General features: G+C 39.2%; 1 protein-coding gene across 1 annotated transcript; it reads right to left on the bottom strand.

Moving 5' to 3' along the window:
• Positions 1-24,775: 24,775 nt before the first annotated feature.
• Positions 24,776-45,964, bottom strand: SLC25A46 (solute carrier family 25 member 46). The gene is made up of 8 exons (XM_062212292.1): positions 45,583-45,964; positions 41,907-41,949; positions 40,541-40,598; positions 38,279-38,356; positions 35,933-36,033; positions 30,958-31,014; positions 29,355-29,412; positions 24,776-25,521 (listed from the first exon to the last, which is right to left on the bottom strand). The coding sequence occupies exons 1-8, from the start codon at positions 45,872-45,874 to the stop codon at positions 24,943-24,945; spliced, it is 1,266 nt and encodes a 421-aa protein (XP_062068276.1). The 5' UTR covers positions 45,875-45,964; the 3' UTR covers positions 24,776-24,942.
• Positions 45,965-63,634: the final 17,670 nt, after the last annotated feature.

Genomic DNA, 63,634 nt, shown 5'->3' on the forward strand with positions numbered 1-63,634 from the left:
AGCTTAAAGTCTCCCAACAAAGAAAAATGCAGAACCTGATGGCTTTTCAACTACATGTTATATAACATTTAAAAAACAACTTAGTCCAATAGTTCTCAAACTATTTCAAAAAATTGAAAAGAATGGAACTCTGCCAAACTCTTTTTACATGATTAGCCTTATTCTGATAATGAAACCTAACAAAGAGAAAAAGCAAAAAATAAAAATGTCTGATGAATATAGGCGCAAAAAATATCAACAAAATATTAGTAAATTGAAATAAATCAAACATTAAAAATATCAAACATAGGGGCTGGTGTTGTGATGCAGTGATTAAGCTGTCACCTACTATGCTGGCATCCCACATTAGAGTGTCAGTTCTATTCTCAGCTGCTCCACTTCCCATCCAGCTTCCTGCTAATGTGCCTGGGATAGCAGAGGATGATGGCCCAACTACTTTGAAGATATCTCTCTCTGTAACTCTGCATTTCAAATAAATAAATAAAATCTTTTAAAAAGTAACATTTTAATATACCAATTACATACTTGTTGAAAGAGAAATCAAGAAACTGCCCCATTTATAATAATTATCAAAAATTAAAATACTGAGGAATAAATGCTACTAAATAAGCAAAAGACCCTTACAATGAAAATGATAACACTAATAAATCATAGAAACTACACAAAGTAGAAATATATTACTTGCTTATTGGTTCGAATAATTAACATTGTTAAAATGTTCATTCTACACAAAGCAATCTATAGATTTAATATAATCCCCCACCAAAATGCCAATGACATTCTTTATAGAAATACAAAAAGCAATCATAAAACTCATTTGGAAGCACAGAAGACCCAGATCAAAGAAATCTTGAGCAAAAATGGTAAAGTTGAAAGCACTGTCATTCCTTGACTTCAAAACATAAGACAATAGTAACTTAAAAAGCATGACTCTGATGTAAAATCCAGCTGTTTGCCTCTAAGAATTTCGGGTGATGTAAATTGTGCATTAATGCAACTTCAGCATTTTCAGCCAAATACAAAAAAAAAAAAAAAATGCCCCAGTGATTAAACACATACGAAGATGGGTTCTAAGGAAACATCTTCGTCATTGAAGAATCTGATTAACAACTGAATCATGTTTCAGTACCCGGAATAATAATTTCTCTACAACTTCATTTTGATTCATTTAACCACGTCTACCTCACCATCTATTCAAATAATTAACACACTATTTATAGAAGTTTTAGGTTTACAGAAATTAAACTACTCACACACTTCCTGCCCATTAGCCCCTCAAATTTTCCCATTCAAGGATCTTCCTCCCTCTCTTTGGTACCATTGCTTTCCATCTTAATGGCATTCTACCATTAAAGAAGGGGGTTTATTACTTGGTTTTAGTGTGGAATTTAAAAAGTGCTTTAAAACTCATCTTAACTTTTCACTCAATAGGTATACTCCAAAATGACACACAGCTGATTTCGTCTACACCTCTGTCTGTAACAAAAACTCCCTAAAACACATCATAAAAATGAATGATTTGTTATATTTGACAACTAAAATATATTTTTAGATAAAATAATTAACTGCTTTTGAAGAATAATTAATTCCAACAAATGCTAGAAAGGATCTTGGAACGGAAGCCCAGCGAGGTGATGCATCTTGTCCCAGGTCACACAGTTAATGCTGCATAGGGGACGCCGCCCTGTCACCCCACCAGCCCCAGACTCAGCCGCAACACTTCCTGTCAGGTCGTGCGTCAGAATGACCACTGCACTAGAGTCTCGTCAGTCTGCGCACGAACACGGTCAAAATGACGTCATCACCTGACACCTTATCTGGATCCAAGCAGGCACGAAGCTGGGTTAGGAATTCCCCAGGTTTCTTTCCTGCCATTCTTTGAAACTTGGTCCTTATTCTCTCCATTTGCCTTCAAATGCTTTTATAACTTCTCATCTAGTTCCGCAGGTCTCTTCTTTCATTCCTGGTTCTCCTTCGTCATAGCCTGGGCTGTGATTTCTGCTCTGACGTTAGACGCGGCAAGTGCTGCTGATTCTTCCTCTAGCTCCGGTGTTCTGTCGCTCAGAGTGGTGAGGAGCGATGCCTTTCTGGTATCAGCTTCTTTAATAAAGCTCTCCATTTCGGCTCTCAGCTCGTGAAAGGAAACTTTAGAAAGCATTTTGGATCAACGGTCTCACACTGAGCATGCTCAAACTGAACCAAAGTTGCTGCAAGTTCACTTCGAGCATTTTCAGCCACATTCCGGTAGTGATTCCCTTGCTCCCAAGAGACTGGGACTTTCAAAAGATGTTTCCTGGGTCGGATCCAGGTGTCTGTGGCTGCCAGGCAAGTCTCCTTGGCCACCCACAAACACTGCAGGGAGGCGTTGGCTTCCAGGCTGCCCTGCGCCTCGGAGCCCAGCCAGGGCACGCGCTGCAAGCATCTTACACTGACGTGACCTTTGCCATAACTGATGAAGCAATACTGATACAATTCTGATGTATTATTTAACCAACTTTTACATTATGTACCATCTGGGTCTCATGGGTGGCAGGAGCCATCTGCTGCTGCTTTTCCCAGGCCATTTACAGGCAACTGGATCAGAAATGGAGCTGCCAGGACTGAACTGGCGCCCAGATGGGAAACCCATGTAGCAGGCAGCTGCTTAACCTGCACCAGCTCCCTAGTTTGCAGTTTCTAGTTTGTCATATAGTTACAACCATATAGCATATAACCTTTTCGGATTGATTTCTTGCACTTAGCATATACGTAAGGTTCTTCCGTGTCTGATTGTTATGCAATAGCTCATTTCCTTTTGCAACTGAATCATATTCTGTTGGAGCAAGGTCCCACAGTTTGTTTATCCCTTCACTTATTTTTTTTTATCCCTTTACTTATTGATGGATATCTCTATTGCTTCCAGATATTGGCAGCTATGAATAAAGCTGCTATAAACATTCACATTCAGGCTTTTGTGTGGATATATGTTTTCAACTCCATTGGGTAAATACCTATGAGCATGCCTGTTTGTATGATGAGACTGCTTGTTTTGTAGGAGATTGCTCAACTGTCTTCTAAAATGGCTGTACCACTCAACATTCTCGCAGGAAATGAGAGTTTCTGTTACTCCACAGTCTTGTCAGCATTTGGGTTGTCACCATTTTAGCCATTTTACCAGGTGCAATGTGGTATTTCACTGTTCTAATTTGCAGCTCTCTAACGATCTATAACGTTGAGCTTCTCTTCATATCTTCATTTGTCATGTTTATCTTCTTTGTAGTGATGCCTGGATGGAGTATTTGGCCCATTTTTATATAGGTTTTTTCATATTTTTGTGTTTTAAGAATTCTTGGGGCTGGCACTGTGGTGCAGTAGGCTAAGCATCTACCTGTGGTATTGGCATCCTATATGGGTGCAGATTTGTGTCCCAGCTACTCCTCTTCCAACCAGCTCTCTACAAGCAGTAGGATGACCCAAGTGCTTGGGTCCCTACACCCACATGGGAGACCCAGAAGAAACTCTGGGCTCCTGGCTTTGACCTGCCTCAGCTCCCAGCTGTTTGGGCCATTCGAGGAGTGAACCAGCAGATGGGGGACCTCTCTCTTTGTCTCTTCCTCTCTCTGTAACTCTGCCTCTCAAATACATAAAATCTTTTAGAAAAATTAAGTAAAAAAGAATTATTTGTATATTTTAAATAAATGACCTTAATCAGATATATGTTTGGCAAATACATTTTTTCCAGTCTGTGGCTGATCTCTTTACCATTTGAAGAAGACTATTTTAATAGAGAGCAGAAACTAGGGCAGAGCCAAGATGGCGGATAGTGAGGACGTGCGCCGTAGTTTGGGAAAATACAGTTTCATAAAAGTAGAATTACTGTAGCCTCAGGAAAAGATTCAAGAAAAAAACTGCAGAGGAAATGCTTCTGGATCTAGTGGATGTGACACAGAGAACCTACAGGGAGCCCACCGTGTGGAAACCCAACCGCGGGAGCCAAGCCGCAGAATCTTGCCAGCGCGGGAACGAGCGGGAGGTAAGACAAAGGCGTCAGAAACCCAAGACATTGGGGGGGAAAAGCAGAGGCCTGAGCAAAACAAAGAGCAGGCACCATTTTACATATATAAAGTGCCGCCAAGGAGTTCACAAAATCAGTAACTTGGAACTTTGGTGAAACTTGGGAACACATTGAGGGCTGCATAAACTTTTTATGTGGTCCCAGGGGTAGATCAAACAAATACTCACAGAGGCCAGATTTCAATTACACTCAATTCCACTCACCTGTACCGAATAACTTCCCAACTGAGTAAAAAAAAAAAAGAGAGAGAGAGAGAGCAATCCAGCAAGGAGCAAGGGATAGAACAATCTGGGTGAGTTGCTTTTTGCACAGCCTTAAACCAGAAGAATCAAGCATAGCTCTCTGGCCACACCCATCACAGCCTCTAAGGATCCATCAAAGCAGACAGCCCACTTAGAGGCATAGTATAATGAGAAAAAAAACACCACAGCCAAAACAAACAAACAAACAAACAAACAAAAAAAAACATAAATCATCTCCAACATGCCAAACAACAAACATAGGAACCAAGGTAACAATAACAAGGAAGACACTATGATGCCCCCAAATGAACAAGACAACCCAATCCAAGATTATGAAGATGAAGAGATAGAGGAAATGCAAGAAGCAGATCTCAAAAAATTGATAAGAACATTAAGAAGTTCTCAAAAACAAATTCTTGAACTACAGAAATCCTTAATGGACAAGATAGAAAATCTCTCTCGTGAAAATGAAATATTAAGGAGGAATCAAAATGAAATGAAAAAACTAGTAGAACAGGAAACTGTGATAGTGACAAAAAACCACAATGAAATGAAAAACTCAATAGATCAAATGACAAACACATTAGAGAGCCTTAAAAACAGAATGGGTGAAGCAGGAGAGAGAATATCAGAATTAGAAGACAGAGAACAGGAAAGGAAACAGTCAAATCAAAGAAAAGAAGAAGAAATCAGAAATCTAAAAAATACTGTCAGGAATCTACAGGATACTATTAAAAAACCCAACATTCGGGTTCTAGGAGATCCTGAAGGCATGGAGAGGGAAAAAGGATTAGAAGGCCTTTTCAGTGAGATACTAGCAGAAAATTTCCCAGGTTTGGAGAAGGACAGAGACATCCTAGTACACGAAGCTCATAGAACCCCTAATAAACATGATCAAAAGAGATCCTCACCACGACACATCGTAATCAAACTCACCACAGTGAAACACAAATAAAAGATCCTAAAATGTGCAAGAGAGAAATGCCAGATTACTCTCAGAGGATCTCCAATTAGACTCACAGCTGACTTCTCATCAGAAACCCTACAAGCTAGGAGAGAATGGCGAGATATAGCCCAGGTACTAAGAGAGAAAAACTGCCAGCCCAGAATATTATATCCTGCAAAGCTCTCATTTGTGAATGAAGGTGAAATAAAGACCTTTCACAGCAAACAGACATTGAAAGAATTTGTCGCCACTCGTCCAGCCCTGCAAAAGATGCTTAAAGATGTGTTACATACAGAAACACAGAAACACGGTCACCAATATGAAAGAAGGTAAAGGAAGGAAACCTCACAGCAAAAGATCACAGGAGTCTCAAACCATATATTAGAAAAAATCTTTGGCAAATGACAGGGCAAAGTTACTCCTTCTCAATAGTCACATTGAATGTTAATGGCTTGAACTGTCCAGTTAAAAGACACCGATTGGCTGATTGGGTTAAGGAACAAAACCCATCTTTTTGCTGCTTACAAGAAACTCATCTTTCCAACAATGATGCTTACAGACTGAAAGTGAAAGGCTGGAAAAATATATACCATGCCAACAGAAATGAAAAGAGAGCGGGCGTAGCCATCTTAATATCGGACAATATAAACTTTACCACAAAAACTGTTAGGAGAGACAAAGAGAGGCATTATTTAATGATTAAGGGATCCATTCAACAGGAAGATATAACGATTATCAATGTATATGCACCTAATTACAGGGCACCAGCTTATTTAAAAGACTTGTTAAGGGACTTAAAGGGAGATTTAGACCCCAATACAATAGTACTGGAGTACTTCAATACTCCACTCTCAGAGATAGACAGATCAACAGGACAGAAGATCAACAAGGAGACAGTAGATTTAAATGACACTATAGCCCAAGTGGATCTAACAGATATCTACAGAACATTTCACCCTACATCTAAGGACTTTACATTCTTCTCAGCAGTACATGGAACTTTCTCTAGGATTGACCACATACTAGGCCATAAAGCAAGTCTCAGCAAATTCAAAAGAATTAGAATCATACCATGCAACTTCTCAGACCACAAAGGAATGAAATTGGAAATTAGCAACTCGGGAATCCCTAGAGCACGTGCAAACACATGGAGATTGAACAACATGCTCCTGAATGAACAATGGGTCATAGAAGAAATTAAAAGAGAAATCAAAAACTTTCTGGAAGTAAATGAGGATAACAGCACAACATACCAAAACCTATGGGATACAACAAAAGCAGTGTTAAGAGGAAAGTTTATATCAATAGGTGCCTACATCAAGAAATTGGAAAGGCACCAAATAGATGAGCTTTCAAGTCATCTCAAGGATCTAGAAAATCTGCAGCAAACCAAGTCCAAACCCAGTAGGAGAAGAGAAATAATTAAAATCAAAGAAGAAATCAACAGGATTGAATCAAAAAAAAACATTACAAAAAATCAGCGAAACAAGGAGCTGGTTTTTTGAAAAAATAAACAAAATTGACACCCCATTGGCCCAACTAACTAAAACAAGAAGAGAAAAAACCCAAATCAATAGGATCAGAGATGAAAAGGGAAACGTAACAACAGACACCACAGAAATAAAAAGAATCATCAGAGATTACTACAAGGACTTGTATGCCAGCAAACAGGGAAATCTATCAGAAATGGACAGATTCTTGGACACATACAACCTACCTAAATTGAGCCAGGAAGACATAGAAAACCTAAACAGACCCATAACTGAGACAGAAATTGAAACAGTAATAAAGGCCCTCCCAACAAAGAAAAGCCCAGGACCAGATGGATTCACTGCTGAGTTCTACCAGACATTTAGAGAAGAACTAACTCCAATTCTTCTCAAACTATTCAAAACAATCGAAAAAGAGGGAATCCTCCCAAATTCTTTCTATGAAGCCAGCATCACCTTAATTCCTAAGCCGAAAAAAGATGCAGCGCTAAGAGAATTACAGACCAATATCCCTGATGAACATAGATGCAAAAATCCTCAATAAAATTCTGGCCAATAGAATGCAACAACACATCAGAAAGATCATCTACCCAGACCAAGTGGGATTTATTCCTGGTATGCAGGGATGGTTCAACATTCGCAAAAAAATCAACATAATACACTACATTAACAGACTGCAGAAGAAAAACCATATGATTCTCTCAATAGATGCAGAGAAAGCATTTGATAAAATACAACACCCTTTCATGTTGAAAACTCTAAGCAAACTGGGTATGGAAGGAACATTCCTCAATACAATCAAAGCAATATATGAAAAACCCACGGCCAACATCCTATTGAATGGGGAAAAGTTGGAAGCATTTCCGCTGAGATCTGGTACCATACAGGGATGCCCACTCTCACCACTGCTATTAAATATAGTTCTGGAAGTTTTAGCCAGAGCTATTAGGCAAGAAAAAGAAATTAAAGGGATACAAATTGGGAAGGAAGAACTCAAACTATCCCTCTTTGCAGATGATATGATTCTTTATTTAGGGGACCCAAAGAACTCTACTAAGAGACTATTGGAACTCATCGAAGAGTTTGGCAAAGTAGCAGGATATAAAATCAATGCACAAAAATCAACAGCCTTTGTATACACAGGCAATGCCACAGCTGAGGAAGAACTTCTAAGATCAATCCCATTAACAATAGCTACAAAAACAATCAAATACCTTGGAAAAAACTTAACCAAGGACGTTAAAGATCTCTACGATGAAAACTACAAAACCTTAAAGAAAGAAATAGAAGAGGATACCAAAAAATGGAGAAATCTTCGATGCTCATGGGTTGGAAGAATCAATATCATCAAAATGTCTATTCTCCCAAGAGCAATTTATACATTCAATGCAATACCAATCAAGATACTGAAGACCTTCATCTCAGATCTGGAAAAAATGATGCTGAAATTCATATGGAGACAAAGATCTCGAATAGCCAAAGCAATCTTGTACAACAAAAACAAAGCTGGAGGCATCACAATACCAGATTTCAGGACATACTACAGGGCAGTTGTTATCAAAACAGCATGGTACTGGTACAGAAACAGATGGATAGACCAATGGAACAGAATAGAAACACCAGAAATGAACCCAAACATCTACAGCCAACTTATATTTGATCAAAGATCCAAAACTAATCCCTGGAATAAGGACAGCCTATTCAATAAATGGTGCTGGGAAAATTGGATTTCCATGTGCAGAAGCTTGAAGCAAGACCCATACCTATCACCTTACACAAAAATTCACTCAACATGGATTAAAGACTTAAATCTACGACCCGAAACCATCAAATTATTAGAGAGCATTGGAGAAACCCTGCAAGATATAGGTACAGGCAAAGACTTCTTGGAAAAGACCCCAGGAGCACAGGCAGTCAAAACTAAAACTAACATTTGGGATTACATCAAATTGAGAAGTTTCTGTACTGCAAAAGAAACAGTCAGGAAAGTGAAGAGGCAACCGACAGAATGGGAAAAAATATTTGCAAACTATACTACAGATAAAGGGTTGATAACCAGAATCTACAAAGAAATCAAGAAAATCCACAACAACAGAACAAACAAACCACTGAAGAGATGGGCCAAGGACCTCAAGAGACATTTTTCGAAAGAAGAAATCCAAATGGCCAACAGAGACATGAAAAAATGTTCAAGATAACTAGTAATCAGAGAAATGCAAATCAAAACCACAATGAGGTTTCACCTCACCCCGGTGAGAATGGCTCACATTCAGAAATCTACCAACAATAGATGCTGGAGAGGATGTGGGGAAAAAGGGACACTAACCCACTGTTGGTGGGAATGCAAACTGGTTAAGCCACTATGGAAGTCAGTCTGGAGATTCCTCAGAAACCTGAACATAACCCTAGCATACAACCCAGCCATCCCACTCCTTGGAATTTACCCAAAGGAAATTAATTTGGCTAATAAAAAAGCCATCTGCACATTAATGTTTATTGCAGCTCAATTCACAATAGCTAAGACCTGGAACCAACCCAAAATGCCCATCAACAGTAGACTGGATAAAGAAATTGTGGGACATGTACTCCATAGAATACTATACAGCAGTAAGGAACAATGAAACCCAGTCATTTGCAACAAGATGGAGGAATCTGGAAAACATCATGCTGAGTGAATTAAGCCAGTCCCAAAGAGACAAATATCATTTGTTTTCCCTGATCGGTGACAACTGAGCACCAAAGGGGAAACCTGTTGAAGTGAAATGGACACTATAAGAAACAATGAACTGATCAGCTCTTGTCCTGACTCTAGATGTACAATGTAATTCTTTATCCTTTTTACTATTTGTTGTTGTTGTTGTTCTAGTACTAGTGGTTGAACTCTGTAATTAACACACAATTATTCTTAGGTGTTTAAATTTTAACTGAAAAGTGATCCTTGTTAAATTTAAGAGTGGAAAAAGAGAGGGAGGAGATGTACAATTTGGGACATGCACAGACTTGCCCCAAATGATGGAGTTAGAAATGTGCCAGGGGATTCCAATACAATCCCATCAAGGTGGCATGTACCAATGCCATCTCACTAGTCCAAGTGATCAATTTCAGTTCTAATTTGATGGCTCTGATTGGTCTAAGAGTCAAAGGGATCACACAAACAAGACAAGTGTCTGCTAATACTAACTGATAGAATCAAAAAGGGAGAGAAAGATCCAACATGGGAAGTGGGATACACAGCAGACTCATAGAATGGCAGACGTCCTAAACAACACTCTGGCCTCAGAATCAGCCCTTAAGGCATTTGGATCTGGCTGAAGAGCCCATGAGAGTATTGTAGGCATGGAAAGCCAAGATACCATGGAAAAGAAAAAAAAAAAAAAGAAGAAGACCTAAATGAAAGATCTCTGCGAGTGAGATCCCAGTGGAAAGAATGGGGCCATCAAAGAAGGAGGTACCTTTCTCTGAAGGGAGGAGAGAACTTCCACTTTGACTATGACCCTATCGGAATAAGATCAAAGTTAGCGAACTCTAAAGGCTTCCATAGCCCTGGCAACTCATGACTAGAGCCTAGGGAGATTACTGACACCATGAACAGGAGTGTCAAATTGTTAAGTCAGCAACAGAAGTCACTGTGTACTTACATCCCATGTGGGATCTGTCCTTAATGTGTTGTCTAATGTGCAGTGATGCTATAACTAGTACTGAAACAGTATTTTTACACCTTGTGTTTCTGCACGGGTACAAACTGATGAGATCTTTACTAATTATATACTGAATCGATCTTCTGAATTTAAAGATAATTGGAAATGAAAAAAAAAAAACAACCTGGTGTTAAATTGGAAATGGCATAGAAAATTAATTAATTTTTTAAAAAAATATATTATGTAAGATCTCTGTCTTTAATGTACTGTACACTCTTATTTAATGCTATAACTAGTACTCCAACAGTATTTTTTTTCACTTTGTGTTGCTATATGGGGGCAAACTGTTGAAATCATTACCTAACATATACTAAACTGATCTTCTGTATATAAAGAGAATTGAAAATGAATCATGATATGATTGGAAGGGGAGAGGGAGCGGGAAAGGGGAGGGTTGTGGGTGGGAGGGAAGTTTTGGGAGGGGGAAGCCATTGTAACCCATAAGCTGTACTTTGGAAATTTATATTCATTAAATAAAAGTTTAATTAAAAAAAATAGAGAGCAGAAACTAATACAATAAGCAAGTATTATCTTCTGGCTATCCTATGTACACAGGTATATGTTATCACAAATATTCCAATTTTATTTTAAGCTCATGTACTTTTTTTAAAGTCAACATGAATACAGCCTTTCTATTGTCCTTGCAAACAACCTATGTTAATACTAGGACCTAGTTCAGGAAGATACTTCCTTCAAAGTGAACGACCCCAATTTCGTGGTCATCAGGATGGTGACCCCAGAGACCCAGACCTCAGGCCAGACGATGCAAAGAACATGAGGCGGTTTATTGAACATTTGCGCAAATGGGCTCCCCAGCACCACAGGCGGTGGAGAGAGCCCTGAGCAGGGGTTACAGGCAGTTTTTAAAGACAATAGCCACCTGATCATTTGGTGATTAGCTATTTTGAAGGGTGAGGGAAGGGGTGATGGCCTTTCCTGGAAAAGCTGCAAAATGTTCTGCTCGCTAATCTAGGGTACATTTGGCGCCCGTGTTGGGAGGGGGTAAGTTTATACAATGGTCACTAAGTTACAGAAATTTATTGCAGCTCTTTTCGGACATCTGCAAGCGTTATCCCGTGAGACAGTTACACAGAGCAGCAGTTTCCCAAGGTTATTCTGCAGGCAGGTGGAGACACAGTTATCTTAAGGGATGTCTACTGCCAACAGCTAAAGTTTTTAACCCTTTACTATAATATTATTTTAATATTTACTTTTAGCAGGGGTCTTACAAAAGGAATGTAACAAGCATGGCTTTTCTATTTGTCTTCCCTTTGGTTTATAAAAGATTGAGAATGATGCCAGTGTCGTGGATTTTTCTGTAGCAAATGTGGCAAACTTCCTAATTGAGAATGAACTTTATCATCTAAGACTTGATGCCAAGTTTATCTTTTCCCCAAAGAAGTCACATGCTAACTAGTTATATCACATTAAAAGCCTTTTTAAAGAAATAAAGTACACCTGGAACCTGTGTTTCCAGTATTAGATGCAGGAGTCTTGTGATGGAACCAGCAATTAAAGGAGTCATCATTTCAAACACATATCTTCCTTGGGTACTGTGTGTTGAAGAAAGGCGTGGAAGTTTCCCACATGAGTGATTTCATAACAGCCAGAAATAGGGAGCGCTCAGCACACATTTGTTTAAAATTAGTTTCTCTCAGAATTAGATCTGGGGCTAGAGAGATTCTCCAAGTAGCCTTACACGTAGGAGTCTGTACTGTGGCTGCGAGCCCCCGGAGCAGAGCTCCAAATGGTACTCAGCCAGTAAACAATTCCAGCCTGCTAATTCCAGGAGTTCTGAATTCATTTTCTAGATTTGAGAATTGGATTAGCAGAAGGACATTCTCCTAATAAGCTATTTGTTTGCAGTAAAATTATTCAACTTGTATTTTGAATAATCATATTAAAATATATGCTAATTGTTGAAGTGGGATGAGGTGATGAATTGATGTTATAATAGTAACTTATATTATTTAATTATTATCATGTAATATAATAATATATTAAAGGAAGATAATAATGCCTACTGTATGGGGCCCCACTAAATGTTAGATAAACTTACATTTATGAAATTTGTAAATAACAACTTACATTTGGAAAACATTTAGTTCAGTGTTTGGCACAGATCTAGCACTCAATAAATGCAATTATTGAGTAAAAAACTCATATCTGCCAAAAGATGTGATAAAGGTCTTTGCTACTTTTCTATTAATTAATTTTTATAATTTTTAAAAAAAGTTTTGATTAATATCTAATACTGTGGGGTATACTGCAATATTTCCACACATGTACGTGGTGTAAGCTGATCAAATCAGTTAATTAACCTTTGCTTCTGCTTATTCTTTCTTCATGTTTATAATCTACTAATCCTTTCTCCCAGTTCTCCATACAGAAATATAATGTCATGGACATTCATTTCTCACCCTTCTTAGCCTCCAGTAAACACTATTCTAAATCCAGGCCAATTTTTTTTTAATTCCCCTATGTGAAAGAACATGTGGTATTTATCTTTCTGTGTCTGGCATATTCAAGTAAACACAATGTCCTCTACTTCCATTCCTTTTGCTGCAACACAAAATGCTGAATGAATAACATTCTACTGCTTATATATACAATGTTTTCTGTATGCATTCATCTAATGGTGTATACCTAGATTGATTCCACTTCTTTTTTAAGATATATTTATTTGAAAAGCAGAGTTGCAGAGAGAGAGAGAGAGAGAGAGAGAGAGAAATCTTCCATCTGCTGGTTCACTCTCCAAATGGCTGCATTGGTCAGGACTGGACCAGGCTAAAGCCAGGCACCTGGAACTCCATCTGGGTCTCCCACATGGACTAGAGGAGCTCAGGTACTTGGGCCATCTTCTGCTGTTTCTCAGGCACATTACCAGGAAGCTGAATCAGAAATTGGAGCATCCAGGACTTGAACCAACACCTATATGGGATGTCAGCATTGTAGAAGGCAGATTAACCCACTGTGCCACAATGGCAGCCCAAGCTCCATATCTTGACTGCTGTGAATAGTGTTACAACAAACATGGGATTGCAGGTGTCTCTTTCATATTGCTGGTTTCCTTTCCTTCAGACATATACCCAGAAGTAGGATATCTAGGCCGTATTATAGATATATTCAATTTATTTCATTAGCATTTTGTAATTTTGTTGTAGAAGTCTGTCTCATCCTTGGTTAAATTGATTCCAAGATATTTTTATAGCTAATGTGAATGGGATTGCTCTTATAATTTTGTTCTCAGCCACTTCAGTATTGGTCAATAATAATGCTCAGATTTTATATGTTTATTTTGTATTCTGCTTTCTTCCTATATTTGTTAGTTTTTTTTAAAGATTTATTTATTGGGTCGGTGCTGTGGCGTAGCAGGTTAACGCCCTGGCCTGAAAGTGCAGGCATCCCATATAGGCGCCGGTTCTAGTCCCTGCTGCTCCTCTTCTGATCCAGCTCTCTGCTATGGCCTGAGAAAGCAGTAGAAGATGGCCCAGATCCTTGGGCCTCTGCACCCACATGGGAGATCTGATGGAAGCACCTGGCTCCTGACTTTGGATTGGCGCAGCTTTGGCTGTTGCAGCCAATTGGGGAGTGAACCATCGGGTGGAAGACCTCTCTCCCCTCTCTCTCTCTCTTTCTCGTTCCCTCGCGCTCTCTCTCTCTCTCTCTCTCTCTCTCTGCTGCTCCTCTCTCTGTGTAACTCTGACTTTCAAGTAAATAAATAAATCTTTAAAAAAAAGACTTATTGCCGGCACCGCTGCTCACTAGGCTAATCCTCCGCCTTGCGGCGCCGGCACACCAGGTTCTAGTCCCGGTCGGGGCACCGACTCTGTCCCAGTTGCCCCTCTTCCAGGCCAACTCTCTGCTGTGGCCAGGGAGTGCAGTGGAGGATGGCCCAAGTCCTTGGGCCCTGCACCCCATGGGAGACCAGGAGAAGCCCCTGGCTCCTGCCATCGGATCAGCGCGGTGCGCCGGCCGCAGCACACCAACCGCGGCGGCCATTGGAGGGTGAACCAACGGCAAAAGGAAGACCTTTCTCTCTGTCTCTCTCTCTCTCACTGTCCACTCTGCCTGTCAAAAAAATAAAAATAAAAAAAAATTTAAAAAAAGACTTATTTATTTTAGAGGCAGAGTTACAGACAGAGGGAGCAACAGAGAGAGAGGGGCCTTCCACCCAATGGTTCACTCCCCAGATGGCCAGAGCTGCCAGAGCTGGGTTGATCCAAAGCCAGTTTTTACTGGGTCTCCCATGTGGGTGCAGAGGCCCAACCATTTGGGCCATCTCCACTGCTTTCCAAGGCCATTAGGAGGGATCTGGATCAGAAGTGGAGTATCTGGGACATGGGCCTGTATGGGATGCTGGCACTGCAGGTGGCAGCTTAACTTGCTGCGCCACCATGGCAGCCCCTCTACACCACATTCTGTAAACTTAAAATTGCATTACCTTTTCTCTCCCTTTAACATTTGTGAGCAGATGCTTATATGGAAAAAATGGGATGCCAGCGCCACAGGTGCATGCTTAACCTACCACGCCACTGGGCCAAAATCTGTTAGTTCTAAGTCCTTTGCTAGAATAAGTTTCTCTCTATATGGAATCATGTGGCTTGGAAACATGAGTACTTTAACTTTCATGGGTGCTCTCAGATAATCATGAGGAAGTCTGAAGGAAATGGTCTCTTTTCTATGGACACTTGTGTGTATGTTCCCTTTGCCTTCTTTGAGTACAAAGAGAAGCCTAGAGAAGGAGTGAAAGAGCTCTCTCAGGGGTGAGGAATGTCTTTTTCTGCCAAGGGTCTGTTTGGATATTTATAACAATTTCTGGACCATACAAAATTATCAACTGAAAAAAAAATAGCTTGGGGCTGGTGCTGCAGCTCAATGAATTAAGCTGCTGTCTATAACACTGGCATTCCATATGGTACTGGTTCGTGTCCCGGCTGCTCTGCTTTGGACCCAGCTCCCTGTTAATGTGCCTGGGGAAGCAGTGGAAGATGGCCCAAGTGCTTGGGCCCCTGCACCAACATGGGAAACCTGGAAGAAGCTCCTGGCTCCTGGCCCAGCTCCAGTTGTTGCTGCCTTTCAGGAAGTGAACTAGTGGATGGAAGAGCTCTCTTTCTCTGTCTCTCCCTCTCTATGTAACTCTGCCTTTCAAATAAATAAATAAATCTTTTAAAAATATTAATAAAATAGCTTGCTATAGATGGATTGAATTTCAAATACTGCCTGCAGTTGCCTTGGCAGGGCTAGACCAAATGATTTTGCAGGCCTTATATGGATCATGGGCTGGATATTTCCCACCCCTGGCCGATGGTCCTTAAATTTGCATTCGCTTATATTTTGCTCAGAGCTTTTATTATGAATGGATGTTGAATACTATCAAATGCTTTTTCTGTGTCTATTGAGATAATCTTGTGGTTTTTGTCCTTCATTGTGTGGATATAATATATTATATCTGTTGAATTGTGTATGTTGAAGCACCAATGCAAACTTAATAAATTCCACTTGATCATCATATACAATCTTTTTTTTTAAGATTTATTTATTTGAAAGACAGAGTTACAGAGAGCAAAAATAGAAAGAGAGAGAGAGAGAGATCTTTCATCTGCTGGTTCACTCTCCAAATGGCCTCAAAGGCTGGAGCTGCACCAATCCAGAGCCAGGAGCCAGGAGCTTCCTCCGGGTCTCCTTCAAGGGTACGGGGTCCGAGGACTTGGGCCATCCTCCACTGCTTTCCCAGGCCATATCAGACAGATGGATCGGAAATGGAGCAGCCGGGACCTAGAACCGGCGCCCATATGGGATGCCAGCACTGCGGGTGGCAGCTTTACCTACTACACCACAGCGCTGGCACAGCACCGACTGCCATGTATAATCTTTTTGGTGTGCTGTTGGAGTCAGTTTATTATTTTATCAAGAATGATTTTATCTCTGTTCTGTTCATCACAGATATTGGTTTCTTTTCCCTCTTTTCTTTCTCCTCCCTTCCTCCCTCCCTCCCTCCCTCCCTCCCTCCCTTCCTTCCTTCTTTTTTCTCCTCTCTCACTCTCCCCCTTCTTTTTCTTTCTCCTGTCTGATTTTGTAATCAAGGTAATACTGTCCATGTAGCACTATTTCTTTCTATTCTTTTGGCACAGTTTGAGAATTGATGCTGATTCTTACAAGTTTGGTGGAAGGGTCCGGCACTCTGGCACTGTGGCACAACAGGTTAAAGCCCACTCTGCAGTGTTGGCATCCCATATGAGCGCTGGTTCGAGTCCTGGCTGCTCTACTTTCAGTCCAATTCCCTGCTAATGCACCTGGGAAGGCAGTGGAGGATGGCCCAAGTTCTTGAGCCCCTGCATTGATGTGGGAGACCTGGTGGAAGCTGCTGGCTCCTGGCTCCTGGCTCCTAGCTTAGGATTGGCTCAGCCCCAGCCAATGCAGCTGTTTGGAGAGTGAACCAGCAGTAGAAGACCTCTCTCTATGTCTCTACCTCTCTCTGTAACTCTTTCAAATAAATAAAACAAATCTTTAAAAAAACAAGGCAGGGGCGGCGGCATTGTGTCAAAGCAGGTCAGCTTGCGAGTCCAGCAAACATTTGAGCGTTGGTTCAAGTCCCAGCTGCTCCATTTCCAAACAAGCTCCTAGCTAATGTTTCTGGGGAAGCAGTGGAAGATGGCCCAAGTGCTTAGGCCCCTGCACCCACATGAGAGACCTGGAAAAATTCCTGTCTCCTGGTTTCAACATGGCCTAGCCATGACTGTTGCAGCCATTTGGGGAGTGAACCAGTAGATGGAATCTCTCTCTCTCACTCTCTCTCTCTCTCTCCCTCCCTTTCTTGTTTGTATGTGTATGTGTGTGTGTCTCCCTCTCTCTGTGCCTTTCAAATAAACAACAACAAAAAAAACTTTTTAAAAAGTTTGGTAGAATTCTTCATTGAAGCCATCTTGTTCTGGAATTTTCTTTGAGACCTTTTTTTATTACTGCTCCAATCTCAATATTCTGGGTATATTCAAGTTTCCTGTGTCTTCAAGTGATGGTTTCTATAAAACTTCAAAGAAGATAACATAGTTGTGGGCTGGATTATCTGGGAAAAGTGTGGCTAAATGCATCTTGTGCAGGTGACGGTGTCTTATTCCTAAATTCCCTCCTACTAGAACAGTCAAGGTGCTTAGCATATACAATGTGTTTATTAAACATTTGCTCCCTTGAAGGACTTTTATTTTAGTTAGAAATCCCAAAGATGGGTAGGATTTGTGTGGGTCAGATGATAGGGTACTTTCTTGGTGAGAGCAGAAATTTAGCAAATGCTGACATAAGTGGTTAAACATTGGTGATTAACCCAGTCACTTCTCATGCAGGGTGGTAGTCAAAGTAAGTTTGGTCACACATGGTCAGCCTTGGGAAGACATAATCACCTTGCTAGAATGAACTTAATTTCATAGGCACTGGGTGGTCACAGTCAGCAGGGAAGCAATGTTAAAAAATGATAGTTAATAAAAATAATCTTATATAATATATATAATTATTAAAAGGTAAGGCTTAAAGAAAATCTATTATTGGATGTGAGACAATAAGAACTTCAACTGCACCTGTAGAAGGGAGATTAGAAAGGAGAAAACTCGATACTGCAGGTTATTTGCATACAGTATTTCATAAGCTTTCAGTGAGGTGGGCCTTCTCATTTTACAGGCAAAAAAACTGAGGTTCAGAGAGATTATTAGTGTCCTGTGTAACAATAATTCCAGCTAGGTTTTCCAGGATCTTAAGGCATGATCTTTTTGATAGGCATTGACCAACTGTGAAAGATCTAATGAGAAACGAGATAATTTCAAATTGATTGTAGATCAGAAAATAATGGCATTATGGAGTAGGGAGAGCCAGTTTACAAAAGATAATGAATTTAGCTTTTAATACATGAAATTTGATGTAACATGCCAATGTGCATAAAATAGAAATACGGATTTGGAACTTACAGTAGATTGAGACTGAAGATAAACATCGGGAAGTCAATTCAAGCAATGGTGGTAGATAATATATATTGTTATAGGTACAAAAAGTAAAGGCTTAGAATTTGGAAAACTCTAATGATAGGGTGAGAAACAGGAGCCAGTAAAGAAGACAAAAGATGGAATGAAAAAAGAAAGCAGCAAGTAAAAGAAAAAAAAAAGCAGTGTTTGAAAAGTAGGGAGTTTATCAATGTTACAAATTCAGAGTTTGAGGTATTTATATTTAGATATACGTAGAAGGAAAGAAGGGCTTTGATGAGAAAGGTAAGAGGCTAATTGGTGTAGGGGAAAGATTAGTCAGGGAGTAGGAAAACCTCAATTGCAGCACTAGTTCTGTCATACAGTTTTTCATAGTATTCTTTTTTTTTTTTTTTTTTTTTACAGGCAGAGTGGACAGTGAGAGAGACAGAGAGAAAGGTCTTCCTGTGCCATTGGTTCACCCTCAAATGGCCGCCACGGCCGGCACATTGCGCTGATCCGAAGCCAGCAGCCAGGCACTTCTCCTGGTCTCCTATGGGGTGCAGGGCCCAAGGACTTGGACCATCCTCCACTGCACTCCCGGGCCATAGCAGAGGCTGGCCTGGAAGAGGGGCAACCGGGACTAGAACCCGGTGTGCCGGCACCGCAAGGCAGAGGATTAGCCTACTGAGCCGTGGCGCCGGCCATAGTATTCTTTTGTAAACCCTTTTGTTTCTATAAATTCAATATTAATATAGCCCTTTTTACTTCTGGTTTAATTAAGTCAATCTAACTAAAATTCATCAAAATCTGTCAATTTTATTTATCTTTCCAAATAATCATTTTTTAAAAATTTTCTCTATGGTTTTCCCATTCTCTATTTCATTTATTTCTGTTCCAAACATTATTATGTCCTTTCTTCTGCATTCTAATTCTTTGTTCCTTTTTCTAGTTCCCGAGACACTTCATCTTTTTTAATGTAAACAATTGGAGCACTAGTTTCACTGCCTCCCACAAGTTTTGGTGTCTTTTTATTTTCATTCATCTACAAGTAAGTACTTTTTAACTTCCCTGGTGAATTATTTTGCTCATGGGTTAAGTGTATTGTGTAATTTCTATTTACTTGTGAGTTTTCCAGTTTTCCTTCTGCTTTTAGTTTTTTCTTATAGTGGCCAATGACTTCTTTTTATGTTTATTAAGATTTAATAACTTCTGTACAATGTTTCATGTGTGCTTGAGAAAAAACATGTATTCTGATGTTGTTGAGCAGTGTATGTCTTTTAGGTCTATTTGATTGTTCAAGTCCTCTATTTCCTTACTGATCTTCTGTCTGGCTTTCTATCCATTATTAGGTACTGAAATCATCAAAGCATATGAGAATTTTTGCATTATTCTCTTAAATTCCTTCCATCCTGCTTATTGTATTCTGGGAGTCTTAGGTATATACAATACTTGATCAATTCAATCTTTTATCAATATATAATGTCCTTGTCTCATACCCACTTTTGACTTAAAATTTATTTTCTGATAATGTCACCCCAATTCTTTTATTTCCTTTCTGCCCTTTGCTTTCAATCTTTGTGTTTTTATCTAAAGTGTCTCTTGTAAATATCATACAGATGTATATTTACAATACTACACAAATATTTATAGTAGTTATACATAATACTCAAAATTGAAAATGGTACAAATGTTCATGAATAAATGTTTGTGTTATACAACAGAACACTATACAGTAGTGAAAATAGATAAACCATAGCCACATACAATAACATGAGAATCTCAAGAACATAATATTAAGTGGAAGGAACAAATCACAAAAATATACTGATGATATGATTTAATTCATATAAAATTTAAAACTCAGAAAAAGCACAATGTTATTTTGTGATATATTCACAATGGCAAAATTATCAAGTAAAATAAAGGGAAAGATCTATATGAAATTAAGTGCAGATAGAGTTTGGTACATAAGGTGTCTTTAAGGTACTGGCAATGTTTAATTTCTTAATCCGTATAGATTTGGTTTTATTACTTTTTAGGCAGCAAATACATCATTTGTATACTATTGATAATGTAATCATGTTTAGAAAAAGGCAAAATTTATAGCTGAATCTGTGCCATAATGCACGATTTTAATAACTGATTGCAGATGACCATTTCAAAGGGATATGAATGCAAATAGAGCTAATTCTAGGGTGAGCAGTTGAGAAGGAATTTGAACAGGCTGCCCTCTCCATGTCCACCCTTTGTTCTTTCTTTTACTGTCTTTAAAGGAAATTCAACATTTTTAAATTTCACTTCCTATCTACTATTTTTTTCCTTTTCTCTTCAGTATGCTATATAGGAGTCAGTCAGTTATCAGCAGTGTTGCTTATTTCTACCATTTTTTTATTTCAGTTTCCCTAGATCTTTTCATTAATATCTTGTTCTAATTTAAAAATAGTATAGGTCAATTCAGGTAGAATACACATTTATTATCACTATTATTAAAATCACATTTATTATATTAGTAATTGGGCATTTATAGGTGCTTTTACCATCTGGTATTTTTTTCATGTTAATGTATTAATACAAAGAGAACAGATTTAAAGTTGTTCACAGATAAAATTCTAATAATATATTCCCTTCTTCCCTCCTTTTCTTTCTTTCCTTCCTTCCTTTTCTGAAATTACATATTTTTAATTTACAGTATAGTCAAACGCTCAATGTTCCACTAAATAAAGAGTGCAACAAGCAAAATGCCCCTAGTTTAGCAGAAATATTGCCAAGGACTATAAACAATGAAATGAAAAGATGACCCTTCACTCATATGCAGTAAATTTTAAAATAATCATGGCAGATACATCGTGTTTTTAACTCTTTCTGTGATCGCTCCCTTTTAGAGAAAACAGCACTTTGTCAAACAAGCACTATTCAAAAAACATCATAGGGCTGTTGAGAGAATTCAATATGGGAATGTGAAGATGTACAAAATACAACACAGAGAACCTTACTTTAAGAAATACATGTTACTTGTATTGTAAGTCGTATTAGTTAACATTACTTTTATGATGATAAAGGATTTTTTAAATGGTGGACAAAAAAATTCAATTTTCCACACATTTTTCTACATCTTCATTTCTACCTACAAAACATACCTTATCTTTAATATCAGCCTTAGTAGTCTTCTACCATAAGTAAGAGAAAAATATTCATTTTATTTCAACATTTTATTGAACTTTTAATAGTACACAATTTATCCCAAACATTTAAAATACCAGTAAGGCAAAAACAACTTAAAAAAAAAAAAAAAGACACAAACACAAAACACCTCTTCTAGCTGAGGTAAAAATATCTAAATTCATTATCAAAACACAAGTTTTTTTTACTCTGCTATACAACTTGGTACCATTTCAGTGATACTCAATGACTCAAAATTAAGACATTACACATTCAGTTTATGAGAAGGAGAGAGATTAAGTACAACTACTTTAAAGAGAAGAAAGAGAAGGCAGAAATGCCAACGTTAATTACCACTCAAATGCTAGTGCAATGTGAATTGCTACTGAGGGATTTCACTTGCCTAAAGATTTGAAAAGAATTCAAAACTGGCTATGTTTCGAAGAGCTGGCAGAGTAGTCTTTTCTGTTCTATCGGGGAGCAACCAGAGGGCAAACATTCTCTATCTTGGTTGACAGAACAACTAGCATTTTTTTCCCTGAAATTTTGTCAACAGACATATGAATACTTACATATGAATATTGAAGCATTTGTATCCAATCAGTTAAGCGAATGATTTTTGCAACTATAACAAAGTCAGTGGTGAAGAGTTGTGAGTAGGCAGGCAAATCTGTTAAAGTAAGCAAGTCTCCTCATCTCTCCAGTTTTGTTTCTAAGTAAACCAGCTAAGGTGTACATGCCCTGACCCAACACAATTTCTAGGTTAGCTATTTTACTATTTCATACTTATAACATCTAGTGCTGAGAGTTTGGTATTTGAATAAATAACTTTAATAACCTAGGGATTTCTTTTAAGGGTCTATGGAACAAAATTGAGAAAGGCAACTCAGCATAGTTTATATATACATATTTAGTAAAACAACTAATAAATTTATTTAACATAATAGGTTAATATTTATCAGTTTTTAGTTCAATTACTCTCAGTCTATTTGACCCAAATTAAGAAGCCCTATCATGTAAGGCAAGCATATCAAAAGCTCCATGGCCTAACTCTGGTTTATTTAAGAAATTTATTGGGCCTGTGGAACTTAATAGAATCTTATCCTTAACACTATTATTCATACTGAATTAAAAAAATACTATATTGAACTACTGTTACCTTAAGAAATGTAGCCAATAGATATTAGATATTGGCACCCCCATATGTAAAAAATAATAGCAACTTTAAAAGGGAGATGGTGGTTATTTTACTTACTCTTGTAAAATCATTGAAATAATCTGGCTAGCTAAAACTTGAATGCTTGACTAATCAATATTTTACTTACCACTTTTCAATATTAGCTTTAATGTTAATTTTTACATTATCCAAAAAGATAGAAAATAAGACAAGCCTGAATAGTACATGGTTCAGCCTACTGGAATGATTCCATATTGAAACAAATTTATCTAACTGTATGTCCATGCTAACTTCTAATAATCTTGAAATATGAAATTTTTAGCCAGATTAAAGAATCTATAGATTTTCATTAGTAAACACTTGATTCCATTCAGATTATATTCTAGAAATTTCCTAAACCTTGAAATTTTCTGGCTTACTCTTGTCTGAAACCACCTTGATTATAATAAAAGTGAAAATTTTCCAGAAAGATGAATATATTACATACACATAAAATCATTTAGCAGTTGAGAAGAAATCAATTTAAAAACCATAATCTAAAATAAGTTAACTATAAAATACTAAACATGATCAATGTTTGATTATATTTTCCCCCTTTAGTGGGGCTAAAATTAAAAAATGGAAACCTTATGTTGTTTCAGTAACTAAAATTCATATACACAAACTCAAGACAGTAGAGAGAATTGTTATTTTATGTTTCATACTTTTTGAGTATTTTTTTTGTTCCAACATGATTAATATCAAAATGTAACCATTTATGTGACATTTAACAAGTAAACTAAATTTTGGTTTGTATACATTCTAGGTTGGATAACATTTGTGCAAAGTCTCAGTGCTTCAGACAGGTAAACAGTTTATATTAAAACTGTGATATTCAAATAAAGAAATGACATTTTAAAATGTTTAATGACAGCCCAAACACATATTATTTTACTATAAAAAAGAGTCTAACTCTTCAAATTAAAATTGAATTGAAAGAATTTTTTTAAACTACACAGATGAAAAAAAATTGTTTTTCCTTATTTGTTGAAATATACTTTTTGCTCCTCATCCAGAAAACACAAGGACAAATTTCCCTTAAGGTTTGCATTTTTTCTTTAGTATTCATCCAACCAAATTTAAAAGGTGTTAAGGATAACTTCCTTTTTCCCTTTATTAGAATCTAGAGGTGAACAAAACTTTAAGCAAAACCTGAAAGAAAACAAAAAGTGAAGCCATTATTTAATAATGACTCTACAGTAGAAAAGGCACAATTTGCAGGTGAATTTTAATTTCGTTCTTCTAAGACAAGTCATTCAGAAATGAAAGGCAAGTGAGGTTCCAAGTACACAATTTGAAAATGTGAAAACAGTAACAGTTGTCATGATTATATTTCCTCTTATGATTGGCTCTAAAAATAGCTTGACAATTCACTTAAATAGCTGAGCAAACCAATCTGTATAAATTTATGTCAAATTTTAAGCTGCCGGCATGGAAACACTGAGTTTGGAGATGGACAGGTGTGCTATTTTTGACTTAAATTCTGGGGGCACCTTGGCTTTTGATGTTTTATTCTGATGTTCAAGCAGAAAGCATATAATTTCATTTTATGCAATAAGCTGACCTAAGAATACAGAATTTGTAAGAATGAAGGAAATTCCAAGTTATATGTTAGTGTGTAAATGGCTTTATATAATACACGTATAATGGCCATGAAAATATTTATAAATGCAATTTAAAACCTTTGCCTCCTGCTTACAGATTGCCAAATCTAATACTCTTTTTCAATGATGACATGATTGATTTTCTTAAAGGTAAAAACTGATATTACAGGCTGTATTAAAGAGATTCAATGTCAATCTAGAAGGTAAAATAAACATGTAGCAAATATGAAGGTCAGAAAGATTACACTCTGAAATTTTTTTACATTGATGATAAATTTTTGCTTCTGCCCTGTATAATTATTTCAGCATGAGTGCTACAATAGCTAAAATTTAAATTACACATGTGTTATTTTTATTTAGCTTCCAAATCTTCAATAGGTTTGATCCAAAAGGAAAAAAAATACATATCCCTTTGGAAAAAAAAAAAAAAAAAAAAAAGAGGAGTCAACATAATCTGAATGGGTTTTGTCTGCTCGGTTCACTTCCCACTCCATTTTCCCCCCAGTCTTTCATTTTAGCCCTCATCATTTCATAGTAAATTGTCCAGGTACACCTTCTGGACTAGCCAGTGATGAAACATAATCTCAAACACTATTCTGAAGAAGTGTAGAGTAAATAATTTTGGTAATCTGTAAGACAGCTGCATGCAGTGTATACTGTATTATAACAGCACCAAACCCTTTATAAAAACCAAGCACTCCTTCCTCCTGCCTTATCGTATTGATGCAGTCTCTCATTCCCTCATACTGCGTATTAATTGGAAGTACTTCATAGCCCAGGTCTGTATTGTCAATTATTGTGCGTGTTCCTTGAATGTGAAGGCGGTGCAAAACTGTTTCCAGTGGGTAAAGTATAACGTCAGAGCAAAGACTGGCAGCAAAGTTAGCAATAAGTTCTGGAAAATAAGCATCCAACATATTCTGCACAGGGCTAGTGTTCTCAACTAAGTGGCTATTATAAGTCTTTCTCTTTAGAATCAGGAGAACAAACTTCTGAACAATTGAGCTGATGATGTAATGAAGAACGCCATGCAGCACCGTGGGGAAGACCAAGGAAAGAAGCGGAAGAAGTCGTTTGCTATGAGGCACTCCCAAGCCTATCACTCTTCCAATTCCTTCTTTAATACATTCCAAAATGCCAGTATTATCTCGAATTATTTCACTCTGAAATAAAAATTATGAAATAAGTAAATATTAACATTTGCTATTTTGCCACAAAAAAACAGAACTCTTTCTTGGTGTCTTTTAAATCCTAATCTATTGACAACAAAGAGAAAACAAGAATGGTTTGCAGGAAGCAACTGTCATCTACACAGTGGATTATTTTTCAAATAAAATACAGTGAGGTTGCGAACTATTCTTATAGGGGTTCGGAGCCTGGGGAGGAGTTAAGGAGGCAGACACAGCTGGTTTCCCCAATCTGAAGAAACTCCTTTAGAACTCATTTGTAAAAGCACACACCACAGGATGCCTCACATGGGTTTAAATCCCGCCTCTATTATCTGTTACATTCCAACTGGCAAGTTACCTAACTTCTCCTAAGTGTCAGTTTACATCCTATACACATGGAAATTAGCGCCATCTAACTTTTATGCAGAGTCACATTAAATGAAAAAAGAGAAAGGGAAAGGAAGGGAAAGAAAAAGGCCAGGCACCCAGTACATACAGTACAATAAATGTTGGTCTTATCATCTGAAATGTCTCCTTTTTTTTTTTTTTTCTTTTACAATTTGAGGAATACAAAGAAGTGGGTTGTAGAGACTGCAGAGGTACACTTAGGCAGGACAAAAGGTCACATAAAAGTTCACTTGGCTGCAGCAAAGACTTCAGAAGAATCAAAGCAAAGTTAAAAAGGTAGCAAAAGCCACGTCAAGCTTTACAGACCACTCTTAGAACTTTGGCTTCTAGTTAGATGCTTGGTCTTTAGCAGAAGATGGGTATGATACAACTCATATTTTAAAATAACACTGGCTATTGTGCAAAGAACAACAAAGGGAGAAGATGAGAAACCAGATAAAAAGTTACTGCCATCACCTAAGAAAGACATGGTAGTAGCTCAGACGTGGGCAGCAATGGAAGTAAAGCCTAAAATAACAGTCAACAGGATTTACTGGTGGATTGTATTTGGGATGTGAAAGATTACTGTGATAAAGTGAGTTAATGATTTAGTTCACATGGACACCAGAGTTAAAATGATTCTTATCATTAAATGCACTCTCCCAGGATAATGAGTGTAGAATAAAACAGAAAGTGGGTCAAGGAATGAGCCTTAAAGTATAAAGGATTATGATGCTTAAGGGAGTAGAAACCTAAGAAGAAGATTTTAGAAAAGCAGAAAAAGAGTAAAAAAAGAGTATCAGAAGTAGGAACTTGGAGCAGGAAGCAAAAGGGATGGATACTGAGTTAACACATAGACATATACACAGAGAGACACATACACACACACAAAACCCTATCACACAAGAGGTGCACTCACATAAATCATTCATTTAATTTTCATAAGTCAGTTATTAGAATATTATATCCATTTTACAGGTAAAAAATTATGATTTATAAGCATTAAGAATTTTTCTAAAGTCACAGATCTAAGTGGAGAAATGTGATTCCAATATGAGTGTTTCTCAAGCCAAAACTTGTTTTCCTCAAGTATTTCGCTAGTTATTTTTCCTTAAATAATTATGCTTTTGTTATTTTTTCCATTATCTTTAAAATGATAACTGTAAACTCTAAAGCAACACACAAAGTGAACAGTATTTATTACATAATACTGAATGCAAGGGGAAAGTATATCTGTATTACAAGAGGTTAACTCAATTAACTGAAGCTAGTTCTAACCAAAACAAAGATCAACAATGGGGCCAGAAAAGAAAATCAGTTGGAAAGAGTAATTAGAAGAAAGGCTTAGCCAGTGGGGGTTTTTATAAAAAAAGGTACTTACACATACTGAAAAACTGATGTTGGAGGCAGAAGACAGCTTTATCAGTGGTTGGATGTTGTGCAAAAGTAAAGTTAAAATTATCATCATACTACAGTTTTAACTCATCTGTACCATTTCAACTAGACTTGCTGAATAAAGGGGCATTGGTGATCAAGGGAATGACATTTAAATTGTCAATGAACTTGAAGCGCCACCATGCGGTTAAAAATAGTAAAACAAGAAAACAATTTAAATTGCTACTGAGAATTTTTTTTTCATTTCAGTATTTTAATAACAAATTGTGCTACTGGGAACTGCTTTACTTTTTTTTTTTTTTTTTTTTTTTTGACAGGCAGAGTGGACAGTGAGAGAGAGAGACAGAGAGAAAGGTCTTCCTTTGCCGTTGGTTCACCCTCCAATGGCCGCCGCGGCTGGCACGCTGCGGCCGGCGCACCGCGCTGATCCGATGGCAGGAGCCAGGTGCTTATCCTGGTCTCCCATGGAGTGCAGGGCCCAAGCACTTGGGCCATCCTCCACTGCACTCCCTGGCCACAGCAGAGAGCTGGCCTGGAAGAGGGGCAACCGGAATAGAATCCAGCGCCCCAACCGGGACTAGAACCTGGTGTGCCGGCGCCGCAAGGCGGAGGATTAGCCTAGTGAGCCGTGGCGCCAGCCGGGAACTGCTTTCAATTTGTAGTTTGGTCATTCCTCCCTTTGCATGACTCCTGCTTCCATGAATTCAACAACAGATGGAAAATAATTGTCAGAAAAAAACTAATGAACATGTACAGATTTTCATCTTAATTATTCCCCCAGACAATTCACTGTAACAACACTTCTTCCAGTGTTTACATAGGAAGATGTTTGCAGTTTATATGCAAATACTATGTCATTTTAAATAAGGACTTTGAGCCTTCACAAATTTGGTATCCACGGCAGGACCCCAGAACCAATCCTCTACCAACAGATGCTGACTGCACATACCACAGGGAGAGTGTAAATGCTCTTTAAAAGGCATATTTTAAAAGAATGCTAATAAATTACCTGTGGGAATCACTGGCTTGAAGTCTGGATGACTATGCATGTTTATATTCAGATAAAGATTTGTTAATTTACTGTCTTATAATCCATAAACACTTCAGTTGCACACAAGGGCCTGCCTTAAAATGTTAGGAGATTTCTTTGTATTGAGAGCAAGGCACAGTTTGGATTCTGAGATATTTGAATGAAGAATATCACTGCCTATAATTTTTAATTATAAAAATAACTAAAGAGGGGCCAGTGGTGAGGTATAGTAGGCTAAGCCTACACTTGCGGCACCAGCATCCCATATGGGTGCCAATTCTAGTCCTGGTTGTTCCTCTTCTGATCCAGCTCTCTGCTATGGCCTGGGAAAGCAGAAGATGGCCCAAGTGCTTGGGCCCCTGCACCCACATGAGAGACCCAGAAGAAGCTTCCGGCTTCTGGCTTTTGATCGACTCAAGTCATTGCTGCCATTTGGGGAGAGAATCAGTGGATGGAAAACCTTTCTCTCTGTCCCTCTCTCTATCTGTAACTCTACTTCTCAAATAAATAAGTAAAATCTTAAAAAATAATAATAATAATAATTAAGGGGCCAGCATTGTGGCGCAATGTGCTGGCTTGAGTCTCCACTGCCCTAACTTCCAAGTCAGGCCTTGAAATGTGTCTTGGGAAAGCAGCAGAAGATGGCCCAAGTCCCAGGGCCCCTACACCTAGGTGGGAGACCTGGAGGCAGCTCCTGGATCCTGACTTTGGTCTGGCCCAGCCCTGGCAGTTGAGGCTCTTTGGGGAATTAACCAGTGGATGGAAGATCTCTCTCTCTCTTTCTCCATAACTTTACTTTTCAAATAAAACAAATCTTAAAAAAAAATTTAAAATAAAAGTGTGACTTAAATGCAATGGAAATAATGTACATCAGTAGTGTGATATATTTGTGGTATCTGCAACATAAATATTTTAAAAGGATATTATCAAGCATTTTTGCTAGAAAGACATATAAAATATACTGAATATTCCAGAAGATATTTTAACTAAAAAAAGATAATAAAAAGCAGCTCACCTGTACTGTTTCAATTAGACTTGCTGAATAAAAAGGCATTGCTATTATATAAGTTAGGCTGTAGAAAATAAAACAGATTTATCAAACAATATGCTTATATTCTAATTTTTAATATCTGCTTTAATATTTCAATATATTCAAGTTAATATTATCTTAAGGTTTTCAACTATGAGGGGTCTTTAAAAAGTTCAGAGAAAATATGTCTTATGAAAAATTATGCATGGATTTCAAAACCATTTTGCATCAAAACAAACATTTTAATTTTATTTTTCCCTCATATTAATACTTAAAGATAATAACTTCAAAGACCTGTAACACAGAATGCTTTATTCCACAAAGATTAAAAAAAATTCAATAGTAATACAGGGGCATCCTGCAAAGTAAAGATTTTATTTTAAGCCAGTAAAATAGAGGCTCATTTATGATTCACTGTGAACACTTACCTGTAGATAGCTAATGCAATCTATAAACCTGATACTTAAAATTTAGGATGAGGGACCTCTTCCAAAGTTTGCCTTTTTAGTATCATTCAAACAAGTCCACTTTTCTGCTATTAGTCTTTTAGTGTTATCTATTCCGTTTTTTACCATCCAGCATAGCTAAACCAGCCTTCAATGTTGAGTAAAGTCCCCCTTTTAATTTTTTAACTGAAAACTGAGACTATACAAGTTTGCAAAGTTGTTTCCTATCACAGATATTTGGACAGTAACATTACAACCTTGCAAGTGTTCAAAATGGGATTATTTAAAGTAAAACGGAACTTGCCTAACCCTCATGGATCAAGTCCTGGTAAGTAGTGATTTTCAAGGTGAATGGAACATCACTGAGTAATCATGAACTGGAATGTATAATAGAAGGAATCAACATGATAGAGGATTTCCAACTGACAATCATAAAAAAAAACCTTAAAAAATTGAAGAGTAAAATCAATGTCAATAAGTTTTTGAGTTTTCTCATCCCCATATAAATAAATTTGCTTTGTTTATTACTAAAAATAAAGATCTAATATCTCTGATACAAAATGCTTAGACCAGAAGTGCTTTGAAATTTTTGCATATATATAATGAAATATTTCAGCTATAGTACCTAAGTTTAAAAACATGAAATTCATTCAAGGCCATATACTTCATACACAGAGCTCAGCAGCACTTTAATACAATATTTTTGGTGTATGTATTCACTGCCATGAATCCCAGGGTCACCTACTGAATTTTCTACCCGTGGGATCATGTTGATACTCAAAAGGTTTCAGATCTTGGAGCATTTCCAATTTTCAAATTAGACATTCTCAACCTGTCATATAAATAATTTTCTTGGAGATTTGGGTCAGATGAATGAAAGATCTGTTCTAACTTCCTAAGAATGTAAGAAAAATTTGAGATATCATTCTAGCTGATCAAAGTAGTAGGATTTATTTTAAAGAACAATATGTATGTCAACATCTTATCCCTATGCTCTGTGTCACTTTTCCTTTGAAGTTCTTCTTGCACAAATACTTCACTGTCCTGATTTCCTTCACTGTATTGATTTAATAAGATTTTTCAGTTTTAACATGATAAAAATTAATGGAAATTTTCAATAAAAGTACCATTTTGATACTTACGATTTCAATAGAAGGTGTTCTCCTATTTGTTTAGGACTCCATTTGTGTGAAACCTCCCTAAAACATAAAAAAGAAACTTAAATAAAACAAGGACCATATTACTTAAATTATCTTGTTTTAGCCTATTTTTTTCAAAAAGGTAACCAGATTCTAAAATTGTTTTAATTTGTAGGAGAAATACAGTCTTTAACTTTCATATGATCCTTCTAGAAAAAAAAAAAAAAACTTTCCTCAACACAACCCAAACTCATCTACCCATTCTCTCTCTTTATATTATATTCTCTTAACAGAAAATACTCTACCTTTATCCAGGTCTTCCCACTTACCTCTGAATACATTCTTCAAATAGTTTCTACCCCATTTTCCTATGAAAACAACTCTTGACAAGGTCCCCACAACCCCCATGTCACTAAGTCCAACAGGCCAACTTTAACTGTGGACCTCACTTGACATTTCAGCAACAATCAGATGCCAGTGGTCCTCTCTGCTCTCACAACTCCAGCTCCTGTTTTTTCAGGCTTTTACTTCCTTTCTGGGCCCTACTCCCACTCCTTCAAAGGATCTTTCTCAACACTCAATCACCTGTTGCTGAAGGTACTAAAGGCTCAGGCCACCACCTTCCATATCTCACTCAATCACCTTTTGCTGAAGGTACTAAAGGCTCAGGCCACCACCTTCCTTATCTCATATGGGATACTACTTCCACAGGCCCTCTCATCCAAGACTACAGCTTCAAATCACCCAAATTTATTTACCTTCAGTTAAAGTTCCATTTCTATATGCCAACTGCATGTCATCTGTCTACTGACAAGTCTACTGGGATATGATAAAGAACCTGAAAATGAACTGAATTTGTACAAAGTAAAACTTAGAATCTTTCTTTACTGTTTATTCTCTTAGTGTTCCTTACTTAAAAGCTGTTATCCAAAAGGAAATCTATTGAATTTGAGGAATATTTCATTGTGCTCAGAATAGCATGTGTTTAAAGTAAGTGGATTCAGAGCAATCATGGGAGAAAACTCCAAGATGTCTACATTGTTACAAGCACAAATGTGAGAGGAGTCAAAGCAACAACCAAAGGGGTTTTGTGAGGGATTGAACCACACAGTAGTCTCAGTTACAGGAGCTCCTACTTTAAGTCAATGAAAGGAGAAAAAACACATACAAATAAAGGGCACTTTGAGGTAGAACAATATATGGTCTAACTCACTCCAAAAGGGGCTAGGTTAGAGAAAGGATTCGGACAAGGCTGGCAGTAGCTAACAAGAGGTCAAAGACGATGGTCCTGCCATACACATTTTCTTTCAAGATTTATTTACTTATTTTGAAAGTCAGAGTTATAGAGAGAGAGATGGATCTTCCGTCCATTGGTTCACTCCCCAGACGGTTGCAACAGCCAGCACAAGCCAGGCTGAAGCCAGGAGCCAGGAGCTTCATCTGGGTTTCCCATGTGAGTGGCAGGGGCCCAGATACTTGGGCCATCTTGTGCTGCCTTTCCTAGGTCATTAGCAGAGAGCTGGATCAGAAGTGGGGCAGCTAGGACTCAGACTGGCACCCAAATGTGTTGCTGGTGTCACAGGTAACAGCTTTCCTTGCTATGCCACAATGCTGGCCCCACACATTTTCTTAAAAAATAACCACCATAACTTTGGTGAGTTAATGGGCTAATAGAGATTTGCTATTTTTTTTTTTTCTGTGATGTGATCATAATAAACATAAAAACTAAATACTGGCAAACCATACTGTTCTATCTAGAGCTCATTAAGAAAGCCCCATCTAGGAGACTTCAGAACTCATCTCCCTCATCTGGGAGCTTCAAGAATTGCTGAATTGCTGCTTTGATATCTTGCTTACCACTGGTCTGCTTCAGCCCAAGAAAGGCCACTCCTGCCCCAAATGAAAGAATAATTTTTAAAAAGTTTACCTCAGCAAATGGCTTCCTCTGACATCCAGTCAGTTACACAAGCCATGATCCTAGAAGTCATCACTGACGTCACCTTATCTTTCTTACCATTCTAATCCATCACTATATTTCACCAATTTACTTAATTCTCTTTTCAAAACTGTCCACTTACCTTCACCTCAAAAGATACTACACTGGTGCTAGCTACCATCATTTCTCACCTTCAATACAATGGACTTAAGATGTCTCACTTTACCCACTTTGGTACTCCTGCAATCTTTACATCTACAGCTACAATGACCCCTTGAAAACATAAATCTGATGTGATGTCACTAGGCTTGCCTAAAACTCAGTATCTTTCAAGTGGCCTACAAGGCTTGCATAATCTGGCTCCAATCTATTTCTGCAACATTTATCTCACATCTCTCTCTATTTTGCCTCCTGACTCCACCAAATGAGCCCTCAGTTTTACCTGAATCCCCATGCTCCCCATCTCCACAGCACTTCCACACAAACTGGTCTGTGCTTCCTGTTCACCACTCACATCTCAGCTTGAGAGTCAGGTTACTAAGGACACTGTTCCCAACCCTTAAATATTCTCACAGAACTGTATCCTTTTCCCTCAGAGAACAAATTTCAATTGTTAATTACTTATTAGAGGGATTATTTTACTTGACAGATGTCCTTACACTAGATATGAAGTTTACGGTAACAGGTATCTTCTGTTTTTTTCCCTTATTGTAATTCTGATTTCTAGCATAGGACCCAGCAGAGTTGGTACTCAGAAAATGTTAGCTAAGTAATAAATGGCTAAGAGAAAATACACACTCAAACAAGTGACAGGTCTGTATGTCTACTGAGTTAAAAAGATAGATGACAAAATTTTTAGAATTTTACACTTTTCCATTAGCAATTCTTTCTCCCTTTTTTTTTTTTTTAAAAAAAAAGGAAAGATTTATTTATTTGAAAGGCAGAGCTACAGAGAGGCAGAGGCAGAAAGAGAGGGAGGTCTTCCATCCACTGGCTTACTCCCCAGATGGCCACAATGGCCGGAGCCGGAACAATCCCAAGTCAGGAGCCAGGAGCCTCTTCCAGGTCTCCCACGCAGGTGCAGGGGCCCAAGGACTTGGGCCATCTTCAACTGCTCTCCCAGGCCACAGCAGAGAGCTGGATCGGAAGTGGAGCAGCCAGGACTTGAATTGGCACCCATATGGGATGCTGGCACTGCAGGTGGCAGTTTCACCTGCCAGGGCACAGAGCCAGCCCCTCTCCCTCGTTTTTACTGGAAATTAGTGCTACTCCTTCATATCCACCAAGTAATTTTGTGTCTGGGTCTGGTGCTGTGGTGTAGTGGGTAAAGCCACCTCCTGCAGTGCTGGTATCCCATATGGGCACCAGTTTGAGTACTGGCTACTCCACTTCCAATCCAGCTCTCTGCTATGGTCTGGGAAAGCAGTGGAAGATGGTCCAAGTCTTTGGGCTCCTTCACCAGCATGGGAGATCCAGAAGAAGCTCCAGGCTCCTGGCTTCAGGCCAGCCCAGCTTTGGCTGTTGTGACCATTTGGGGAATAAACTAGCGGATGGAAGACCCATCTCTCTCTCTCTCCTCTCTCTCTCTGCCTTTACCTCTCTGTACCTCTCTGCCTTTCAAATAAATAAATAAATCTTTAAAAAAAAGAAAATCTCATATCCTTTTTACACAAAATAAACCCAGAAACAAATTTCCCTAATTTCCCCACCCCTCCTTCCAAGGGTATCTGCAACTCTAAGTTTCCATTTTTACAAAGATTTATTTTATTTATTTGAATGGCAGAGTTACAAAGAGAGAGATCTTCCATCCGCTGGTTCAACTCCCCAGATGGCTGCGATGGACAGGGTTGGGGCCAAAGGCAGGAGCCTAGAACTCAATCTGGGTCTCCCACATGGGCAGCAGAAGTCCAACTACAAGATCATCTTCTGCTGCTTTTCCAGGTACAATAGCAGGGAGCCAGATAGGAAGTAGAGGAGCTGGGACTTGAACAGTGCTTACATGGATTTCCAGAGGTGTCCCAACCTGCTATGCCATAACACCGGCCCCTAAGTTCTTGAGTTTTGTATCTAGGACACTATAGGCCTACACCTTGGTGCTATTTTAATTGTTTTGAAGGCATCTCTTAACTATCCTCCTCAACTTTCCCAACACACACACAGCACACATATGTGCACACACAAGCTTCCCAGGATTGACTATTGGCACACTTCATGCCATCTAGTCTACAATTTTTCCTTAGGCAATTTCATTCACTCAAATGATTCAACTGCTACTTCTATGCCACAACACTTGAAGCTATACCTCTGCTTCAAATCTGACCCCTGGTTCCAACCACCTATGAGGTATGTTCCCCTAGATGTCTTGCAAGAATCCCAAACTTTACTGAAAGTTAAATTCCTTATCTTCTTCTTCACGCCAACATCCTCTTCATGAATTCTCCAACCTTGTTAACATTTTCAAGTACAGAAACCTCAGTCATTGCTAACAACTCACTGTCCAATACCTCCATTCCCAATCTAATAGCAATTATCATTCATATTTCAGAAATGTTATCTAGTTCATTCTTTTCTGTTCTGTTTCAGTTAAAAAACTTCTCTGTCTGGCTTACACTATTATAGTAGCTCCACATTAGTATGTCTATAACAGTCTTTTTTGTACTGACATGAGTATATCTTTAATCAAAACACCCATATATTAGGAAAAGAAAAGAAACCTTAGATTCCCAACCCCACAGAGCATACGGCCTTACAAAGGCACAATAATGTTTTAATCTAGCACTTCAGTTTCTTTGTCAGCCTTCCACTTCATACACGCCAAATATAACAAGCATCAGATACTTCTTTCTGTTCCCTAAACTGTCCAACTAAGCACTTTCTTTATCACATACTAATTCAGTAAGATATAAATCACAAGTAATTTATTCTTTGTTTCTTCTTTCAACCACTTCAGACAAGCTTCTAGATTCAGGGTATCTTTAGAAACTACCATATTTTACTAGAATTGAATATATAACCAATACTGATAAAAAGCCTATAAGATACCTTGGCAAGGGTGTGAATTCACTAATTATGCCTTCTGCTCCAAGTGTGACTCCTTGGACAATAAATGTACTTCCCATTCCTTTCCACAGGGCTCTTGGTCCCTAAATGAACAAAATTTATTGTTATTTTTATTAATTCCCAAACATGAAATAAAGGTCTTAATAAAACCTGATACTAAACATCTACTGAGATTTTCAAATAATCTGTCATTCTAACAGAAATCTAAGTAGTGAAGCACAAATTAATTTCACTGTTTTAATGTTAGGTGGCTTATGTTTAGGCAAAAAATGAACACTCCAATACCTCTGATATAATACATCTAAGTAATTTGTTAAAAATCCTCAATATTTACTAGTCCCACCCTTTATTTATTTATTTTATTTATTGACAAGCAGAGTTAGATAGTGAGAGAGAGAGAGAGACAGAGAGAAAGGTCTTCCTTTGCCATTGGTTCACCCTCTAAATGGCCGCTACAGCCGGCGTGCTGCGCCGATCCAAAGCCAGGAGCCAGGTGCTTCCTCCTGGTCTCCCGTGCAGGTGCAGGGCCCAAGCACTTGGGCCATCCTCCACTGCCTTCCCGGGCCATAGTAGAGAGCTGGACTAGAAGAGGAGCAACCGGGACTAGAACTTTGGGGTACCAGTGCTGCAGGTGCAGGATTAGCCAAGTGAGCCGCGGCGCCGGCCAACTAGTCCTGCCCTTTGAATTATCCACAGGTATCTCAATATTTACTTATCTCCAACTTAACTCATCACAACTACTCATACCATCCCAATTGTTTCTTTCTCTGCTATATTTCCTATCTTCCTAGATAGCAGCTTCATCTTCCCACAGTGCAAATCATACATCGCATTAATAAACAACATATAACATAGTACACTTAAAAAGAAGCAATGGTAAATCAGTTAAGAAGTTTGTCTCCTTTTCACCCCAGGTTCCAGAAGCAATTTTTCATTTATCTTGCAGAGACCACCCATGTTTACACAAGCATATCTCCATGAGTACGTACAAATATAGATGTGTCATTATTTTGCTCATTTTTAACAGTCGTACTATCTTGAACCACAAAACATATCAGAGATCATGCTGTATCAATACATCCAGAGCTGCCTTTTTGTTTTTAAAAGTTACATGGCATTTTTCCCACATAAATACACTATAATTATTTTACTTGTATCCTACTGATAGATACTTATCATTTCCAATCTCATTATATTTAATGCTACAATGATATCCTTATACACACATTTACATATGTACACATATATGTGGGCTAAGAAAAAAATTAGTATGTCAATAACATGTATATTTTAAATTTTAATAGATACTGTCAAAGAACTCAAGATAATGGTGGTCACTGCTAAACCATCTTAAATGGTACTCTTTTAGCTTTTAATATCAAGTGTGTAGCTCCTAAAAGACCCTTTATGATCTAGATCCTGCTTACATCTTTAGTACTTTTCCATCTTTCTCTTACTCATCAAACTCTGCTACCAGCTCCCACTATTGTACTGCATTAAGGCCATCCCAAACATGTACTCCATCCTTCTCTTCTGTCTTTGAACTTCTAAAATCTTTTCTCTACCCTTATAATTAAGAGGTGGCCTTCTTTTCAGTAAGTATAAAACTTGGTGTCTCTCCCAAAGATTTTCCTAGTCATAGTCTAGTCATAAATCTCACTTATTTATTTTTATTTAAGAGAAAGAGAGAGAAAATCCATTTGCTGGTTCATGTCTCAAATGCCCACAAAAGCCAGAACTGGGCCAGGCTGAAGCTGGGAGATAGGAAAATCTAAGTTTCTTACACAGGTGACAGGGACCCCATTACATGAGCCATGACCACTGACTCCCAGGGTATGCATTGGCAGAAACCTGGATCAGGAGCCAGAGTTGGATATTGAAACCAGGCTCTCTAGTGTAGGATTTGGGCACCTTAACCAGTGTCTTGACCAACTATGTTAAATGCCTGCTCCCTCAATCCCAGTTTGGAGTTGATACCTCTCTTTTGTACACTGGTGGTATTTTATATTTTTAACATTGCATTTATCTTACTACACCACAATCTTCTGCATAAGTTTTAATATCCATAACTAAACTACAAATCCCTTGATATCAAGCCATTATTTTACCTGGTACTAGGTTTTAGAGCCTAGCACAGCTTTTTGCAGTTTTTGCTGAATTAATTAAGTGAAATTTTGAAAAATCCAAAAATATATTACCATGCTATTTAAGTTTTACTATAAAAGATATTTGTACTAATCAAAATGAAAGGAACCATTCTTACAATATTTACCAAGCCCAAATGACCCTTGTTATATGCTTTAATAAAATTAACAGACTAATTTTCACCTGAGTTTTGTTGAAGCTGTACATAATATTGATGACTGTAAATGGAGTGAGATGATAATGCCGAGCATGATAATTAACCTGTAAAACAATTACATAATTTTTAATTTTTATTGCTTTGTCAAGAAATAACAAGGCCATGAAAAATATAAACCAGAATTGTATTCTAAACAAAATGTCAATTCTAAAGTCAATATAATTACATGTAAGCAAAATTACTGTTGAAAGTGCTTTAAATAACCAATTAAATACAGTAAATACATTATATAAATACAATCTGAAGATCAATGTGCAATATACATAAAAATATAGACTACATAATAAAGAGTTATTTTATATTTATATTTCTTTAAATATTAGAATTACACCCCCTAACTAACATTCCTTTTAGGCAAGCATTTCTCAATGCTTAAGTTGCAACCAATTGGTAAATTATGAATCAGTTAAAAGTGTCAATACAACTTTATATTGGACCTCAGTGCAATATTATCACAATGTAAAAAATATGTCTAAAATACTGTTCAGGGACACACATGCTGTCTATGCTATAAAGTGGTTGTTTCTCTAAGCATACCTATTTACCAAAGCTAAGCATCAGCAGATTAATTTGTAATAATGTATACTGCTTTGAATTCTAACAGCAAAAAATGCAGGAAAAATTACACTGCAAATAAACTAAGTTACATTTTATCAGCATTTGCCACATGTGGTCCAGTCACCCTGGAGGGTCTCATTATATGTTCAGGGGATCAACAAGTTCAAAGTTATCTTCTTAAAGATGCTAAGGCATCGTTCGCCTGTGTTGACATTTTCACTAATGACCCATACACAATGGTGGGTAAAACTGCTAGCTCTTTAGCATGAACACTGTATTTTTGTATTCAATTGTATTCTTCACCCCACTTACTCACAGGAAGGAGAAGGCAACCTTCATATTCTTGATGAAGCAGTAAAAAATCTTGTGTATTGCATAAAACAGCAAGATGACTGTCATGAGGAAAACCACTTGAATGATGGAACTGCAAGCTAAACTAACCACTTTTTTTCATGAACATCATTTTTGCTTGATGTGCCTATGGTTATATACTTGGGACTGGGATTGTGATTTAAAACAAAAAAACCCAACAATATTTGTGGTCAATGATAATTCTGAGTTTGCAAGTGAAAATCAGAATTTTAAATAATCTGTATCCACCATCTAGAGCTTCTAATACCTAGACTTTTCCTCTGAGATCAGTGGTGCTTTTATAAAATGTTTTGTTTTTCATTCCAAATCCAATGTCATTTTTATTTAAGAAAACAACTTTATTTAAGTGTAACAGATGCATGAAATCATGTTTAAGGTATACAACTTGATTCATTTTGAACTAATATGCTCACTGTGAAATCATGACCACAATAAAGATAATTATTTCCATTGCTCTCAAAGGTTTTTTACATCTTTTTTTTCCTTTATAAATTTTATTTAAGTTTTACAAGTTTCATGTATTTCATATATAGAGATTTAGGAACACAGAGATACTTTCCCCCCCTACCATCTATCCTGAAAGATAATTTTTTGGTATTATATAATCAAACATCTAAAATTCAGAAGACCTATGTAACAGAAAAGCAACATGTTTTGGTAAAAAATAACCATTCAAAAACATTTATAACTAGATCTTTTAATGCAAAAAAGTACTAAACTTCATTAATATAGTTTCAGGTTTCACACTGCAAATATCTTTATAAACTACTATTTAATGTATTTTGGTGTAATTTCAAAGCAGAATACCCCAAATTATCTGAAAAGGATACTACTACATATTTTTTTTTGCTACATATATGTAACAAGGCTAGACTTTTCCTTTATTTCTTCTAAAAACCACATTCCAAGAGACTGACTTCAGAGTAGATAAGAGAATCTCGCTATCTCCTATTATGCCAGACATTAGACATTTGTAAAAATATAAAACAGCTATTTTTCATGAAAATGTTATTTATGTTCATTATCTAATAGACAGGATAGACATATTACATTTTTTCTAAACTTCTAAAATAGCAAATATCAACAGATATGACTCACATAAACCAAAGTTCTTTGAAATTCTAAATAATTTAAGACTTTAAAGAGGGCTTGAAACCAAAAACATTAAGAACCTATTAAGATTTTGAAACATTTCACATGAAATAATGGTTACATGCTTTCATGTCATTTATCTGAGTTTTGCAATTTAGATCAGGGTTAACATCATTGTTTCAAAAGGTCACAGAAATTACATTTACCTGACATTGACGGCGTAGGACAATGCAAGGATGGGCCAGCACATTTTCTGTAAAAAGACTACATAAAAATGATTTATGCAGATATGTGTTTACTTACAGGCAAATTTTACCTGTAACACATGTACATATGAAATTACATATGTAGACATGAAATTCTTCTTGCCTGAATAATTATGAATTACTTTACATTCTCCATTCAAAAAAACTAGCTTCTTTTAAATATCCCAATATATTTGCAAATGATTCCACCATTAACAAAATGAATATGAAGAGTGAAAACCAGATTAGCAAATTACTGAGGGAAACAATACACAATAGTAATATCTGTAGAACAAACATACCACATCAATTAAGTTGCATCATCAACACCATTTACTTTCTAATTCTTTCAGAAAATGTTCTATGAACAAAATTCTCATCTGAAAAGCCACCTGTTTCTCATGAACCTCATTCTAAAGATTTTTATTTAACCTGACACTTAATAAGTTATAGAATTAATAATGACTGTTAACTGACTACTATTTTATCTATCAAATATTTCTTCTGAAAATATTTCCCACAGAAGAATTAGAGCTGTGGGCTTAAGCTTTAACAATGACATATAAGTATACATTTACCTACATACGCTTACATATATAAATATCTTATATCAAAAGAACACTTTAAATATAGTGAAGCTAAAAAAATTAACTGGAAGAATAGAAAACACAGATTTTATTGGTATTTACATTAACATGTTTAGGTTTCATGCAAATTAGGGGGTTTTTAGGTTAAACTATTTAAAATGATTAAGATCAGTAAGTCTTGTGCAATTCCAATGTTTTTAAAAATGGTATTCACTAAAGACCACAATAATCAAGACTGATGACTTTTCTTAACCAAAATGATCATAGAAAAAAACATGTGGTACTAAGTAACCAAATGCTGATTAGGAGCAAAATCTAGACTCTATGCTGCTAAATACCTTGTTAGCATTTCAATGCTTAGAAATCTTAATTTTTGTAATTATATTCATATATAATATAAATATACATTCATATACAATATATATAATATATATTCATAAAAATTTATTTTGATGGAAAGGAAATAAGACTACATTTGATGCTATTCTTTGGGTGATTCATAAAAGTTGTTACAATATCCATTACAAAATTACTTAGTGCTTGTAAACTGAATAACTCTTACTGGGAAAAATACCAAGTTATAGATTTAAATAATGATCCTTTTTTTCCTGTGAAATATTATTCAATACTTAATCTGCTGCTCCAAAGAAACAACTAAAGAAAGTAATACTAACCACCAGTATTCAAAATTAAAGGAAAACTCTAAATAAAAACTTTTTAAAATTTAGATACATCATTACCTTGCAAGTCCAATACCAAATCCAGCAAATCTATTCAATTGTTCTGAAATGAAAGGAATAAGATTACTCATAACCAATATTTAGGTTTACTATAAAATTTTTCTTTTAGTAACATGCTGTTCATTTAAACCTGCAAGTCAAATTCCCATAAGCACCAGGGAGGTAATCTGAATGAGTGCAGGACTCTCTGGGACTATGGCAAGGTGCAAGGTACAGTTTTTAAAGGTGCAGCAGATCTTTAGTTCCAATTCACTGCTGCCACACGGGACTGTGGGCCCAGGGTTTCTAACCTGTGATTGTTTTCCAAAAAATACTTATTTTTATATAAAATCTTCCTACACTTAGAAATGGGCAACTATTTCAGAGTTAAACATTGCATAGGCCAAATCAAACAAGTATGCAAGGATGATCAATTTTCAACTTCTGACCTCAATCAACTATAATTTTTTTCTGGAGGCTGGCATTTTGGTATAGTGGGTTAAACTGTCGCCTGCAACGTCAGCATCCTATGTAGCGCTTGTTCATGTTCTAGCTGCTCTACTTCTTTTTTTAAAGATTTTATTTATTTTATTTGAGAGTTAGAGTTACAGACAGTGAGAGGAAGAGACAGAGAGTGAGGTCTTCCATCCGCTGGTTCACTCCCCAAATGGTCACAACAGCCAGAGCTGTGCTGATTGGAAGTCAGGAGCCAGGAACTTCTTCTGGGTCTCCCATGTGCGTGCAGGGGCCCAAAGACTTGAGCCATCTTCTACTGCTTTCCCAGGCCATAGCAGAGAGCCGGACTGAAAGAGGAGCTACCGGAACTAGAACCAGTGCCCATAAGGAGTGCCAGCATTGCAGGCAGAGGATTAACCTACTGTGCCACAGCACCAGCCCCTGCTCTACTTCTGATCTAGCTCCTAGCTGATGGCCTGGGAAAGCAACAGAAGATGGCCCAACTGCTTGGGTCCCAACATGGAAGACCTGAAGGAGGCTCCTGGCTTCAGCCTTGCCCAGTTCTGGTCACTGTGACCATTTGGGGAGTGAGCCAGGTGATGAAAGATCCCTCTCTCCCTCCCTGTAACTTTGCCTCTCAAATAAATTAATAAAATCTAGGGATGTGGTACAGTAGGTTAATCCTCTGCCTGCGGCGCCCGAGTGCCAATTCTAGTGCCGGCTGCTCCTCTTCCAATCCAGCTTTCTGCTATGGCTTGGGAAAACTGTGGAAGATGGCCCAAGTGATTGGGTGCCTACACCAGCATGAGAGACCCAGAAGAAGCTCCTGGCTTCTGGCTCCTGGCGGGCCCACCTCAGGATATTGCGGCCATTTGGGGAGTGAACCAGTAGATCGAAGACCTTTCTCTCTGTCTCTCCCTCTCACTGTCTAACTCTACCTCTCAAATAAGTAAAATCTTTAAAATAAATAATAAGTAAATAGAATCTTAAAAAAATTTTCCCCAGTGAATGAACTTATTTTCCTCCCATACTGTAAAAACAAACGTTTCACTATTTTTGATGGAAAGCACCCCTAAATTAATTGATTTGTTGAATACCCAAGGTAACCAAAATGGATAAATGTAGTTTTCTTCTTCCTTACCTCCTCAAGTTTTAGCCATTGAGTAGCTGTCTAATTCAGTGTCTGATAGGTTGCAGCACAGATGTGTGCTACTACTAATAGCATTCCTGTGACTGGGAAAGTTCATAGCTAGAAAATTCCTGTGCTTACGTCAAATGAGAAAGCCTTTCTCCTTTACAAAAGAACCAGAATCATAATGAGGAAACATCACAATCTCAGGACACCAGGCAGTAAACTAAAAGCAATATCCACAATGAGCAAATCTCTGTGTCTCCTTGCCCATTGCTCTTCCAAAAGAAGCGATTGCCTCAATACAAAATAAAACCACGTGACCCCGTTCCTCAGGAAACAGCATGGTTTACCCTTGAAAAACGCACATGCAGATAGAAATCTTCTTTTGCCTCATAAAGATATTTTCTCTCTTCAGCTTTTACCGTTTTTGCTGTATACAGATGATTCCTAAGTATTAACAGAAAATGTCTTTGACATATTCTGGAAGGTGTTAGGAAGGTTTTTTATTGTTAACTGTGTAAGCCATGCGGGGGCTAATCTTGTTGCAGTTATGTCTGTCAGCCTTATAACGGCTGCAAATAAACCCCTGGTTTTGTGAAGGAACTCTTCATCACTGTAACCAGATAACAATAACTTACGAAAACATAAACTTGACTGCCTAAGAAGGTAGCTCGGTACTATCTATATGCATTTTGAATTACTTAGTTTCTAACTTATAAAACCATTCCAGTATTCTTTTGGGCCCAGAATGACACAGTGGTAAGGAAAAAGCTAATGGTACCAAGCTGGATAAGTCATTGATCTGCCTTCATATCCTCATTCGCTTACTAGATAGTCATTAAAGTCCATCACTCCCAGTTAATTCAGATCAAATAATGACTATTGTACTTGCAAGCAGAAACTGAGGAAATGAGTATAAAGCTGATGTCTCAGAATATATTTAATATGTAATGATAGAATTGCTCTATTACACTAACAATTCCAGAATGAGAAGAGGCCATTGTTATTTCAGTTTATACATAAAAAAGATGTATACAGATCATGCAGTGTGACAATTAAAACAGATCTGGAGCTGGCCTGGGACAGAGCCATTGCTTGTGACAATGGCATGCCACATCCAATGCCTTAGGTGGTCAGTGGCCTCCACTTCTAATCATGTCCTGCTAATGCACCTGGAAAGTCAGTGGCTGATGGCCTACGTTCTTGGGTCCCTGCCACTCATGTGGGAGACCAGATGGAATTCCTGGCTACTGGCTGCTGCAGACATATGAGGTGTGAACCAGCGATGGAAGATCTCGCTCTCTCCCTTTCTGTCAGTCTGACTTTGAAACACAAAAATTTTCCAAAAAAGAAAGCACAAGTCTGTTTGTTGACATTCTACAGAGAATAATTATGTCTCCAGCCCAAAGTTCTAACCTGAAACTGTATGGGTGTTTCTAACCCTTAAGAGGAGTTTTCATGACAGAAGAAGTAAAGCAATAGAAGGGAAAATTATTGGGAGGAAAACTTCTAGATTGGGATTTAAAAAAAACTACATGCAACTCCCACGACTAAAAAGGAAAATCAAGGATTCTCTTTAGCTTACTGTATGTCCCATACTTCGTGAAGCAGGCGCTACTCAATTTATTTAACACCCGTTAAAAAGCCTCCCATAACTTTTCCACACACCGTAAAGAGGAGGTAACGGCACACCGAGGTCAAGCTTATGAATACAAACCGGCCTATGCTGAACAGCTTCTCTTTGCACAGCACAAAGGTTCAAGTGACTACCTTCACTGAAGCAAGAAAACACAGCCGCCGACATGAATTGGGTAACAGTAAACAATCCGGTTTCCCTCTCTCCGGACTCAAGCTACAGAATGGGAGACGCCACGAGCCCCGAAGATCCTCACTCTGCACCCCACAGCTACAGCAGATGTCCCTCTTGGAGGCGATCCCGGAGAGGACGTGTGCGCGAGGGACACGCCTCAGGGACAGAGGACGAAAAGAGGGCAGAGGGTGTGGCGCGGGAAAGGCCGCGAAAGCCCTGGGGCCCGGCTTCCGGGGTCTGCAGGACCGGAACGCGGCTCCGCCACCCCACCCCGATCCCCAGGGTCCCCGCGCCCTCACCGCTGCTCTGCCCCTGCACGCCGCCGCCGCCGCCGCCGCCAGTGCCAGGAAAGGGCTCCTCCGCGGGGACCTCGTGCGGCGTGGAGGCGGAGGGCACGCCGAACGGCGGGCTCTTCTCGCCCCAGTGCAGGTTGCGGCTGCCTGGGATGTCTGGGGGAGTCGTCACCCAGTGGCCCAGCTCCGAGCCGGAGCTGAAAGACCTTGCAGGGAAAGCGCCGCCGAAGCCCTGCTCGTCCCGGGCCCCGCCCCGGTAGCCCAAGCCATCGAATCCATCCGGGCGCCGCGGATGCATGGCAGCGCGGGAGGATGAGGCGAGCCTACCCGGGGCCCGCCACTACCGGGCCACGGCGACCTAGGGTCGCACGGCCTCCCTTCCCGGGCCGCCGCCGCCGCCGCCGCCGCCGCCGCGTCCGGGGGACTCTGACAACCGGAAGTTACGTCGGAAACCCGGAAGGCGTGGGACCACGTGATCGCGGTCTCTTCCGGCGGCCGTTAGTGACAAGGTTGCTAAGGAGAAGTGGCCAGACCCTAAACTTTGTTTTTGTGAGGGAGAAGGTGAGAAGATGCTTGCGGGTTGATAAAACGCCGGCCCAAAGACGCCAGAACAGGCATTGGTGTAGGAGACGGTGCCTGGGTGGAGTCGTCAGATAAGCAGGCTTCTCCTAGGGAGCAGATAACGCACGGGTGGTGTGGCCGCACAGCTACGCCCGCTTCTGGGTCTCGTTTTCCACCAGGCCGGTGCCTTGGCGCCGCCGCTGGGGTACCAGCTCAGGTTGCCACCTGTTGGTGGCGTCTCATCTAGCTTTATCTCCCGCAGTCAGGGTTTTGGTTATCTCTGGAGATGTGGTCTCGCCAGTGGGCCCCAACGTACTGCGGAGCCCCGAGGAAATGTTTGGAAGGTTCTGGCGATCGGTGGGGAGGAAATAGCTCACGCTGGGCTGCGGTCCGCCCTCCGGGATTTAGGAATTAAGCGACAATAAAGAGATACTGTTCCTATTTTTCGGCTGCATCAAAATCAGCAATACTGTTAAAAATGGGGACCCCAAGTTGAACCATTGGGATTTGGCCGGGGCCCCTGCTACCTGTTTGCCTGTGCTCCATGGCTGTAGGGGCAGTGTCTCTCTCCAGGTCTCACCGAGGCCTCCATGGGTTCTTCTGTGTCCCTGCTTCCCACTGGACGCCCAGGATTCCGAGGGCTTTCAGCGAGAACCCTGACGCACCTTTGTCACCTGCCAGGCATGAACCTTTATTTAAAGTGATAACTTCGTTTTGAGAGAACTGACATTCTTAGACGTTCTTTTAAAGAAAGGAAAACGGTTTAAAGGTGTGTGTCTTTTTAATATAAAAGCAGTGACATCTCACAATTTCATGTCAGCATCAGTGGAGATAGGACGAATTATTAAAAGAACCAACTGAGTAGCTAGTTCAGGGGAGAAATAAAAAAGCAATAGATGCCTTCTCTGACAGCTTGCTGTCAAATTCCCCATGATATATTGTGTTTTTATTAAAAAAAAAACTGAAGAAGTGAAAGGTGAATATTTTTTATACAATACATTGGAAAACTTTCTAAGAGTGACACAAGGTCTAAAGGCATTTAGGGAATCGGGGACAGTCTATAATTTATATAAAATATAAATTTCTTCTCTCTGCCTCTCCTCTGTTTGTGTAACTCTTTCAAATAAATAAATCTTTTAAAAAATATAAATTTCTATATGTTAAATGAAAAAAGCCATAGTAATCATTATTGAAAGACAAAATGGAAAAAATGACTCTTTAATGTATAAAGAGCTCTTATCAATGAATAAAAGTAAATTAGTAGAAATATGAGCAAAATACATGAGGAGGCAATTCAAACACAAATGGATAATATATGAAAAATATAATCCTTTAGTAATTAAAATGATAAATATCAATTATCATCTATTAAAATGCCAATCTTTATAATGTGGGGATTGTCATGAGAAGAAAGTAGTTATCATTAATTTAACAAGTAATGTGAATGTAACACCTTTTAATGGAGACTATTTTGACTATATATTAAAAACCATAAAAGTGATCACATCTTTTAACTCCAGAATATTAGGAAATGTTGTTCCCCAGACATGTTTACAGCATGTGTGAGAATAATAAACACATGTGTATGGTCCATGATAGAAAAAATTGGCAGGGATCTGAATATCAAGAAATTATTAATAGGTGTTATTGTTTTCAAGTTAATTATTAAAGTAATATATCCATGCAATCCTTTAATAAAAATCTATCTTTGAATATATATCTTGTGCCAGGCACTGGGTTATGTTATGGAGACAGAGTAGTGAATTAACCACACAAAATCCCCACATTCTTAGGACTGACATTCTAGTTTAGCTAGACAAATAACAGACAAATATATTGTGTCAAATAATGAAGCAAACGTACAACACAATGACAGGTAATATCATTATTATGTTTAAATAAACAGAAATAGAGGCAGTCCTTTTAGGTCAGCTTTTTTAGAACAAGGTGTCTTCTCTGAAGAAGGGACTTTTGAACAGAGACCTGGAAGAAGTACAGAGTGAGCCATGTGCCAACATCTGAGAGAAAAGTTTTCCAGGCAGGCTAAGCATAAGCCCCTGATAACCAGCTAGGTAAGCCAGTGAGCAAGGGTAAAGTGGTAGGAACTAAGAGCTGAAAGAGGCCGAGAGCCTGATCTTATAGGGCCTTGTCAATGATGGACACAATATAGGGGGTTTTTTGAGATTAGAGGAATAGTGTGACCTTACCAAGATTTTAGCTGGATCATCATGGCAGCTGCATGGGGCCAGAGTGAAAGCCTCCTCTATTTAGTAGGTGGTTGTAAGCTGCTGAGGCGAGAGATAGTAGTAACTTGGTCTAGAATGCTAGTGGTGAAGGAGGAAAGAAGTTAGAATCCAGATAAAGATTACATTAGAGAAGTATATTGAATGATGTGAAAATGTTCATGTTAAATTAAAAACATAAACAGTATGGTCTCACTCTTTAAAAAAAAACATGTAAGTAATGATAGGCTCACAATAGAAAGATATGTGCCAAAATGAAATTATGTCAGCATAGTTTTAGTTTTTTACTGGCATTTACTAATTGCTCTTAAAAACTTATTTTTTTTCCAAGAAGAAATAATTTGGGAAAAATATAATAGCATTCAATTAATTCAATTATGAAAAGACACAGCAATAAAGATCTTTCTGGATTACTAAATCTGTTTATATCATTCAATTAGCAACATCTAACACACCATCAAAATCCTGTCATTCTGTATTCCTTCAAATTTTCTCAAATAATGATGCTGAAATGGTCCAGAATCTGAAGCTTCAAACTAGTCTGAGAAATAACATGTAAATTAAAACACACATTTTAAAAAGTGACCAACATTCATTGTATGAGAATAACAGTATAGTATTTGTACTAGTAATCATTTGTGGCTTAATAAATTAGCCCCACTCACAATAAATTGAGCAGCTAGAAATATCTCCTGGCTTCTGTAAATCAAGAATTTGAGAGTGGCTTATCTGTATGGTACAACACCTCCACAGTAAACACCCCTTTACCCTGGCACCAGAATGAGGTACTTAGAGTGGATCTGAGCCCAACTGGCCATCTGGAGCCAATTCTAGGTGAACCAGCCAACATCATGAAACCCAAGCCAACCTGCAGACTAGTGAGAAAAACTATTTATATTTTAAACCATTAAGAATGTTCTAGCCAGCGGGCGCCGGCACACCGGGTTCTAGTCCCGGTCGGGGCACCGGATTCTGTCCCGGTTGCCCCTCTTCCAGCCAGCTCTCTGCTGTGGCCAGGGGGTGCAGTGGAGGATGGCCCAAGTCCTTGGGCCCTGCACCCCATGGGAGACCAGGAGAAGCACCTGGCTCCTGCCATCGGATCAGCGCGGTGCGCCGGCCGCAGCGCGCCAGCCGCGGCGGCCATTGGAGGGTGAACCAATGGCAAAAGGAAGACCTTTCTCTCTCTCTCTCTCTCTCTCTCTCTCTCGCTGTCCACTCTGCCTGTCAAAAAAAAAAAAAAAAAAATAAAGAATGTTCTGCCAGGCCAGTGCCACGGCTCACTTGGCTAATCCTCCACCTGCGGTGCAGGCACCCCAGGTTCTAGTCCCAATTGGGGCACCAGTTTCTGTCCCGGTTGCTCCTCTTCCAGTCCAGCTCTCTGCCCAGTCCAGCTCTCTGCTGTGGCCCAGGAAGGCAGTGGAGGATGGCCCAAGTGCTTGGGCCCTGCACCCGCATGGGAGACCAGGAGAAGCACCTGGCTCCTGGCTTCGGATTGACTCAGCACGCAGGCTGCAGCGTGCCGCCTTAGTGGTCATTTGTGGGGTGAACCAACGGAAAAGGAAGACCTTCTCTCTGTCTCCTCCCTCTCTCACTAACTGCCTGTCCAAAAAAAAAAAAAAAAAAAAAAATGTTCTGCCAGTAGTTGATTAACATGATTATTGTGCAGGCTTTTTTTTTTTTTTTTTTAACTTATTTATTTGAGAGGGAGCAAGAAAGAAAGAACTTTCATTTGCTCATTCACTCCCTAATTGCCTGCAAAGGCTAGTGCTGGGCTTGGGCCAAAACTAAGAGCTGGGAACTCTATCCACACCAACCACACGGATGGCAGAAACCCCATTACTTGGGCCATCACTGCTGCTTCCCATGTTCTGTATCAGCAGGAAGCTAGAGTCAGGCTTGGGAGCTGGGAATCAAACTCAGGTACATCAATGTGGGACACAGGCATCTTAATCAGCTTTTTAACCACTAATCCAAATGTCCACCCCTTTATGCAGATTTTCTAACATGATTTTATTTTTAAAATGTCTCTTGTAGGATTAAATATTAGCATCACAAACATATCAATTAATTTACAAATATGAAACATAACCTATTGGTACAGGAAATAACTTGGTAAATGCAATTCATTTCTTAAAATTTTTGGTTTATCTGCTTCTATCTGTAATGTACTTCCATATGTTAAATGACTGGTTTAATATTGTTTGAGTTTTAAGTGCCTTTTATTTCTCTTATTATAAAAATTTCAGATACTATTCCACTTATTATCTAAAGCACTTAAAATGGTAATAGGAAATATAAATGTGTGGCAAAATGAACTAATATATAGAAAAAATTATTTATAAATAAAATTATATATTCTTTGATAAACACAAATTGATATCAGAGAACTTCAAAAATAGTAAAAAAATTGTGATTTAGAAGGTTGTTAAGTTGCCAAATGAATACTAACTAATGTAGCAAGCAGTTCAAATTAATAAATATGTTTTCATGGAAATGTCTTTTTCTATGATTCACTTAAAATTTTATTTATTTATTTATTTGAAAGATAGAAAGCAGGAACTTTTATCCTCTGGTTCACTCCCCAAAATGACTGGGCCTGGATTCTGTCACAGCTGGAAAACAAGAACTCAGTACAGGTAGGCTTTCCGTGTGGGTTATGGGAACCCAGGTATTTGAGCCATTATATGCTGCCTTCTAGGGTCTGCATTAGCTGAAATCTGGAGTCTGGAGCCAGAAAGTGGGCTGTCAAACTCAGGTCATCTTATACTAGTTTGAAACATGGCAATAAAGATGCTAATAGCCATAATTGTGTGTGCGAAATAATGTAAATTGAAATTTGGCATAGAAACAAAACTTAAAATAAAGCAAGATTTGAGAAATATTATTTTTAAAATGCAGTATTTAAAATTGTCTAAGAGTTTCATCTCTTCCATGACTTTTCATTGAGCACTCATTGTGTGGATTTCTTAAGATGGAATTTGGTAAGTGCTATGTAAGATAACCATCATTTTATTGGAAACAGGCATGCACTTTTTTTTGTAGTTCTACTGTTTTTGGTTTTTTGAGTGTGAATTCGCCCCCTTGTGGTTACGGGGCAGACACCCTGAGGGCTTGATTTTCCGGATCTCTGGTGCTGAGCTCATTAGCGCCTTTAGATCCACGCGGAGGAGTTTCAGAACAGCAACTTGACTAAGATACGGCTCCCTTTAAGATAAAGCGTACTGCCTTTACGACCATTTTAAACGTTTAGACTCGGGAGGAGAGGGCAGTCGCCGGAGAGGGCGTTAAGACCCGGAGGAGACGTCCAAGCTCTGCCTTCGCCTCTGGCCGGGAGTGAAAACTAGGTTCAGCATTTAGGATGAATCCTTAGCAGGTACTGTGCCGCTAACTGCAGGCTTTCCCACCACTCGTATTTGTTTTTTCCTAATCCAACACAAATATGTGGAGGCGGAGACCGGCAGGTGAAATTTCACTCCCGTGCGCTGATTGGCTCAACGCTGGTCGCGAGCCGCTCACAGCGTTCTTAGCAACCAGCCTGGGTGCCAGCGGCCTGCAGCCCAGGAGAGAGGGGCTACCGGGTCCTGCCTGCCGCTGGCGGCCCCCGCGCCGGGCGTCCACCAGCTTCCGCGGGGGACCCAGAGCCACCTTTCCTGGTGTCCCTGCCCCTTAGGGAGGTAAGGGTTCCCCAGGTGGTTTGAAAACGGAAAGATTTTTTCTTTTTCCTTATGGATTGGTTGTGTGAGTTTGAGCTTCAACTTCAGGCGTGTTTATATAGCTACGAAGTGAGCACATGAATTAAGTTGTCCTTAACTTAATCTTAAATTTTATGATTGATTCTGCTTTGGGATGAGTTATAATGAAATAACCTTAAGTGCCAAATCCCTTTTCTTTCTTTCTTATTCTTTTTAAAAAGATTTAAATCTGAGGATATTAATAAGCCCGAGAGGGGTCTTGCCTAATATTTAGAATTCTAAAAAGCGGCACAGATAAAAGACGCAGCGTGGTACATTTAAAGCCTTTATTTAGTAAGAAAGATGCATAGAAGAGTGAGAGATTCATCTAAGAGAGAGAGGGGGGTAAATCTGGGTTCATACAGAACACCAGGAACCATCCACGTGGAGGAGAATCTAGGCCAGGAAGCCTAGGGCGGGTGGCCCAGGGTTACAGGAGCCCCTTCCTGGCAAGAAGCCAAGGAAGAGGAGACGGGCCGAAGCTCTCTGTTCCAGGCTTTTAACCCACTTCCAAAGGGGAGTGGTTAATTAACCTGATTGGCTGGTGGGCAGTCAGGTGTGGCCAGGTAGGGACATGAGGTCACACAGGGGTGTGGCAAAGGTGTCAGATAGGGCATGAGGTCACACAGGGGCATGGCAAAGGCGTGGTCTTCCAGCTCACAAGCCTAATCAGTTTTATCCTGTATGCCTGCCTGCTTCAGGACCATATGGGATGCCAGCACTGCAGGTCAGGGATTTAACCTGCTGGGCCACGGCCTGGGCCCCAGAAAGGAAGGCTTTGCTGGGCAGACTGAAGGAGGAGGGCAATTTTCCTATTGCTCTGAAAGGTGAAATGCGTTTAATTTCTTGTGGACTCACTTGTCCTGGGGCAACCCTACTTGTCTGGATGGTCAGTATTGGTAGTGAAATTGCACTTCTCCCTTTTCCTTTTTGTTTTTCTGTGTGTGTGTGTGTGTTTCTTTTGTAGTACTCACTTTTGGACTTTAAAGGAGAAACTCAAATATCTGGCCCTCTGAGCATTTGGGCTGCAGGAAGGCATTAGAGATGTGAAATAAAAGGTTATTAGAAACAATTACTCTTGCTAAAAGCTTTCAGGTTATCCATTAGGAAAAATTTCTAAGAGGGGATCACACTGGTGTTCTTTGGTCAAATTGCTCTTTGCTCCTAAGGTTATGGTGTAAATATTGTATTGAAGACAATGTAATTTTAATACCTAATTTTCAGAAACTGTCTTTTAAAGTGTACATTTTCAACCTTGTTTTAACAGGAGGGTTTTTGTTTAAATAATTTTTTTAAAATTTATTTATTGGGGCTGGCGCTAGACATACTAGGCTAAACCTCCCCGTGTGGTGCTGGCATCCCATATGGGCGCCAGTTTGTGTCCTGGTTGTTCCTCTTCTCTTCTAGCTCTCATCCATAGCCTGGGAAGGCACTGAAAGCAAGTACTTGAGACCCTAAACCTGCGCGGGAGACCTGGAAGAAGATCCTGGTGAAGGACCCTTATGGGGGAGAGGGACAAGAAACTAGGCCTGGGCAGATATCAGGGGCTTCTTAAGAGGTTAGATGTTCCCCAGAGTCCAGCGGGCAGGACGTTCTCTGGGAAGGAAAAGTCAATCCCCTTCAGAGAACCTCTAGGCATGCCCAGAGCAGAGCTGCCACTCTCCTCAGCACTCTCCTCAGCACTCTCCTCAGCACGTTCCCCTCAGCATTCTCCTCAGCACGTTCCCTCAGCACTCTCCTCAGCACTCTCCCTCAGCACTCTCCTCAGCACTCTCCTCAGCACTCTCCTCAGCACGTTCCCTCAGCACTCTCCTCAGCACTCCCCTCAGCACTCTCCTCAGCACTCTCCTCAGCACTCTCCTCAGCACTCTCCCTCAGCACTCTCCGATATGCTAATTGTCCCTCCGAACCAGCCAATCCCGTGTTGCCACTGCATCCCATATGCTAATTGTCCCTCCGAACCAGCCAATCCCGTGTTGCCACTGCATCCCATATGCTAATGGTCTCTCTGAACTGACCAATCCTATGCATGCGCATTAGGAATATGCTAATTCGTTGCCTATATAACCTGTGTGAAACTGCCGCTCAGGGCTCCTCACCGCCTGAGGTGGGGGCCCGTTTGCGCAAACGTTCAATAAAAACCTCGTGCTTTTTGCATCAACTGGTCTGGAGTCTGGATCTTTGGGCGTCCTCCCGAGCAAGTGGGCATCTCTGCAACTGAGAGGTCCTACACTGGCTCCTGGCTTCCAGTCAGCCCGGCTCCAGCCATTGTGGCCATTTGGGGAGTGAATCAGCAGATGGAAGACCTTTCTCTCTGTCTCCCCCACTCTCTCTGTAACTCTACCTCTCTAAATAAATACAATATTTTTTATTTAAAAGTTTGTATTTATTTATTTATTTGAAAGAGTTACAGAGGGAGAAGGAAGGGGAAGAGGAGGAGGGAGAGGGAGAGGAATCTTCCCTCTGCTGATTCACTCCCCAGATGGCCACAAAGGCAAGGGCTGAGCCAAGCTGAAGCCATTAGCCAGGAGCCACAAGCTAGGAGCTTCATCCAGGTCTCCCACATGGGTGCAAGGGCCCAAACATTGGGCCATCTTCTGCTGCCTTTCCCAGGCCATTAGCAGCGAACTGGATCAGAGGTAGAGCAGCCAGCACTTGAACTAGTGCCCGTATGGGATACTGGCCTTGCAGGTAAAAATTCTACCTGCTGTGCCACAACACCAGTGCCTAACAGGAGCTTTAGAAAAATATGACAGGAATTAATACAAACACTTTTTTTTTTCATTCTGTTTCTATGCCAGGTTGTCAATGAACTGCTAAGCACTGGGCATCTTTCATGAGCTGGGACAGATCTCTTTAAAGTGTAAATATTCTTTGTTTTGATGCTCCACATACATCTTTAGGCTCAAGGTGAGCACCAGATTTTTATTTCATTAAGAACTATTCTGTATGAACCCTTATTTTTTTTGTAAGATTGATTGATTTATTTGAAAGAGATATATAGAAAGCAGAGAGAGAGAGGAGAGAGAGGGTGGGAGAGAGAGAGAGAGAGAGAATCTTCCAACCATTATTTCACTTTCCAAATGGTCACTGGGCTAGCCCGAAGCCAGGAGCCTGGAGCTTCCTCTGGGTCTGCCATATGGGTGCAGGGGCTGAAGAACTTGGGCCATTCCCCGCTGCGTACCCAGGCGCATTCCTGGGGGCTGGATTGGAAGTGGAGCAACTGGGACTCAGACTCCCATTTTATGGGATGTCAATGCCTTATTCTCTTTTTTGCACATCCGATTCATAACCAGAATCACACTTACTCCTGCCTTGAAGTCCATCCAGAATTCCTTGTAAATATCTGGTCACAACAGATAGCTTTGTGCTCTAAATTAGCATTTTGCAAACTATATCATCGTGTGATTCTAGGAAATAGTGTTCCAAAAATGTTCCTGTGGTTATTAAGAAAAATTACATATCACACTGTACTTTCTGGAGATTCACAGTGCACCTGAGCATAGTAATAGCTCAGAGGAATCTTACAGTGTACAATCCTATTTAATTTTGTTTAAACCAATGCTTTCCAAATGTATTTTACAACAAAAAGCTTTCTTGAACTAATTTCATCCAAAGAGGCTGTATTCCACAGAACATGTTTTGCGAATTACAGTTCTAAAGTAAATACTGCATTTTCTATTTTTGCATGTACTGCTGTAAAACCAAATGAATTAGTTTCTTTAAGATGTTTCCTACTGATTTATTACAATGCTGAAGAAAATAAATATTTTCAAAACAATTATACCACTATAATAAATTATTTTATTCCTATTACTTTGCATTGCATTTTCAGCAGTAATATAATCAATCACTTGCTTAATCTATATTTATTATTAGGATCACTAGCTTCTCACTACAACATGGAGAGTTTTTTATTGAAACCATATTTTTAACATCATAATATTTCATGTGTGAAATTATACTTTTCTGTAACTATCCAGTGAATGAATAAATAAAAATAATTGATTTATCTTTTAGAATAAATTTCTATTTAAATGATTTTAATGATAGTCTAACAGAAACAAAATGATACCTAAACTCAGGCAGTAGTGATTAGGTGGATTTCTGATGGATTTCTAAGTAGATTTGGCTATTGATTGGTTTGGCCAGTACATAGAACACAAAGTTGGCTGGCGCCGTGGCTCAATAGGCTAATCCTCTGCCTGCGGCTCCAGCACACTGGGTTCTAGTCCCGGTCGGGGCACCGGTTCTGTCCCGGTCACTCCTCTTCCTGTACAGCTCTCTGTTGTGGCCCGGGAGTGCAGTGGAGGATGGCCCAAGTCCTTGGGCCCTGCACCCGCATGGGAGACCAGGAGGAAGCACCTGGCTCCTGGCTTCAGATCAGCACAGTGCGCCGGCCGCAGTGGCCATTTGGGGGGTGAACCAACGGAAAAAAGGAAGACCTTTCTCTCTGTCTCTCTCTCTCTCTCTGTCCATTCTGCCTGTCAAAAAAATATATATATAATTAAAATTCCTAGCTTGTGGAGTTTGGGTGCTCATATTAACAATATTAACAGCTATTTTTTAAAGGATTATTTATTTATTTGAAAGGTGGAGTTACAGATAGGGAGAGGGAGAGGCAGAGGCAGAGACAGAGACAGAGAGAGAGGTCTTCCATCTGCTGGTTCACTCCCCCAAATAGCTGTAATGGCCAGAGTTAGGCCAATCTGAAGCCAGGAGTCAGGAGTTTCTTCCTGGTCTCCCATGTGAGTGCAGGAGCTCAAGTACTTTTGCCATGCTCTGCTGCTTTCCCAGGCACATTAGCAGGGAGCTGGACCAGAAGTGGAACAGCTGGGACTTGAACTAGTAACCATATGGGATGTTGGTACCGCAGATAGCAGTTTAACCTGTTGTATCAGAGTGCTGGCCCCTCCTAACAGCTTATTTTAAAAATACTGGAAAAGGAGAAAAGTTTATAGGTTAGGGATAGGGAAATAACGTGTTAAGTTGTGAAAAATTTAAGTTTCTAAGTATATGTCTTCAACTTGAGTGTCCAGAATTCAGTTGAAGAATCAGACCTAAAGCACAGAAGAGGTCAAGACTAAAGAGAGAAAGACCTGGAATCTTAGGTTTGCATTGTAGCTGGCAGCATAGAAATAGCTGGCATCAGTTCCAGAGGGAGGAGAATGTGAAGAGAAGGGTACTGTGGCCACATAGTTATGTGATTATTAGAGGATATAACATATGTGAGAGCTCTTTGTAAACTGCAAAGTCCCACACAAAAGTTATTATTATGAATTCCAGAGACTTCCTAAACAAATAATTTTGAACTTGGCTTTTAGGAAGATATGGAACACCGAAGGAGTGCAGCTGACTGAATGTAACAGAAACTCTACTTCAATAGCTTAACTAAACAGGGGCATGTTTTCTTAGATCACAGACAGAAAGTAGGATTGTCAGAGCTTGTATGATAGTTCTCTAATACATCAATGCTCCAGGATCCTGTCACTGTGTCCCATCATCTTTGTGTGTGGTTTTCATCTTCTTAGTCATCCCCAGATAGCAAGATGACTGCTCTAAGATCACTCCTATGTCTGTCATCCAGGGAGTCATAAGAAATAGAAAGGGACAAAGAAGAAGGAACTGCACTCTGTCAGGAAAACAAACTTTATGATGATTTCCTATTAGACTCTCATTAGAACTTTTAGTTATCGGGTGAGTGTTTGGTGTACCAGTTTAAGACATTGTTTGGGATCCCCATGTCCCGTATCAGAGTGCCTGGGATTGAGTTGGCTCTGCTTCCAATTCTAGTTTCCTGTTAATGTGCACTCTGGGAGGCAGGGGATGATGGCCTTGCCTTCCAGGGAGACCTGGATGGAATTCCCAACCCATGGCTTGGGACTGACCCAGCCCAGCTGTTGTGGGCATTTGGGGAATGAACCTGTGGATGGAAGATTCATTCCCTCTTTCCCTTTCAAATACAATAAGTGCAATTTTTAAAAAGTGGAGGCTGGCATTGAGGCATAGCAGAATATGCTGCTGCTTGCGATGTGGGAGCAACAGTTAGAGTCCCAGCTGCTCTGCTTCCCATCCAACTCTCTGCTATTGTGTCTGAGAAAGCAGTGGAAGACATCTCAAATACTTGGGCCCCTGTCTTCTACCTGGGAGATCCTGAAACCTCCATCCGGGTCTCCCACATAGGTGTCAAGGCAGAAGCCCCAGGACCCTCTTTTGCTGCTTTCCCAGGTGCATTAGCAGGGAATTGGAATTGCAAGTGGAGCAGCCAGGACTTGAACCCACCCTCAACTGGGATACCAGCATTGTAGGCAATCACTTAATCTGCTATACCACAATGCTGACCCTAGGAGAACTTTCTGACTCATTCTATGAAAGTAACTTTAGTCTAATTCCAAAATTGGACAAGGGAATTTCAAGAAAAGAATACTATAGGCCAATATCTCCCATGAACATAGATGCAAACATCATGAACAAAATGTTGGCAAATTGAATTCAACAGTGTGTACGTCTCTTCTTTTGATTTATTGCCTTCAACAAATGTACAAAGAATAAGCAAATAAATAAATAAAAAGCACTCTAGTTATGGTCCTCCAGATTGCTGCTGATGATCATTTTTTAAAAGGTTTATTTATTTATTTGAAAAATCAGAATTACAGAGAGAGAGAGAAAGAGAGACGGAAAGTGAGATCTTCCACCTGCTGGTTCACTCCCCAGGTGGCTGCAATGGCTGGGACTGGGCCAGGCTTAAGCTAGAAGCCAGGAGCTTCCTCCAGCTCTCCCATGTGGGTAGCAGTGGCCCAAGCACAGGGGCCATCTTCTACTGATCTTCCTAGACTGTTAGCAGGGAGCTGGATGGGAAGTGGAAGAGCTGGGACTCATACTGGTGCCCATTCAGGATGGCTGCATTGCTGGTGAAGGCTTTACCTGCTACCCCATAATTGCAGCCCCAAATTTTCCTTTGGTATTTATACCCTTTCGTAGTCTCTATTCATATTTAATCACCGTTTGTCTGGATGACTATTAAAATATAAAATAATGACATAGGTTTTCCAATGCTAGGTCTCAGAAGCATTAAAGCTTTTACTTTGGTTTCTGAAATGTCCTTTCTGTGGGAGGTCAGCTGCTCTGAGGTGAGAGCAAAGTGGCATTGAGGAACAGTCCACGTGAAGAGGAACTGAGGCCTGTCAGAATCATCTAACATCAACTTGAGAGTTGTACGTGGGAGACACTTTGAAAGTAGGTCCTCCACGCTCACTAAAATCTTTCGATGACTGCCACCCCTAGTCAACATGTGACTGAAGCTGCAGCAGATGATTTGATTGTAACTTAAGAGGAAGCCTGAGCCAGTTCTATTAGACAAGCTGTTATGATTGTTAATCTAGGGAAATCATGAGTTAGTAAATGATTATTATTGCTTTAAGTCAGCAATTTTGGAAATTATTTGTTATACAGATTAGATATCTAATACAATATCCAAACTTACTGTTTAATTATTTTTCTAAAGATTTGAGGGTGTCTCTGCAAAAGAACTTTTATTTCTGCCACAGCCCTTCTCTCATCCTGCTTTACATTTGCACCCCAACCATTCCAAACTTTTGTCACCTCCCACTTACCCCTCACCCTTGAAAGAGAATGTTAGTTCCACCATCCCTGCCTCTTACTGCATTCTTGGTAAGCCATGCGGGGAATCTAATGAATAAAATCATCTTGATCATTATGTTCTTTAAATAATTACTTCTTATTGAGAGGTCCTGTTATAAACAAGTGAAAAGGAAACTGATCCAGTTGGACAAGATAGGGAATCACAACTAACCCCTAAACATAGGCATACACACACACACACACACTACACAAGATCACAGATACCAAAATCTCTGAGGAAGAGTTTGAAATTCATAATCAAGATCAGTGTTCTTAAGGTAGGAGAGGTTGTGCTATTGTCATCTTGAGAGCAGTAATACTTCCTCATGAAGTCCTCTCCCACAATGGAGAGGGAAAGGTGTACCTTCCAACACTGGACACTGCCCTAAATCACAGCCTTAAACCTTATGATAAGCACCTCCATGCATTTCCAGATGTCGCCAGCAGATGGCACTATCCCTAGTGACTAGATTCACTTAATAGACCACGAAAAAACTGTGTAGCAGCCAGACTTCTAGAGAACTGAATGGCAGGACAATATTTTATTCTGAGCATGAGAGAATGCCCCATGAAACTTTCTTATTCTAATGTTACATTATATTCTATTTCCTCAATGATTGCTTTGGAAGAAATGTCTTGGAACTTTACTGGGAATAATTGCTAGTTGCTAAGTAATTGTTAGACTCTTATAAATGACAGTGTATCAACAATTGAACATACATTAATGTAGGAGGAAGTATAATGTACCACAAAAGCACTGATTCGGGATTCTAGTTCAGAAAGTTATGATTTTATCCAAAGCACTTTAGAGTAAGTATACTTAGTTGAAAGTCAGCTATTATATCAAATGTTGATTTGGACAAAAGCAATGGAGAAAAGTAGAAAAAAGTAGCCTTAAAGGTCAGCCCCCAAAATAACTTTTGAACAATAACCTTTTACAGAGATTTCCACTGGAGCCATGATCAGCTCAGCTGGAGTTAACTCCACTTTGTACAGGTATAGCCAAGAGGCTGGGAGTTCAGTTCCCCATACTCCCCATTCCTCCACCGGGTCTTCATCCATAGGGAGAAGGCTGTGCACTAAAAGGAGTGAAGAATACTGTTGTCCCAGTTTCCCAGGTTCCCTCATTACTGTTCACTCTGAGACAGGCAAGCCAAGATCAGAACCCACTGCCCTGCCCAGTAGAGGCTACAGCAGAGGCTTAGAGACTTTGCTCCAGAGGAAAAAAGCAATCTGTTAAAAAAAAAAAAAAAAGTAGGGACCTGAAACTCTCCCCAAAGGAACTCATTTTATTTGAGACAATGTCAAGCCTAATCATGTTCCTGGAAATAATAGAACCCCTTAATTAAGAGCAACAAGCTAAGTTGTGGGTCATTTAGCATGCCAAACTGAACCAGGGGATCAGAACAATCCTCACAGACTGGCTTCACAACTCCCCCTGCCTGAATATAAAAGGACCAGACTGGGCAATGCATATTCTAGAGATTTTGAGAAACAATAGAGCAATCAACTGATAATTAGTGGAGACTGATGGGCTAGATACCACACAATGGGGCACATAGGAAGGGTTTGCCAAATTCACTGTCATCTCAGGGTGACTGTGTGCATGCTCAAAACTGACTCTGGTGAGTGGCTTCACTCTGTGGAGGAAATAGAATTTTACTAAAATAACCTAACCAAGTCACAAGGCAAATAAGCAAACAATAACAAAAATAAGCTCCAGAGAAGGAGAAAGAGAATCTGTACCCAGAATTACTACAACATCTTTCCTAAAACAATCAGGTCTCAACAAAAAATTATAGGGTACACAAGGAAGCAGGAAAGTTTGATTTATACCCAGAAGGGGAACAAAGGCAGCACAATTCCTGGTGCACAGGACGGGATGTCAGATTTAACAAATACTTTAAAGCAGTAATTTTAATATGTTCAGGGAACTAAAGAAAACCATGTTTGGAGAGGTAAAAGAAGACATAAAGCCACATCTCATCAGCTAGAGAGTATCAATAAAGAGGATAGAAGTTAGATACACAACTCTCTCTCTCTATCTGTATATTTATATATGTATACACACAGATACATTCAAAATCGATAATTGAAAGTATAAAAACCAAAATGAAAAAAATTTTATCAGAGGGGCTCAACAGTAGATTTGGACTGGGATACTAAAAAATCAGTGTATATGTGAAGACACACTGATGCAAATTATGCCATCTAAGGGACAGAAAACAATAAAATGAAGGAAAATGAATGTGGGATACCATTAAACACACTGGCAGTCATGCAATGAGAGTACTAGAAGGAGAGAAGGAGAAAGGAACAGAAAAAAATTGAAGAGATAATGGTTAAAAACTTACCAAAATTACCAAAAAAAAAAGAGCAATATTCATTGCAATCAGGCTTAATGAACTCCATAAATGCAAAGGATGCCACATTCAGACACATGAGAGTAACACTGATGGACGATAACTGCAAAGAGCAAATCTGGAAAGCAACAAGAAGAAAAATGACTCAACACATACAAGCAAATTCCAGTAAAGTTAACAGCCAACTTTTTAACCGGAACAGCTGAGATGAGAAGAGAGTAAATGGATTCAAAGTGCTGAAAGAAAAAACGAATTGTCAATCAACACATATAGTGATTAAGCAACATTTCAAAAAGGAAGATATATTAATGAATTCCAAGATTAACAAAACCTGAGAGAATCTATTAGATTTTCCTTACAAGAAATGATCTGCAGATATTGAGGAGAAGAAATTCTGGCAAGTACGTTGAGGCTATACTTCCTCCTCATTTTGGAAGTTAGCAAAGAGTTGGCTCACCTAATAGAAGTCGGTATAAAGAAAACAGAAATAGCAGAGTATTTAGGTTTGGATTATTGGGCCTCTATTAACTGCAGATATTCCAGAGTTAAAAAAAATGTATAATTTGATTTATAGAACATGCGATTTCATGGCTTCATGTCTTTGTCAATGGTCTTACATTGTGTGTGAATGTAATGGATCAGGGAAACACATACTTCAAACATTACTATTGAGAAGTAGTTCAGCAGAGAATAAAGACGGAAGTTGTTTGATGAGAATAAATGTTACCATTTTCTTCTACTCCTGATTTCTTGAAATAACCTTGTGTCTCTAGGACAAATCATCATTCACTTGGTAATGAGACATTTCTATGTTTATCCATACTACTTTGTTTTCTTTCTTTCTCTCTTTCTTTCTTTTTTACAAGCAGAGTTAGACAGTGAAAGAGAGAAAGAAAGGTCTTCCTTCCGTTGGTTCACCCCCTAAATGGCCACCACGGCCGGCCGGCGCGCTGTGCTGATTCGAATCCAGGAGCCAGGTGCCTCCTCCTGGTCTCCCATGTGGGTGCAGGGCCCAAGCACCTGGGGCATCCTCCACTGCCTTCCTGGGCCACAGCAGAGAGCTGGACTGGAAGAGGAGCAACCAGGACTAGAACCTGGGGTACCAGCGCCACAGGCAGAGGACTAGCCTAGTGAGCCACGGCACCAGCCATACTTTGTTTTCTTAGTAATACTTGGATAAATTCCATGTGTCCTTCATGCACTGTGGACATTGGCATTTTCTAATTACTGCCACTTTATCCTGAGTTGTTGGTACCCTAAGCACCAATAAGCCAACAGATGCCTTGTGTTCTTAGAACCTGCTAGTTTCCTTTCCTTAGTCATGGTTAATGTTTTTCCTGTACACAGCACCAACATAGAACTGTTTGTTTGGGTTTATGATTAAGGTTTTCATCAGATATAATCAGTGTAATTGTCAGTAGGTTTTTTTCTCAAAAAAGTTATTTTATATTTTATACCTGAAGTTTCTTAAGTTTCTATTCTCAGTCTTCTGAACATTCACACTCACATTCAGTGTTGT

Source organism: Lepus europaeus, chromosome 15 (genome assembly GCF_033115175.1).
Source record: "Lepus europaeus isolate LE1 chromosome 15, mLepTim1.pri, whole genome shotgun sequence".
Lineage (NCBI taxonomy): Eukaryota > Metazoa > Chordata > Mammalia > Lagomorpha > Leporidae > Lepus > Lepus europaeus.

Coding starts and splice junctions, on each gene's coding strand:
- SLC25A46 (XM_062212292.1), bottom strand. CDS start 45,874: ATGCATCCGCGGCGCCCGGATGGATTCGATGGCTTGGGCTACCGGGGC. Junction 38,357..40,540: donor TCCTACGCCGTCAATGTCAG/GTAAATGTAATT, acceptor ATTGTTTTACAG/GTTAATTATCATGCTCGGCA. Junction 36,034..38,278: donor ACAGCTTCAACAAAACTCAG/GTGAAAATTAGT, acceptor TTGTTCATTTAG/GGACCAAGAGCCCTGTGGAA.